Genomic DNA, 62,555 nt, shown 5'->3' on the forward strand with positions numbered 1-62,555 from the left:
CTTGGAGGTGATAAATGGAGACATTCAGCTGTTCGATATGTGTTTGATCCAGGAGGAGACTTCTAGCTAAAGCTTTTGCTTTCAACTCTCGTCCTTGGTTCGTGGTTCCCACCTTGAGGACAAGGTGGATTTTAACCGTGGGGGAGTTGATACGAGTACTTCTAATATTATTATTTTGTTTAGATATATTAATATTATTATTTTGTTTAGATATATTAGGTATTTGCATATCTTTTCATATATTTGTTTCTTGTTCATTAAGTTAGGGTAGTAGTTCTAGTATTATAAATAGGATAGATTGTTATCATTTTATTCATTCAATCAATATATGAAATTATCATTCTTTTGGCTCAATTGAGCAGCAACAAGAAACATCTCCTAAGGCTGCCGACGAGTAAATCTCGCGCTCAGGTGCCCCTTTTTGCCGTCCAAGTCACGACCCAACGTTGGGCGCTCGACAACGACGACATCTCGTTTCTTGATTTTGTGTGGAAATCGACGTTAAGGATTTAGGTCATTGTTTGAGGAGAATATTGATGACAATAATCTAGTTGAGGATGTTCCCAACAATGCTGCTAACAATGGGGGCGCTAATCTTGATGTTCCACATGGAAGAGATCGTCAAGACCGACAATACGCCGCTGCAAGTGCTTGTCGGGGCATATGATGGGAAGATTGGTGAAGAAGAGGAGCTTGGTGATTTCGAGGACTCCATATTAGAGACAGCAGCAAATAAGACCGGGGATCGTGTTGCTGTCAGTTCGGACATAGGATCTGTATCAAACGTTGCCATTAGATTGCCTAGTGAGAAACGAGTAAGGAAAAAGGAGGAAGAGGAATGTTAGACAAAGATGAGGGGGACGATTCTACTGACGAAGGGAAGAATGTCGTCGACTCATCCAATGTTGTTCGAGGGCCATCCAAAAATGATGTTTGGAATTCTTGGGGTGAAAATGAAGGTGCGATGTTGAGAAAACTTTCCAAAGATTCACTGGCTGTTGATGAAAGGAAATTTACATTTGATTCGGTGTTTGATGACAAGAGTGGTGATCTTCTTGATCCAACACAATGGGAGTTCGAGATAAAGGGTGGGGTACGAAATGGATCTGCATTGGCTCGAATACAGCGACCGTGCATATTTACATTTGATCCCGGAGGAGATAAATCGCCGAAGCTTCTGCTTTCAACTCTCCTTTTTGCTTCGTGGTTCCCACCTTGAGGACAAGGTGGATTTTAACCGTGGGGGAGTTGATACGAACCTCTATTATTATTATTTAGTTTAGATATTATAGGGATTTAGCATATCTTTTTCTATATCTTTGTTTTCTTGTTCATTAAGTCAGTAGCATTATAAATAGGATTGACTGTTATCTTTTTTATTCATTCAATCAATTAATGAAATATTTTCTCCCCCAAAGATAACGTGTGTTTATCAATCCTAACTTTGGATTCCCTCCGCCGATCCTAATTGGACGCCGGAGTATTCTATCAATCACCGAGTTATCTGCCCGACGGGAGCGACTCCCGCGCACAGAAACTCTGCAATCGTCCGCCGAGCCTGTTGGCCGCCGGAAATTTATCTCCACCGCCGAGCGAAACTCGCCGCCGGTGCTTGTTAAGGGAAACGCCTTAACAAAACACTTTTCATTAAGCCTTACTGAATTATCCGTAATAAAAATATTTTATCAATTTCAAGTAGCATTGCCATTGAATAAAGTGATATGAAAATATGAAGGATATATATGATATATCACACACCTAAAAATACAACACGTCGTAGTCAGCTATTATTAAGTCTTCTTCCAAAATTAAAAACTATTTTCCTTTGTGTACTTTCCACAACTACATTCGGAAAAACGAGGTTTTATTGAAATCAAATGTTTCTAAGTTCGTTTTTTTGGATCGCATCTTAAAAACGAACTAGTAATAAACTTTAAGTAATTGAATTTTCAAGTGTAAACTTCTATTGTTGGTTATTTTAGTGTAATTGGATTAACTTGATTGATCAATATTATCATAATGAGACATCATATAAGTTTGAAAGTGCAGAGTGCACGCATGTTTGAATTCATTATGAATTTATGATTAGACGGAGGTTCGGGGGCAGCGCCCCCGAGTTGCGGGGTCCAAGGGGCAGAGCCCCTAGCTGGGATCGAGCTGTGTAGAAAATTCATCCGGAAATATAATTTCTGATAGTCGGAGGACTGATTTGCAATTTTTGAAACTCCTGAATAACTGTTAAAATCAGTTAAGAAATGGAAGAGACGCAATGCTTCGTGAAGAGACGCGATGTTTCGTTTCAGGCCTCTTCTTATTGATCTTTTTCGGTTCAAAGTGTGATCGCAGAATCAACATACGAAACTTCTAAAACCTGAATTGTATCCGATCAAATATTGGTAGAACCACCAAATTGATTTGATCTGAAAGTGTTGTTCACGCTTTTCAGTATATCCAGTTGTTCATGTTTCAGTAAATATCCATAACATCTATTGTCATAAAAAACTCGGCACGAACGAATTTCATGTTATATTTTTATCTTGCTTATAGTAAATGATTGCCCAAAGACAATATGAGTATATTGGATGTTATATATCATCTTTAATGAAATAATATAGGGTAATTAAATTGCAAGAAATACTATGACGTTTGGTCAAATTTTGGTGGCGTCCTTCAATTTTAAAAATCAGACAGAAAAACTGAAGTTTGGACTTGTTCGCAATTATCGTATAATAAATTTTTTTGTGAAATTATATCCAATATAAAAGCCGAAAAATCATACGTGAGCGCCACAGCATGTGAGTTCAAGAATATCATCTATTCATAAGAAACGATGTCATTTGACAAAAAAAATATCAACAATGTATTACATGTATGCATCTGAATTTTTGGTAGTTGGATAACTATGAACAAAGCCAAATTTTATGGCTCTTCCTACAAATTTTTCAAGTTTCGGACAAATAAAAAATGGACTAAATTTCATGATTTTTCTGGTAATCACCCAATTATAAATGTTCGCTCGACATGTAACAATTCCATTGAATAAAGTGATATGAAAATGTGAAGGAGATTTATCACACATGATCCAAATATACAACACCTAGTCAACTATTAGACCATCCACAACGCGTCTCGCGACGGGCTCGCGTCTCGTCTCGGAGAGACGAGACCCCCGCGAGACGCATTGCAGCGGCCGTCTCGTCTCCAGCTCGCGACCGGCTCGTCGCGTAGCTCGTCTCGGAGAGACACGAGACGAGCTGTCTCGCCACGCGCCCGAGACACGTGGCACGTCCCCATGCGTGCGTGACGCCCACTCGCTGGCCCGCGAGTGGGCGTCGTCACTGATGACGCAATAATTCATTTTTTTTAAAAAAAAATCGATTTTTAATAAAAAAAAAAATTTTTTTTTTTCAAACGGTAATATTACCGTTAAATATTTATTTTCATTTTTTAAATTTTTAATTTTTTTACTCTATAAATAATTCTATTCCATACTGGGCGCTTGTGCTTGCTCAACTTCTGCAGAGGCGTCCGGGCAGCCTTCAGTGACGAATTTCTCCGGAGGCCAACCACGGAGGATTGTCAGTTCCTCCTCAACCTGCACGAACAAGTGCACGGATTCCCCGGGATGCTTGGCAGTGTCGATTGCATGCACTGGCAATGGAAGAATTGCCCGGTGGCTTGGAGGGGTTCCTACACGAGCGGCCACAAAGGCACCCACCCAACCGTAGTACTCGAGGCCGTTGCCGACTACCGACTTTGGATCTGGCACGCGTACTTCGGGGTCCCTGGCTCGAACAACGACGTAAACGTGCTCCAACAGTCCGACCTCTTTACCGAAGTTTTGGATGGTAAAGCGCCGGCCATCAACTTCGTCGCCAACAACCGACGGTATAAAATGGGGTACTATCTCGCCGACGGCATCTACCCGAAGTGGCCGACCTTCGTGAAGACGTGCGGCAGGCCAGCGAACCCAAAGCAGGCTCTTTTTGCGCAGAAGCAGGAGGCTGCGCGCAAGGATGTGGAGAGGGCGTTCGGGGTTCTCCAAGCGCGCTTCAACATCATCAAAGCCCCGGCTCGTTCGTGGTTCATGGAGAGCATGGTCGACATCATGTATACGTGCATAATCTTGCACAACATGATTGTCCGAGACGAAGGACCCGATGCCGGAAATTGGTTCGACCCCGAATCCCCCGGAAGCTCAACTGCAAGTAGTCCGCCGCGAAGTGGAGCGCATCCATCTATACAAGAACGGTTGGCTATTCGGGCAAGGACACGCGACTCTAGCGCCCACACCCAACTCCAAGAGGATCTAATTGAGCACATTTGGGAAAACTTTGGCGGAGAATATTAAATTATGTCATTTTTATTTTTTTAGAATTTTAATTATGTCTTCGCTTTTTTAATGTTAAGTTGTAATATTGTTTTAATTTTAATAAAGTGTGTTTGTTTAAATTGAATTGGGTTTTAAAAAAATTATAAATTAAATTGAATGAATAGTAATTAAGAGACGGTATAGAGACGGTTAAGAGACGGAGCGTTGCAGCCTCCGTCTCTTAGTTAAGAGATGGAGGAAAAAAGGACAGTGGGGCCCTCAAATAGTGCTCAAATAGTAGTTAAGAGACGGTTTAAGAGACGGTATAGAGACAGCGTTGTGGATGGCCTTAAGTCTTTTACAAATCGCACCCTCCCCCTTCCCAACCCCACCGGGCCCACCCTCACCCCATACCTCGTCCTCCCACTTGCCGAGTACACATTATAAATAGCCCACTTGCTCATCACATTAAAGGCACAAGACATGCATATGTACACATAGGTCTTTCTCCAAATTAATGTTCTTGTCCTAATTAACGGCGATGCTCAAATAGGTAGAATATCTTTATCCCTCATAAATTAAGACCAAACTATATACTATTTCCCACACATATACACAAAAATCCAACACAACTATGGTAGCAGCAACCAACGGAGGAACCGAGTTTGCCACCGGGGCCTTCGCGGCCCAAGTGATCACAGGGCGATGGTTCATGGTATTCGCCACCACCCTGATCATGTCCGCGGCTGGCGCCACCTACATGTTTGGTCTCTACTCCCCAGAGATCAAAACATCCCTGGGGTACGACCAGACAACCCTCAACCTCCTCTCCTTCTTCAAGGACCTCGGCTCCAATGTCGGGGTCCTAGCCGGGCTAATCAACGAGGTCACCCCGCCCTGGGTCGTCCTCTCGATCGGCTCCGTCCTCAACCTCTTCGGCTACGTCATGATCTGGCTGGCCGTCACCCGCCGCATCGCCCGCCCCCAGGTCTGGCACATGTGCCTCTACATCTGCATCGGCGCCAACTCGCAGTCGTTCGCCAACACTGGGGCCCTCGTCACCGCCGTCAAAAATTTTCCCGAATCCCGAGGCGCAGTCCTCGGGTTACTCAAGGGCTTTGTGGGGCTCAGCGGCGCAATCATCACCCAAATCTACAACGCCGTATACCACAACGACCCCCGCGCCCTCATCCTCCTCATCGGGTGGCTCCCGGCCGCCATCTCCTTCGTCTTCCTCCGCACCATCCGCATCATCAAGGTCGTCCGAATTCCCCACGAGCTCAAGGTCTTCTACCGATTCCTCTACGTCTCCCTCGGCCTCGCCGGATTCCTCATGCTCCTCATCATCCTCCAGAAGCAGCTCAACTTCACCCGCGCCGAATTCATCGCCGGCGCCGCCACCGTCGTCTGCCTAATCTTCCTCCCACTCGTCATAGTCTTCAAAGAAGAACTTTACCTCACCAACAAAAAAAACCAAGAATTATCCAATCTCCCTCCACAAATCCAAATCGTAGAGCAAAAACCGCCGCCGCCGCCACCGGCGGCCACGGCGGCGCCGCCTCCGGAAAATCAAAAAATTTCCTGCTGGAATCCGGAAAGCATGTTTCATCCACCGGCTCGCGGCGACGACTACACGATCCTCCAGGCGCTCTTCAGCCTGGACATGCTGATTCTGTTCTTCGCGACGATTTGTGGCGTTGGCGGAACCCTAACCGCCATAGACAACCTCGGCCAAATCGGAGCCTCTTTGGGCTATCCGAAGAAGAGTATTAGCACATTCGTGTCGCTGGTGAGCATATGGAATTATCTAGGAAGAGTCGTTGCCGGATTCGGGTCGGAGCATTTTCTGAAAAAGTACAAATTTCCGCGGCCCATGATGCTAACCCTAACCCTCGCGGTTTCGTGCATCGGCCATTTGTTGATCGCTTTCGACGTTCCGAACGGGCTCTACTTCGCGTCGGTGATAATCGGGTTCTGCTTCGGGGCGCAGTGGCCGCTGCTGTTCGCGATCATTTCCGAGCTATTCGGGTTGAAGTATTACTCGACGCTTTACAATTTCGGGTCGGTGGCGAGCCCGATCGGGTTGTACTTGCTGAACGTGAGGCTAACGGGGCACTTGTATGATAAGGAGGCGCTGAAGCAGCTTCGGGCTGCGGGGCGGGCTCGGGTTAAGGGGGAGGAGCTGGATTGTAACGGGGCGGTGTGTTTTAGGGTGGCGTTTTTGGTGATTGCGGCGGCGACGGCGTTCGGGGCGGCGGTGTCGCTGCTGCTGGTGGTGAGGACGAGGAAGTTTTATAGGAGTGATATTTATAAGAAGTTCAGGGATGAGGCGGAGGCGGCGGCGGCCGAGGAGGAGAGGGCGGTGGTTGCCTCCGCCGCCGCGAATGGGAACGGTAACGGTGCCCACGCTTCAAAGTAGTTGATGTGTTTATGTGTGTGGGGGCAAGAGTGAGAGATAGTTTGGTGTAATGATAGAAAAAGTATATAGAAATATAGGGTTGAGAAAAATTAATTCACCCGAAATGAAATTTGATTTCTGCATTTATATTTTCATAATAGCCATTTATATGATTATAGTACTTGGTAAAATTCTGATTAATCTCATAATCTTTAAAATCAGACTATTAAATCACAAAGGTCTAATTTTCTCAATTATCTCTTTCGTATACGAATTGATATTTTTTTGTAATATTAAAAATGACATTGGTTAAATAAAAAAAATAAAGGAAAATTAATGAAAAGAAGTTTATTTTATTAAAATATGTCTTTTTAAATATTATCAAAAAATGACATTTTTTGCATAAATGAGATAATTGATCAAATTTGAAACTTTATAATTTAATATTTTCATTTGAAAAATTATGACATTGACCAAAATTTAACTAAATTTCATGAATTATTCTTTAATTATTAGTGTTACATTTTCTTTTAAGGGTAAACATGATTTTCGTTTTACATAAAACAAATGTTTACATATATTTTCGGCGGTGAGTTGAGGACCCGCTTTGAAAGATGGGAATGAATGGATATTTTAAGTATATTCATTCACAACTTTGTTTGACCAGTGAAAACACTCTAGTCCACATTTTGGAAAATATACATCCAGACATGTCCACTTATTTATTCTCTCTCTTTCCAATATTAGACTCGGACGATTTTAATTCTGTTGATTAGGAATTGTAAATATGCTAATAATAAATCTAATTGATTTTATAGAATATTTTAGTATTATTATTTATATGTTAAAAATCACAGCTATAGGGAGTATATATTATAAGGAAAGGAGAAGAACTAATCATGTCGTTTCATTTAATATTGTATGCGTTTAGTAGCACAGCATGATTTGCTGTTTTAAGTGGAACAGCAGAGGATCTCCTCCAATAATATAGATCTCTAAAATGGAAGTCCAAAGGGAATCTAAAATAAATGTCGACCGACATTGAATCATCTTTATGTGAGACTTCTCCGGCGATAATTCAAAATATTATCCTTCACAATTTATTTTTATGGCTCCTCTATTCCATGTTTGGTACGAGTAACATATAAGTGTTAAATTTGATTCGAATTTTCATATCTTATTTCTTTAATTTCAAAATTATGATTGTCGGGTCAGTTCTTTTTCTTTAAACAAAAAGAATTTCATATAAATTTTGTAAAAGATTACTCCTAACTTAATACTACTATGTACGTATAATAATTGTTTTAAAAATCGATTTTTATATGAATTTTTTTTAGTATTTTTCACTACAATTCAGATTTAGTTATAAAAATGTGAGTTTTCAAAATTTTCTTATCGATTGATATATATTCTCGTAAAATTACTCAAAAAATCCGCTCCGCCCTAGTGTAGCATTTATGCACTAATATATAAACGTGATGGTTGGAGAGGCTTGCCCTTTAGGATACACTTTCAAATTTATTTTGAAACTGAAGAGCACTAATCAATGTGTGCTCTCTCATTTTGCATGCTAGCTTATGAGTATGTCAATGGCCAACCCTACTCGGTTACAGGCTAATCAGGTGCGGGTTAATCAAGCTGGAATTTTATCGGGTTAAGGAGTATGAAATGTGCAATGGAAGCAAAGGAAGTGACACCCAACCGTCGTAGCTGCAATGGTTGCAATCTTCTCTCTCAGATAGCACCATGACCTTGGTGGTGGGAGACTAACTTCACGAGCCAGTCGAATGCCAGAGTGATGCAGTATAAACTACAGCTGCAAAATCTCAAGAAGGGGTCAGTACTGTCTATGAGGGACTACTTGCACAAGATCAAATCATGTTGTGATTTGCTAGGCTTGGCTGGTTGGAGAAGGATCAGGTATTGCACATATTGGGAGGTCTTGGCTCCAAGTATTACCCGGTGATGGTCACCGTCACTTGTTGGATGTGAATGCACCATAAATTGGCTGTAATCTCAAAGCTGTCCAATACTATTTGATGAATCGGAAACCATAAGGCAAGAAAACCCTTTTTTAGTGGCAAGAGTTGTATTTGTATGTATGAAAATTAGATAATTGAAGAGGTTGAACCATGTCTACAACTCCTGAATTCAGAATATGTTTCTAGAAAGCTGATGATTCCAGTTGAGAGAGTTCATAATTCCAATTGGTTGTTTAATCTACGAATCTACACCTGACTATGAGTTGTTTCTCTTTAGTTTGGCTTTGCAACACATGAGCAAATATTCAACTATGGGAATACATGATCAGGTCATATGCAAACGTTCAATGAGCCGGGTAGATACCTCATGCCAGTTGAGGTAGCATTGAACTAAACCAAAAATGCACGAAAAAATAAGATAAATCAGCATCTGTAAATTTCACATGACCCCCCCCCCCCTACTGATACAAGGATAGATCGTCTTCAAGACACAGGAATAGAAGGTAAAAAAACTCAAACTAGCAACATTTTCAGACAATAATAGCAAAATTTCTATGGTTATATCTCGGAGCACACCCAAAATCTATTGTCGGACACAAATAAGATTACACAGATCATACCATCTATCATCTGGTTCTACTTGCTATGCAACTAAAGAAACACTCGACATTCAATGCAGGAACAGGTAGTAACTTGACTTGATTAAGTTCGGAGATTAAACCTTTTTGATGATTTGCACAACATCCTCATCTTCCAGTTCGTGCTCCTGTTTAGATAAAGTGGTCATATATGAATCATCCGGTAAAGTTATCAGCAAACTGTATTGATGAAGGAGAGTCGAACATTTCAAAGTTCATAGAACTTACCTTTCCCACCCTCTGGGGCTTGTGTTTCGCGCTTGAACCCCAAACCAAGGCACTGCATTTAGTAAACAAACTCAATGAGTATTTATTTATTTATAACATAATATCGGAAAAGTTCGAGAATGTTAACACTAGAAAATTCCATGAATGGGCAAAGACATGTTAACAATCGACATTGTTGCTGATGGACCCTCCCCCAACTCTAAATCACCGAGGTAGCTGAGAGTTGGAAACTTACTATTTATATTGCTTCAGCATGTCCTTGTGGATTCTAGTACAAAAGTCCTCAACTGTCCTTTTCTTTGATGACAATATTACAGGATCGTCATAATCAGGATTCATCCCCTTGGGCTTTGTGTATATGCGAGTTAAATTGAGATACTCCCATACTTTTTCTAAAAGGCCATCAAGGTTCCATTCCAAATGAGCACTGTAGCAATTCATTTCCACATCACATGAATAAAGGTCTGATAGTTAGCAGACTTGTCATAACGTGAAGATGATCTAGATCTACTTAAAAACATTCGGGACTTAAGCCCAAAAATCCTTCCATAACTGAATAAGTACAAGACTGACAAAGATTTGATGGGTAAGTACCTGATTGGGCAATAATGTGGAAGTTTGTCCAAAATCTCCAGCTCTTCAAGTGTAATCTGATCAATTTTGTTCACAACATAGATGCAAGGCATGTATACCCTACTTCCTTCAATGACATCTATGAGATCATCTGCTGTTGCATCATATCGGAGACTGATATCAGCATTGTGTATCCGATATTCTCCACAAATTGCCTTCACGGTGTCGAGGTCAAGGTTTGTGTTGGTAACTGTGGATGTAAGATTGATCCCACCTTTATCTTTCCTCCGGAAAGAGAGATTTGGTGGCTCCTTGTTTAATCTGTTAGCAGATAACAGGAAACAGAAGTGTGTAACTGTCAAGGGAGGGCGAAGAAGATAAAAGTATTGCACTCATTATAAATTTACTGTAACATTATTCTACATCCTGAACAAGATAGCATGTTATATGTCACACATGTCTTATGACTAGCACTCAATGAATAGCTTCATACAGTATGCTATGCTGTAGGTTATATAGTGGTAATAGACACCTCTGTGAAAAATGAAGTAGGTCAATACATGTTACCTTATGCCAAATCCCTCAAGCTCCTTCTCTATTAGGCGTTTATGAGTAATTGGTTTTATTGCATCCAAGACAATGAGGATGCAGTTACATGTCCGGGCGGTACTGATAACCTGATTTAAGCGACCAAGAGACCAGATTCGAACATTAATTAAAGAATAAGCATCAAGACCATGTACATGAATACACCATCTTAGACAGCAAAGCATTGTAGAAAAGAATCAAAGAGGAACATTTAACTGTCCAAGCACTATAGAAAATTGGAAGGAATAGGCTTTCCATGAAAAACATAATATCTGAATGGTCTACATACCTATTAGCATCAGGGAACACACAAATAATGAAACACTAAGAAATTGTGTTGTGTTAGTTTCTTGAGCTGTATTTACTTCAGATTCACATCATCACTCAGTGGCCTTCTTACTTCTCTAGCAGCATGAAGAATATCCCAGTGTATTAGGAGGAAAGTACAGTAATACAGCTTACATAGCTAACACAGGGTATTCTAAGTTAAACCGCAAAAGGAATAGGAGGGTGGAAGATAAGATGCATTTTTATCAGCATATCAGATGCCCAACTTCAAGGAATTGCATGAAACCACAAAGAGAGATACTAATAAACACCAAAAATATCAACTTCTCATAAGATGAGTTGAATATTACCTGCCTTCCTCTACCCTTTCCATCTTTGGCACCCTCAATAATACCAGGAAGATCTAGGAGCTGTCAGAGACATGAAAACAATAGGTTAGACTATTAGAAGATTCAAACTCAGATAGCTATTTTGAGACATTCAAAAGCAATTCTGCAGCAGCAAAAGCAGAGGTAATTAGAGCACAAAAGTTTCATCTTATTAACCTTGCTCATGAAATTTTGAGTTACATATATTTCTCATAACAATAAATAAATATAAAACTGGTTTACACATCAGATAACAGCACCGTGTTCGATCAACGTCAAAGATCATAATCAAAGGCAGAGGACAAGTGGATACTGCTATATTATTCTTTTTATATGACAACCGAACAAGATATTAACTTCCATAAGTTCAATTTAATTTGAACAACACACACACACACAACCAAAATTTGATCTTTAGAACCAGGCACCAGTTTGTTGCTAGATATAGCAGCTCAATGTTAAACAAGTTTTTTTCTATTCTAGAAGAGGAAGTAGTGTTTAATAACCAGGTAATTTTTCTTTACTAATAAATCATGTTACCGAATGCAAAAAAGATAATAGCAAATATGAGAACTTAATCCCAAGGGCAGGTGTCTCTGCTTACAAATATCCAGTTTGGTAGTTAAGTTCCTCTGCAAATTGTAGAATACTTACATTTGTGAACTACATGCAAAAAAAAAATTTACTATGGCATAATCCTCATGAGAGTAACAGCATGCTGAAAGGTCAAATAACGTTGTTATTCTATTTGTACAAAGAAAAATTCCATGTTTCTGAGTTTACAAGGTAACCAAAATACCTTAGTCACTGTCATCATAATACCTGAATTTTGGCTCCTCGGTATGTGATTACACCAGGAATGCAAGTTAAAGTAGTAAATTCATATGAAGCAACCTGCAAAATTCCAGTTAAAAAAATTGGTTAAGGAAACTCATAAGAGCTTTAGCAACCTCCATTTCCAGGTGTATTTCTATTGATTGGACAAATATACTGAGTATATTGTGTATGTACATCTTTATAGTAAGGATGATGTAATTCTAACTTTCAAGTAGTATATCCATAATGCCATTAGTCATGGTTCACTAGCTAATAGATCTACATCATCAACTAAAATACAACAAAACCATCATTAATTTAAAGATAGTGTTGATTTGAACCTCTGAAAAGGTGCCAGTTAACTTGTTCAAGAGTGTTGATTTCCCAACTGAAGGGAAGCCCACAAGACCAACTCTTGAATCACCACTTTTTGTAACATCAAAACCTTCTCCAGCGCCACCACCTCCCTTTGAGGTTGGTGTGAGAATTTCTCTTCGAAGCTTCGCTAGCTTTGCCTGAAAACAGACCAAACATTCACAGAACTCAATTGGCAAGTTCCTAACTAAACAGACACCAAAGTCTCAAATGCCAAGAGAAAGATAGAAAACAAACAAATATGATGGAGCTTACCTTCAACAGGCCAAGATGATGAGCAGTGGCTTTGTTCTTCTGAGTTCTTGCCATCTGCAACAGGTCATATAAAAACAATTAACACTCCTTAACCACTCAGTATTACTTGCGAACCAACACTAATAAAATATCATTCACTCAAAAAAATCAAACATTATTCACTCCAACTGCTACATGGGTTTGTGAGACTAATAATCACCCAGTCAGCTAAAAATATGAGTAAATGAGAAATCTTTTACATCAATTTTTCCGAACCATTCCCAAAATAATCCATTTTGCACTTGGAGTGCCAAATACTATACTGTTTTAACAATAAAAATAAAATTAATAACAAAACTCAAGACATCGAACATCTTAAAACAACCAATCAATCAAAATCGAGGCTGAACAAAAACAACAGCAGTTCTAAATAACTTCTAATGCACTGATTATTTTAATCACCTCATCTTCGATGTCCTTGATTTTCTGCATAACGGTCGCCATATTTGCTGAGAGCGATAACCTCCAAAAACGGCGGCGTTAATCGGGGAGTGAGAATGTGTGACGGGGCGATATGTTATTGAATTTCGCCGGAGCTCAAAGGGAGGGGAAGAAAAAACCTGAATTTCACTTCCAACCAAAGAGGCCCTAAAAATGAAGAGAACTCTAGAAATTGGAATGATGTGTAATGTATGGGCCGATGGGTTGAAAAAATATTGGGCTTCCCACACTAAGCCCAATTATTTTATTATTAGTTCATTTTTACTGTATTTAGTAAGTAACGAGAAATGTTATCCAACTACTGTTATGCATTACATTAATTTATGTTGTTCGAGAGGGATGGAAGGAGATGGAGTTTGACAAGGAGGCCCAAACGGTAGTTCTCGCGGTGACATGGGTACAGAAGGATGAATTCATTATTCATCTTTGGGGCAATGGTAGAAGATTGTCGTCAGCTTTTGAAAGAGGTACCTGGATCCTCTACGAGGTTTGTAAGTCGATCAGGGAATCAGGTTGCTCACACGCTTGCTCGGGCATCGGGTTCTATAGCTTATAGCAAGTATTGGTTGAATTGCATTCCAATTTTTATTGGCAATGTAGTCCTAACGAATTTGATTGAATAATATATTACATTTGAGGGTAAAAAAAATGTTGTTCGAGACTTGAGTAGTCTCATACTAAGAAATCAATTATTCAAATCATAATTCATATATTAGGACCAGATTAGCTAAATAGATTCTTTCAAAATTGAAAATATGAAGCTAACATTTTGGGGCTAAGTGCATCTCCAACAATACCCAAAATGCAATTTTGCAATGAAAAACACCTCTAATCATACCCCAAAACCCATCCCAAATGGTCCTTTTTTTGTGTTTTTAAACAATGCTACTTCAAAGATGGAGTAGCACTGTAGCAATCGCAAATTCACTTTTCCAATTTATGATATTTTCAATTTAATCATTTCTTGTTCGTCTATTTTCGAATAAAGCAAAGAGAGTTACCATATTTATGGAGAATTTAGCGGAACAGTGAAGGAAGAAATTTGCTGACGCATAGAAAGAAAAACGAAAAAAAGAGATGAAGAAGACGAAGTCTCACGTTGTTATAGGGTTTAATTTAGTACACCTATTTGTTATTTGTATCTGTAAATGGGCTTATAAATTTTTAATTATAGGTATACATAAATGAATTAATTAAAGATCTCCTTTAGGTTTTGGGCGATATAACTAATTAGTTAAAATTCATTTTATTATGTATATTTTATATAAATTATCAGCCTTAATTATTTTTTGTATAATTTGTAAAATTGTACTATATATAATATAATAATCCCTCCGTCTCATGCTACCTGCACATTTCATTTTCGGACTGTCCCGAACTATTTGCACTATTTCTATTTTAGATAAAAAAAATTTATGGTATTTAATTAAGATATTAGAATTAGTTCGTGTTTCCTTTATCAAGTGTTGCCTTATTGCACTTAAAATTTTAATTTAATTACACTAATTACTCATGTTCAAATTTATGCAGTCAAAGTGAAAAGTGCGAGTAGCATGGGACAGAGGAAGTATGTAATATACAAGTGAATAAATTAAATGTAAATGAAAAGAAACGTCGTCATTACCGTGGAATGAAGGGAGTATGAAATTTGGAGTATAAATTATTGATAAAGTGTCATGGGGTTAATGTGTAATTTAAATAAATATGTAGATAAAATTGAAAAAGTATAAAAAGTAAAAGTATATGTAATAATCTTTTGGGTTTGAGTTTGGTGTAAATGGTTGGAGTAAAATTATTGTTTGATGTGACATGTACTGAAAAATGGGTTTGAGTTTTGTGTAAATGGTCAGAGATGACAAAAAATATATACGCAAAGGAATTAGAGGATGGAGATTGGAATGTTAGGACATCACTATGGAATACAAAAAAAAATACTTATGAATTCTAACTTGATCCCAAGCAAATATGCGTTATAATAATATCTCAAGGATATCAATTTGTTCAGTCGTGATGAACTCAGAAAAATTGGCAAGCTGATGGGAAAATAATGCGTGGGTTGGGGGAATAGACTGTCTATGGTAGATTCTAAACTCTCATTCTTCATGATTGTCCACAAATACGTGATTAAACTAGTTTAGGATTATCGACAATAGAATCGAAAATAGGATTAAACACTTTGAAGAACCTCTTTCCAAGGCTTTTCTCGTTGTCCAACCAAAAGGATAAGCTTATTGTTGATATGGGAACATGGGAAGAAGGAAAATGGGAATGGCACTTGAAGTGGAGAAGAAAACTCTTTATCTGGGAAGATGAGCTCCTTCGGAACCTATACCTTGCCGTGAATAGAATCGAGCTGAGAGAAAACACGAGAGATGAGAGAGTGTGGTCGTTTCACAAACTCTTTTGTTTTCTCTATTTCTAACTTTGTCTTGCAGGTCGATCACAATTTGAATGATGTGGACCCTAGAACTTCTCTAGGATGCCTCGCGTGGAGAAATCTCGTGCCACCAAGAGTTCAACTGCATGTTTGGTTCGTATTGCAAGGAAAGCTCAACACCAAGGAGAGACTGTTCAGACGTGGTATAGTAGGAATTGAGGATGATCGATGCATCTTTGCAATGAGGAGCCGGAATCTTTGGAGCATATCATTTTCAGCTGCAGATTTTCAAGCCAATTGTGGTACTACTGTTGTGATAGATGGAACTGTTACGGACGTTCTCCGTAACGAGGCCGGATGGCTAACTTCTCGGAGAGATAAGGTGATCGAACCTTCGACGTGCTCGAAGGAAAGCTCACGAATTGCTGATTTTCGGACGTTCTCCGATGAACAACAATTTGGAAACGAAATATGATATTCTTGTTACTCAAGACAAATTTGTGAAAAATAATATATTCATTGAATGATTAGAATGATAACAAGCTCTCCTATTTATAATACTAGAATACTACTACTCTAACTTAATGAACAAGAAACAAATATCTAAACAAATATGTGAAAGATATGGTGAATAAGGGAAAACTAAATAATTAGAAGATCCTAAGAGATATGATAGATATGATCGTATCAACTCCCCCACGGTTGAAATCCACCTTGTCCTCAAGGTGGAAACCATAAAGCAACGACGAGAGTTGAAAGCAAACGCTTTGGCGAGGCGTCTCCTCCTGGATCAAACCCATATCGAACAGCTGAACGTCCCCCTTCTTCACCTTTGTCAAAAATCAACAAAGGAGACCCAATGTTGTCGGCAAAATTCCATGCCAAAACGAAAAGCTTGTCCGCGCTTCCAAGAATGCCCAAACATGACGTGTCATTGCGCGGAGGGATCAACCTCGCATCGGTGTCGAGCGATGTTGATCGAGGATTTAGACGTGTAGCATCCATAACATGCAAATCCCCATAGATAAAGGCAATCTCCTTCAAATGTATTGGAAAGGACGGTGCAACTTTATTTCCAACTAATGCACATAGATAAGCACCACCATTTTCACTAAAACAATTCTCAACATCGGGAGATGTCATTCGAGCAGCGTCGAGAGATGCGACGACCTTCTTCACTTCCTCCATGGAATCAACCTCCTCGTCGCCATCTAACAATGCTTCTTCCTCTCCACTGATATAGGGGCTGCACGGCGGAGAGATCATAGCTGGTGGAGGTAGTACATCTATCAATCCGCTCTCCTCTCCGCTGTCGTCGTCGGGGCTGCAAGACGGGACTGTTGGGGGCAGATTCGAAGATGGGACAGCAGCTACAGCGGGCACGGGCAGTGACGCTGCTGAACGGCAGTGGCTTGTCATGCTCAAGCAAGATGACGAGCGTTGTGGTGGTGGCGGCGGGACAACACTGACAGTTAGTTGTGAGTTTCTAGATGGGTCTCGGTGGACATCATCGTCCTCATCATATCCATCAGAGTCACAATCATAATCAGGGTAATATACAGATGCGCTCTCTTCATAATCCAGGTTACCTATCGGCACCCGAGCGCTCGGCAGGTCCCAACAGGGTGGGTGGCGAGAAGGTTGGTTATGCAGCTGTAGAAATTGATGAAGCGGGAACCCCCTGTACGTGGGTGGCGGTCCATAGTCGAAGGGTTGATAGTGTTCGGGCACTTGATAACGAGTTTGGTGGAGGTGGTACGACCGGCGTCTAGTCTGCTGATACGTAGGCGGCGGTGGGTACCTATCCGACTGGTGGTGTTGTGGCCGCCGGTACGTAGGCTGGGTGTAACGTCGATGCTGCTTGTCCCAATCAGCGCCGCCACGATCAGGAAGACCGTAAGGTGGTTCCGGATCAGGCCGTTGTGGAGGTCGAAGCTTCCCCAGTCGTCGGTTGTTCGCGTTCATACGCGACTCCAATTTGTCCACCCGTCGATCCATACTGTCGAGGCGTGCATTTAATTTATCAAACCCTAATGTGATTGGGTCGACCGAAGCCTTCCCCGATTGGTCGGGACGACGCGGCGGGCCTATATGCAGTGCCAGCGTCGCTTCCCTCGTCGGCCGTTCCGACGTAGATGGGCCATGGTATGTTGACGTCATGAGTACGGGATGAAAGCACCAGTTTTTACGGACGTTCTCCGTAACGAGGCCGGATGGCTAACTTCTCGGAGAGATAAGGTGATCGAACCTTCGACGTGCTCGAAGGAAAGCTCACGAATTGCTGATTTTCGGACGTTCTCCGATGAACAACAATTTGGAAACGAAATATGATATTCTTGTTACTCAAGACAAGTTTGTGGAAAATAATATATTCATTGAATGATTAGAATGATAACAAGCTCTCCTATTTATAATACTAGAATACTACTACTCTAACTTAATGAACAAGAAACAAATATCTAAACAAATATGTGAAAGATATGGTGAATAAGGGAAAACTAAATAATTAGAAGATCCTAAGAGATATGATAGATATGATCGTATCAGGAACATATCCACATGCCTACCTAAGGATCCGATGGCGTGTTTCCTCTCTTGGTTGGGCACTTATTTCCAAAAGGATGATAAAAAGACGTGGATCTCTATGTTTTATACCATATCTTGGTCGATCTGGAACTTACGGAATAAAATGATTTTCCAAAAGTTTGAGCCAGACTGGGAGGCCGAAAATAGAAGATCATTTTGGCAACTTACGTTATGGAAGATAAGTGGTTGTCCATACCTCCCTCACAACACAAATGTCGATCGATCAAGTGCAAAACTTCATGTTTTGGAGTGAAGATTGTTACAAGGTTTGTGTTGTTGCTCTTGCTGTTTCTTTGGCTCTTTGGGTGTCGTATGTTTAGCCTGTCTGTTGGTGTTTAACTGAGGTGTCGTTGTACTATTCTGTTTTTAGTTTTTGCGGGTTGGCATTGGGCCGCTTGTCTTGAACCTTTGCTCGCTGCTGGCCGGCTCGAGCTTTTTTAGATTTATCAAAAAAAAATTGACAATATCAGAATTACAAACAAAAAAATAAATGGGTCACAATAACTAGCTCAAGTTTGAGATATGTTAATCAATCAATAAAATGTGTGGAAAAAGTATGGATAAGGCCATTTTTCTTGGTATTACTACTATACAAACAAGCATGCCTTAGGTACAACAAACTACTAGTCAAGATAGTATGTACACTATTAGATTGAAGAAACATAATAGTAATAAAAGTGAAAATAAAAATTCATGTCATATAACAACGAATAATATGCATTTTTCTTAACTTCTATCAAGTTTATAAATCTTAATAGATTGATCCACCTAACTTAAATAAGGTTGCTTTTATTTTTTATTTAGCAAATTTTACACTGACATAGGTCGAGTATATGATGTCCACACTAGTTTCATTTTATTATGTGGTGACAACTCGCAATTTTTATCTCTGTGCGCAGTAGACAAATCGCCACTTCACGTGCAATGTTTACACTGAAAAATGAAAAATACGTGACAATAACTTACATGAATTTGTCAATTTTTAGGAAATCTAGTAAGACGATTTACTCTCTTTCTATTTTGATTTAGACTCATTCCACTAAGTTTTTGTAAATCATGTTTTTTCGTATATATTGTGTTATAGATATCTTATTATTGAATGATTGTAAATCATGTTTTTTCGAATATATTGTGTTATAGATATCTTATTATTGAATGATTTTAATATGCATGGAAATCACCCATTTTTCCTTCATATCTCTCTTACTTTAACTATTTTTTCTCTTCTCTTTTACATTACCTATTTTGTTACAGAATTATATACTTCCGTCCACGAAAAAATAGTCTCATTTTGTCATTTTGGGATGCTTACAAAAAAATAGTCTCATTTCTAAATATGAAAAGTTTCTATCTCACACTTTATCCACCTTTTCTCCTCTATTCCATTCTATATCCATTTTCCCCCTTATATCTCATCTTTACCAATTTTTCATTAAAACTAGTGCCGTTCGATTATTTTTGTGGACGGAGGGAGTACTACGTAAGTGCCGTTCGATTGTTATGACTCATTATCATAGGATTATCCTTTTAAAATTAAATTGCGAGATTGTTTGTTTTTAAAATGAAGTGCGCATCATCTTCTATAATAAATACTATGGTTCACTATCAAAATCTAATTATAGATGAAATACACATGGTTCATTATTTAAAATTAGTCATGAAATGGAAAAAGTATTACTAGTAAGTTTAATAAAGTTAAAAGTAGCACTCATAAAGTGTGAAGTACTATTGTAAAGTAGGAGTATAGGTTGAGAGTTATTGGGCCCAAATATTTTGAATCCCATCAACGGATCAGGCCCGACCCGAATCATTCGCCCCATAAAATTTGTTTAGAGCCTTTTCGTTTATCGCTCTCACACACTCAATTCTCTGTCTAGACACGCAGATGGTTTCAGCTAAAGGCAAGGAGAAGGCAACTGATTCCGACGGAAAGGGGAAGAGGAAGTGGACAGCCGACGATGACAAGACCGGGCGGAAACGGAAGTATCCCGGCGTGGCTCAGTACATCGATATCTCCGCCTACCGGGACGACAAAGGGGAAGATTCCAGCGAAGACTCCAGCGAAGCTTTCAGCGACGATTCCGGCTACGACAGTGGTAATTGATCCCTCGAAAATGAGATTAGATATGTATTTCTGTTTATTGATTGTCCCTTCAGTGCTGCATTTGCTTGTATTCGTCTGATTTTGTGCTATTTAGGAGAATCGACGGAAATGTGGGTTTCTTAGTGTGGCGTCCTTTTAGGGTTTTTGTGTTTCATTTTATGATTGGGCTGTGGAACGTGGGTGATGAAATTAAAGGTGATTTCTAGGTTTAATTTTGAATTTGAAATTGTTCAGATTTTTTACCTGAAGAGAAATGGATTTTTGGTTCTTTTGAGCTGAAATTGAATTTTAGCTGTGCTAATCTTTATGCATGTTAGTTTTGAATGACTTCTATTTCATTGTGAATGTGGTTCTACTGTATATTGATCAGTTTGAGATGTAGATGTGTATTTGCGACCTGATATTGTAGGTAGCACCAACTTGTATAGCTCTGTATGCGTACACATCCTTAAGGATGAATGCTTCTCTTTTCATTTAAATGTTTTTTTCTTAAATCACGAAACAGAAACATTTGAGGATGTATCTGGATCTAAGTTTAAAGTGAACAATGATCCCGGGAACGCATCTTACCATTCTGAAGTTAAAGAAGAAGTGATGAGCGAAGAAGAGTACGATCGGATGATGGAAGAGAGATACAAACCTGGAAGTAGTTTTGTTACTTATGCAGAAGATGGTTATGATAAGCAAAATACCGTTGAAAGCATTTATGTGCCATCTTCCAAGGATCCAACAATATGGAAAGTCAAATGCATGGTAGATGCTGTCATGTTTGCTGTTGCATTATACTATAATATTTACAAGCTTATTAGTGTTTGTGTCTTTTATATTTACTTTTTTTTGCTTCCTTTTCTGCCTAGGTTGGACGAGAGAGACACTCAGCAGTCTGTCTTATGGAAAAGTTTGCGGACATGACACAATTGCAAAATAAGCTGCAGATAGTATCTGCATGTGCACTCGATCATGTAAAGGGTTTTATTATTGTGGAAGCTGACAAGCAGCAAGATATATATGAGGTTTCTTCTTGCTCTTTTCTACAATTGTTTCCATCCTATTGGCTGGGTTGGCATGGGGAGATGTTTTTTTGTTTGCTTGCTTTCTATCTACATCAGTTCAGTGTAGCATTTGTCAGCCATGCATGCACTCTTAATGACTATTATGTCTTAATATGCACGGATTTACTTATATATCTGACACACTTCTTAAAACTACAGGCATGCAAAGGTCTTTCCACCATATATTTAAGTAAAGTCACAGCTGTTCCGATTAACGAAATCTCGCGGCTATTAACAGTTAGAAGCAAGTCTAGTGCAATAACAAAAGACATGTGGGCCCGTGTGAAGAGCGGGAGATACAAAGGTGATCTGGCAAAGGTATAATATTTCCCATATTGACTCTTTAAGCTTTCTTGGTTATTATCTAGTATCTATCTATTATATGTTTATATTGCTATCTTTTAAGTTTTAAGTTACGCTATTTTTTGCAATGTCACCCATCCCGCTTGTAGGTTGTTGCGGTGAATGATGAACGGAAGAAAGTCAGTGTGCAACTGATACCAAGGATAGATCTAAAAGCATTGGCTGAAAAATTTGTAAGTCTTTTTTTAAGCTAAATTTTATATGCACTGAGGTGTTACTCATCTCTCACATCTTGACACACATACAAACACACACACACACATATATACGTAGATGCTTATTTATATGTGTATACAGTATGCAGATATGTAATGCACCTAATATCTGAATTAGATTTCACTTTCCTCATTTCAGTTTCTTGTGTTCCCTTTGATTGTATTTTCCTTGTAATCTATGAAAAATTTACTTTTCTTTCTTTTGGTGTGGTTGTTTTCTAAATGATAGTTAAGGCAATTCTCCTTCCTTTTTGGTGCAATTTTCCCATTCCTTGTTTCAGTATGTCATACAGTATTTGTGGAAGAACTACGCACTTGAGTAGTTGAGCTGTGTGTTATCGACAGTGAGTATTTTCTCATGTGTTTAATATGTTCCGTAGGGTGGAGGAATTCCTTCTAAAAGAACAGCCGTCCCTGCACAGAGGCTGATTACCCCTAGCGAGCTTGAGTAGGTTACTGAGTACCAATTCTTTATATATTAAGTATCTTCAATCTTTCTCCTGGTTTCTTAGACTTGTTTTTTATCGTATCCTCCAGGGAGTTCCGTCCTCTTATTAATATTCGGCGAGACCGCGATGCTAACATGACGTTTGAAATTCTTGATGGGATGATGCTGAAGGATGGCTATCTGTACAAAAAGATAGCAATGGACTCATTGAGTTTTTGGGGTATAGTGCCAACTGAAGATGAGCTCTTGAAGTTTGAGCCAGCAAAGAAGGATGAATCTACTGACGTACAGTGGCTTACCCAACTTTTTGGTGAGAAGAAAAAGAAGGAAGTCAAGCGTATTAAGCCTGACAAAGGGAAAGGGGGTGGAAAAGCAGAGGGATCCTCTAGTGCCAATGCCGAAAATGATTTTGAATTGCACGACCTTGTATTTTTTGGGTACATCTCTGACTACTATCATGCAATGTGATGGATTTAACTGGTGCCTCCTTTGACATGCTTTGCACTCAATTGTTTTGGCAGTCGGAAGGATTTTGGTGTTGTAATTGAAACACAGAAAGATGATACTGTCAAGGTTTTCGCTCTGCATAATTCTTAACCTTTTGTCTATCAAGTCTCTTGTCTTTGTCTTCTGTATCTGTGCTTTCAGCCTCTTCTGCACCTTCTTATTGCCCACCTTTACGTTTCAGGTTATAAAAGAAGGTTCAGAAGGACCACTAGTTGTCAATGTTAAACAAAGTGAGCTGAAAATTGCATCATTTGACAGAAAATTATTCAGCGTGTTGGATCAGCACTCAAATACTTTAACAGTCAATGATGAAGTTCGTGTTTTGGATGGTCCATTGAAGGTTTAGCAGTATTTACTAACTAGATATTTTGAAGTGCTATTTTGTTGGTATTTTATGAGGTAGTGTAAACGTTTACTTGTTACATAATGAATTGCAGGGTAGAGAAGGCATTATTAAAAAAATCTATAAAGGGGTACTGTTTTTGTATGATGAGAGTGAACAGGAGAATAATGGCTACATATGCATCAAAGCACAAGTATGCGAGAAAGTCAATCTTTCTGGTGATGACCCAAATGAAAAGGTTTGTATGCATAAAGTGCTGAAGCATGATCTCAATGCTTTACCTTCAACACTTATACTAGCCTTTTGGTTACAGGAAGGTGAGCCAGAACCTTCAGGTTTTGCAGATTTGATGTCTTCCCCAAAATCTCCACTGTCTCCTGATAAATCTTTGCAAGAGAAGGATAACAAAAGCAACTGTATGTTGAAAACTTATCTCTGTACTTTACTCAGCATGCATTATAATTTTAAGTTTTTATGCTGTCGGTCCAACCGGTGCTCACACTGTTATCAATGCAGTTGCACGTGATGATAATGGGATGTTCTCTGTTGGCCAGTCATTACGAATCCGTGTAGGCCCTTTAAAGGGTTATATTTGTCGAGTGTTGGCTGTTCGTCGGTCTGATGTCACAGTGAAATTGGATTCTAAGCATAAAATTATTACTGGTATGATGCTAAAACTTGGATTATCTTATTAATGTATGTAACACTGATCCTCAATCTAATAGTGTCTTCTATCTCAGTGAAAATCGAGCATTTGTCTGAAGTTCGCGAAAGGAATCCTGCCATTGCAAAGGGGTACTGTAGATTCCTTTTAACTTTAAAGATTTCTTTTGTTTCTCTATGCGATTATTGTATTTGGCGTGTATTGAACTACCCTAATTTGGTGCGTTGCTTCTGAACAGAGAGGATTCTGGGTCTGTAAAACCATTTGATTTTCTTGGTGGACAGGACGGTTCAAGAGGTAAGTTTCTTTTGTTGCAGTACGACTTGCACATAGTCTATTGTCTGCTTTCTTATAACATTTTCCTTTCGTACCTTTGTCACATCTGTGGCATAAATACCTATATGTTCTAAAGACTGGATGGACGCGGCCCCATTGTCAACAGAGGACAATAAATGGAATGCAGGCGGATCTATGGAAAGGTTAAGAGCCAACTTATACCTATCCTTAATTCCTTTTCTATATCCTAACTTATACCTATCCTTAGTTCCTTGGTGGTTATTTTTCCTAGCATTAAGCTAATAACAATGGCATTTCCTAGCAGGTCTTCGTGGTGTTCTGTTCCTTCCTCTGATGCCTCTGTGAGTTGGAGTATTTCATCTTTATTTTTAAAACAAAGTGCGATTAATTTTTGCTATCGAATAATTATATTGCTCTAAATTTTACAGATGCCCAAGGAATCTGGTTCTAGTGATCCTGCAGATGATCCTAAGAAAGGTATCTGTAATGTTATACCATAGCCAACTTCTGTTTTTGGAACTTGGTCACAGATTCTGAAATGCTAACTTAAACTCTTAGGAAGAGGCCTGCATATCTTCAATGGAACTTAAGATATTCAATTTTTTAGGCATGAGAAATCCGTATAAGTGAGTTAGATGACAAAAAAAAACCATGTTAGATATGGAATTTATTCCTGCTCAAATACTTTATCTACCATACCAATGGAAAGCAAATGAAATAATAAAGTAAATGGAATTTATTCATGCTTCTGGATATTGAGAAAAGATTCATTACAAATCTGGCCTAGATGTTGGCTAGGTCTGCTGGTTCACTAATTCATTCACAATTAGCATTTTTGTGGTAACATTCTTGAGTTAGCCTTTTAAAGTTTTCTTTCTGTCAGGAGTCTGGTTCTAGCTGAAGGTTGCCTCCTTCACTTTATGTCATAATTTAATGGAATGTGCATAATAGGAGAATGTGATTGCTTGAAATTAATGCTCTTAATTCATGTTCTTTTGTGTTCAATCTGTTGCAGAAGAATCTTCTTGGCAATTAAAAGAGACTCCAAACCAGAGTTCTTCATGGGGTGCAGCTGCAACCAACACTGGCACAGGCTGGGGCAAAGCTGTTGAGCCTCAATTAGTCAGTTCTGGTGAAGCATTAAAAGATGATTCTTGGGGCAAAGCTGATGAAAAGTGGAACAGCGGAGGTGATGCTTCTGCTAGTAAAGCGATCTGGGGTCAGACTGCTGTTTCCTCTGGGAAACAGATCGGTGGAGATCTTGATCAACCAGAAACAAGTGCATGGGGTAGTGCAGGCGGTACATCTCATGTTGATGCAGTTGGTTGGGCAGTGCCAGCTGCTGATAAGCAAGAAAGTCAGAGTAAAGGCTGGGCTACTGGAAAGGGGGGTGATGATGTTACTGACAACTGCCAGAATGACAGTTGGAATAAACCAAGTTCTATTTCTGCTGATGGTGGAACTTCTTGGCCGAAGCAGGACAATAAGTCGTCATGGGGAAAATCTGAGGGCACACCATCTTGGAGCAAGCAAGATGGTGGATCCTCATGGGGCAAGAAAGAGGATGCATGCCAAGAAATGAGCTGGGGAAGTCCAAAGACATTTGATTCAGGTCGTGGTTCTGGGGGAAGGAGTGGCCGAGGAGGTGGTCGAGGAGGAAGGGAAAATTATGGGCGGGGAAGATCTTTTGGTCAGGATCAGTCAAGTAGCTGGAGTAAAGAAGGTCAATTTGGGGGGTCAAAGGATGTTGGGAAAAGTACAAGTTGGAGCAGCAACCCAGCAGGTGGTTGGGGAAATTCTGTGCCTGATGAGGGCAGTAAGGGTAATGATGGATGGGGTAAACCAAATGAGTCTGGGAAAGGTGAAGGATCAGCATGGAATCAAGGATCTAATGCGAATAAGGATGTTAGTGGGCAGGGGTGGGGTAGCACAAATGCTGAAGGGGATAATAAGTCCAGTGGTTGGAATGTTTCAAAAGATTCCAAAAGTGGTGGTTCATCTAGTTGGGGTGCATCATCCAATACAACCGAACAAATTGGTGCAGCTGGTAGTGGTGACGGTAGTTGGGACAAATTACAGAAGCCAAATGAAAATAACAATTCTTCCTGGAATGCTGCAGGCACTTCCTTGGATGGGAAACCAAATGAAAATAACTGGGGAAGTCAGAAAGCTTCTGAGGAAAATAGTGGTTGGAATCAGAGTTCTGCAGGCAATGGAAACGATGGGTCAAGTGGATCATGGAATGTTGCAAAGAATAATGAGAGTTCATCTGGTGGATGGAAGAATAATGAGAGTTCATCTGGTGGATGGAAGAAAAATGACAGCTCATCTGGTGGATGGAAGAAAAATGACAGCTCATCTAGTGGATGGGGTCAAAGCAACTGGTCAAATAAAAACGGTACATCTGATTCTGGTGGGAATCAGGATGGTACTTGGAGTAGCAAAGGCAATTGGAACTCAGGGGGTGGCTTTAATGACCGTAACAATCAAGATGAGGGTGGAAGAGGTGGAGGTTGGAGAGGTCGGGGTGGGAGAGGCGACCGTGGTGGTTTCCGAGGGAGAGGTGGATCAGACAGTGGTGACTTTGGAGGTAGAGGTGGCCGAGGCAGGTATGGAGGTGGAGGATCTGATAGGGGAGGATATGGTGGTAGAGGTGGGTCTGACAGAGAGGGGTTCCGGGGAAGGGGTGGCTTTAGGGGCAGAGGAAGAGGTGACTGGAATAACAGAGAAGATAATTCAAATCAGGACAGATCCTCTAGCTGGGGTAGGGGTTCAAACAATGGTGGTGAGGGGTGGAAGAGCTCTGGAAATGCTAGCAGTTGGAAGCAGGGAGACGGTGGGGGTTCAGACAATGGCAGTGAGGGGTGGAAGAGCACTGGAAATGCTAGCAGTTGGAAGCAGGGAGATGGTGGGGGTTCAAACAGTGGTGGAAATAGTTGGGGTTCGAGCTGGAACCAACCAAAAGATAATGCTCAAACTGGGGGGTGGGGCAAGACTAATGATTCTAGCAAGGATGCTGTGCAAAGTGGTGTTGGAGGTAGTGGCTGGGAATCAGTTGGTGCTCCAGCTAAGGAAGTATCATCCGGCTGGGGTACACCACCTGCTAAGAAGGAGACAAGCGGCTGGAAGACTGATGGAACTCCAACTGCAGCTGATACGAAGGAGAAAGCAGCAGGAAGCTCCTGGGGAGCTCCCCCAGTAAATAGTAATTCTTCAGGAGGCTGGAGCAAACCAGAAACTACTGATGGAGTGCAAACTGGTGCATCTTCTAAAAGTGAAGGACCATCTGATTCGTGGAGTAAACCTGCAACGGGTGTCTGGGGGGGAGCTCCCTCCACAAACACTAATTCTACTAAGGACGTCGAACCATCTGATCCATGGGGTAAAGCTGCAACCAGCACCTGGGGTAGTGGAAGCAGAAGTGGAAGTGGCAAAGGTGGCTGGTGAGAGTATCGAGGTAATCTCAAAACCTTAACGCGACTCAAATAAGATCATAGTATGTGCTTTTCTGCATATCTTAGCATTTGATTATGCTCTCTTGAGTACTTTTCCGATTATAAAAAACTTGGTATCTTTCTATGAGTGGCCAGATAGATTCTTTCTATGGAATTATATAACTGACAAATTACATTTCTATTTTGGTACAGGTATTAGATGACTGGAAAGAACTGGAATGTCACACCTCTATTTTAACCATGCTATTTTATGTCATGGAACTATGACCAGTTAAGTAAATTTAAGACTTATCAAATTTGGACATGGCTTAGTGTTGTCATGACTAAGTGATTAACCGCGCAAACACTTTTGGTGATTAAAGAATATATGCGCTTGTATGTATTTATGCTTAATTCTGAATTAAGTTCTGATCTTTTGTTGGTTCATGTATGGTATGCCTCTTCTCTCTCCAAAGAATATTGCCATTAGAGTATACTTTCTTTATATAACATAGATTATTGTTATTGATTATTTGGGCATAAAACATAGGATTTCTCATCTTTTTTGCGTAGAAATATACTGTCGAAATCTGAAAATAGAGAAAACAAAAAAGGCAAAGGGAAATAAATGCAAAAAAGGAGCGGCTGTTATATACCGATGTGATGCACCAATGTGAAAATTACGATTTTGTCCATGGGCTGCGCTGCGCATTCGCAGAAGATCAAATTTAATGGAAACCATAAATAAATAATTGAATAATTAAGATAAAGAAAAACAAAAAGAAGCCCTAAATTTCCTCGTCGGCGGTGGCTTGATTCAAATCGTATCCTTTTCTTCATCTACATCCAACCGATTTCTTCTCAATTTCTACTCCCCACCTCCAGATTTCTGCTGCTTTTGAGAGTAGAATTACTTCGTTTTGCTCTCGAACTCATCGATTCAGTTACGCGACACTGCTTTGCTAAGTTCGACGGAGCTGATCGGGTACTGGCTTTGTTCGCGGATTTGTAATTTTCGAATTTCTCAAGTATATATCTGGATAGTATTCTGTTTCTATTGAATTTTTTGCTTGCGATTTTGCACGAGCACGGAGAGAGTAGGAGCGAGCATATTTTTCTACTTGATTTATACGGCAGAAGCGTTTCTATGCTGTTACTAACTGTTAGTTTAAGTAATTGATCGGTTTGAGATTGCGGTCCCGGAGTTTTACCACCAACTGCTTTCATTGCTTTGCTAATGGAAGTTACTGGAAGAGCAAGTAAAATGTGAAGTTGAGTATAGGTGGGAGAATGGAGTAGTGCTGCTTTAGTGCTTTAGACAGTTTCTGTTTCTTGTTTCGGTTGAGGATCACAATGTTGAATAAGATAATGAAAAGGGGGCAGAGGAGGTCCTTGAAATCTGAAGCGATTGAGGCCCCCATACCTCCGTCGTCTGCTTCTAGTGTGACGGTCAATCATGCATCTCGACTGGCCTCTGCGACACCTCAGCCTGTGAGCCTTGCCAACATTCCGCTGAATCCTGGCACTGTAGAGGTTTTGCCAACGTTGCGGGACGTTCCAATGTCTGACCGGCATAATCTGTTTATCCGGAAACTTCAAATATGTTGCTTCATGTTTGATTTCACTGATCCGACGAAGTCTGTGCGGGAGAAGGAGATCAAGAGGCAAAATCTGGCGGAACTCGTTGACTTGATGCAGTCCGGATCGTGTAAGATGAATGAGGTGATGCAGGAGGAACTGATCAAGATGATATCTGTGAATATTTTCCGGTGCTTGCCACCGGCTGCACATGAGAATATTGGCTCAGAGGGTGGAGATCCCGAGGAAGATGAGATGTTCATGGACCCTTCATGGCCTCACTTGCAACTTGTGTATGATTTGCTTTTAAAGTATGTGGTGTCATCAGAAACAGACACGAAGATTGCGAAGAAGTATCTTGATCACTCATTCGTACTGAAATTGCTTGATTTGTTTGATTCTGAAGACATGAGGGAACGAGAGTATTTGAAGACAATTCTTCACCGCATATATGGGAAATTTATGGTCCATAGACCCTTTATACGGAATGCGATAAACAACATTTTTTATCGGTTCATATTTGAGACCGAGAGGTACAATGGGATTGGTGAGCTTTTGGAGATTCTCGGAAGTATAATTAATGGGTTTGCACTGCCAATGAAAGAAGAGCACAAGCTGTTCCTTGTAAGGGCACTTGTTCCATTGCACAAGCCTAAATGTATTTCTTCATACCATCAGCAATTGTGCTATTGTATAACACAGTTTGTCGAGAAGGATTACCGGTTGGCTGATACTGTCATTAGAGGGGTGCTGAAGTATTGGCCTGTCACAAACTGTGGCAAGGAGGTTCTCTTCCTTGGGGAACTAGAAGAGATTTTGGAAGTGACTCAGTCTGCAGAGTTCCAGCGCTGCATGGTACCGCTGTTTAGACAAATTGGACGAAGCCTCACTAGCTCACATTTCCAGGTCTGAAGTTTTTCATGGATCCTTCCTGGCTTTTTCCTAGTTACTTTACATATCTACTTAGAAAAAGGTTCTTGCAATTAGTTCTCTTTGATATATATATTGTGTTGCTACTGAAGTTAGTAATATGGATAAATTTTAGTGTTTAAGAAGTGATGTGGGTGGATGTAATCTCATGGAACATGCTGGCTGATTAATATGATTATGACAAGAAATTCAAAACTGAATGAGATAAGTGAGTTATCATGATACTCGTAATGGAGTTGTTTGCTCTTCCTTTGGATTGAAGTGGACATTTATAAAATCTAATTGAATTTGTGTGCTGCTTATAATTCTGGAGTTTCAGCTTATGTTTGAGGTTATGGACATATAGTCCCAATCTGTGAAAGTAAAAAGAATTAGCCAGTACCCCCCTTCTACTTTTGCTGGTTAGAATTTTATTGCGCTCTAATAGGAATTTCTTGTTGAGGTATATATGGTCTATGAAGAAGAGAGTATGATTGAGTGGGGGGAAGGTAAATTTAGAATTTCTGGATAGTTCTAAAATAATGTGAGGAGTTGAATATATATCAAAGCTCTCCCTCCCCTAGTAGCTCTACAAGTGCATACAGATACTATTCTATAAGCTGCATAATGCTTTCTGGCTGGGTGCCAGATATGAATGATATAACAATGTTGAGGGTCAGATTGCTTGCTTTAATCATTGCTTTTCATTAAAAGCTGAGATATCATTCTCTGAAAATAGCTTTTATTTAATTCTCTTACACTTATACATTCATAAGCATGTGTTTTGGCCATCTACTTCCTTAATGACATCTTCCCTTTGAGGATGCTTCTTTTCATGAGACGTTATAAGCATTATCAATAACTGATACAGCCCTGAATCTTGTTGAATTGTTTGCTTCTCTGTACGGTTGGCATGACTCTGAACATCGGTACTAACTGGCATGATTTTCCATTTGATAGGTAGCTGAACGGGCTCTTTTCTGGTGGAACAATGAGCACATAGTCAGTCTGATTGCAGAAAATCGGCACATTGTTTTACCAATCATATTCGATGCTCTAGAAAAGAACATACGAGGCCACTGGAACCAGGCAATCGTTGGCTTGAGCTCCAATGTCAGGAGAATGTTCCTAGAGATGGATCCCGAGCTATTTGAAGAATGCCAGAGGCAGCATGACGATAAGCAAGCAAGAGCTGGAGAAGTTAAAGAGCATCGCGAGTTAACTTGGAAGAAACTGGAAGAGGTTGCTTCTCAAGTTACCGGTGAAGAAAACATGGTCGTCATTTAGTGATTTTTTTGTTGGATTCAAAATCATACAGCTGCGGATTTTTAAACATCTCCCCAGTCAGATGGCGAAGCTCTATCAACCCGACATTCTATCACTTCTCAAAGAGTAGGAGCAACTTATAGAAAACAAATCGATTGGAAGGAAAACGGCCGGGAAAAATGGAGGTAAGTATGCTCCTTGCTTCATACAAAATGCCGTCATCTTGTGCTTGTTTGTGATTTGCAACATTTCATTTTATTTCCCACCAAATGATGATCAATTTTTTGTAATCTATAATTATTTTGTGTTTTTTTGTATTTTGTACAAGAATAGACAGAAATCAAGCTATGGGGCTTTTGATCAAAGATTGTTTTACTGCTTTGAGAATTGCCTCTCTTTGTTTTTTTGAAGCGTGATTGGTGACGTTATTTTATATGGAAAAGTATTTGTTAACTTTGTCTTAATTCCTAACATTCATTTTATGCAAAATCTAATGGGTTTACTTAGTTTTCATCACTGTAAGTAAAAATCAGTTATGGATATTTCCTCAGCTATGGGCCTATGGCGTGGTTAGTTTACTCATAATAATTCGTGTAACTCTAGATTTGTTTTTTTACTACATCCTTAAAATAATGTGTAATAGTCTATCCGGTTTAAATATGTGCAATTCCCAAGTGATTGCTCAAAAACAAATTCCGCACTACAATTTTTGAGTTATCATGCAAATACAAACTGGTATCCCGAACATCTTGTCAAATAATCTGCAACCGAATTAGTTTCAAGATGTAAGTGTACCGCAAACCAATTTCTATCACACATACTCCAAATATTTTGAATAAGGTTTGAAGCAACTTCCATCTTCCCAATTGAGTTGAGATAAAAACCACGGCTTGATTATCACTTTTGACTTCAGTACTTCGTATATAGTTATCACAAATAATTATATGAGCCATAAATCAGCCACAATAACCAAACCATGACCCTGGAGTATCCTTTAAATCAGCATCATTTCTAATAACTATATTTTGATTTAGTGAGTTATGGATATGCATGAAAAGCTATTCAATTTCAGTAATAATAGTGTAATTGCACATGTATGCTATGTTGCATGGCTCCATGCCACATGATTTTTTTAGTCATGTGCAGTTTGACTAACTAATTAACCACAGATTCATGTGGAGAAGGAGATCGTAGTAATTGATGAAAAACTGTTTTTTTTTTGTTTTTTTAAAAAAATATCATTTAGTATCTAACTAGATAAAAAAGATTCAATGACAATATGTTAAAGATAACAATTACCCCAAAAGAAGGACAGTGTTACTGTTAGGTTTATTGCACTCGCTGTTGTCCAATGGAATCATATCATTTATCTACTACTATTTGGAAGAACATAAAAACATAATTATTCATGTAATATGGGCCCCTCATCATGGTATCGTCTCAGTACAATAGTACCCATTTTCGTTTGCAAATGTTTACTTTAACGAATTCTTCTTAAATGGAGTAATGTTTTTTTTTCCATTCCAACTGTTAGGGTAGATGATCCCTTATTTGGGCGACATAAAATTTTATTTTATATGTTAAGTAGAGAGAATAAAGTAAAATAGATGGAATAAAATAGAGATAAAAGTGTTTTCAATTTTAGTAATATGTCATCTTGATTAGGACAAATCAAAAAATAAAATAAGTCATATTCAGTGGGACGAAAGAACTATGATTCTTTTACTCTAAAATTATTGTTTAAAGTCGATTACCATTTATAGAGTAAAACATAATGCGATTGCCCTTTTGTCATTTTAATCTCTAAAAAGTACGCACTTTTTCTTTTAAAAATTCATATGTTAAAATTGTGGGTACTTTCCAAAGAACGAGTCTCTAATTTTCTAAGCAAGAAAATGAGTTTTTAATTCATCACAAGACCAAAATAACACTACAACTTAGACAATTTAAGAAATCAAGTACTCCTAATATAAACTTCACAATCATCCAAGTGGCTCATCTCCAATTATATGAGAGACCCATCTTCAAATATGTCCATTTATAATTACACTTTTCAATTCTTTGCCATTAGAGCTCGAGACATTATTCCATACATGTCGGACTATTATTCGGTGAATTAAATAAGTGATTACTCAAGTTCCAACTACTTGCCTCATTTGTCAACTTTTCACAACTCGTTTGGATTGAGGAATCAAGGGGTCCCCCACAAAAAATTGATTTCCTTTTTCTTGCACCTCAAATATTAAAATGAATGAGGTTTAATCATACCAAACCATTAACAATGGAGGAGGAAATATATAATATTAAAATAATTAGGGAAGATAAAAACAAAATGGTGGGCGGCGATGACCCTCTTACGGCGGCGCTGCCCGCAAATATCATCCCAAAATAGTCACCTCCACCACCGCTGGACCCTCCGCCGCCGCTCCCGCCGCCTGTCACGGTGGTGGATCCGCCACCATATGAGCTGACGCTATTGTCCCTGCATTATAATTCAATCATGTCTTGTCACTTATTTATCTTACTATTGCACAAATTTTATTTAGAAATAGTACTATACATAAACTCAAGATTAATTATGACTAAAATAATATGATTAAATTAAAAAGGGTCATTAGATATTGTAGGTACAACCCAGAAAAGCACACTCTGCAAAAAGTCTACATGACAACAATGTACCAGTCGATAAAGCACTGTCACTAGGCTGGCTGCCAAGTGGGCCCAAAAAGAGACTGGGCCCACATCTATGGGCTGGATTGCATGAGGATGAGAATTTCATAGGAGTATATTTTTTAATTTAAATACTCCTGGGGTAACAATATTTACCTACTTGGGTAAAAAAAAAACAATATTTACCTACTTATTCAAACTTCTTCATAATTTTACGTGATTATAGTTAAGTTGACAACGAAGCTCTATATTGATAAAACAATGTATAAAGTAGAACTATTAACAACATTAATTAATAGTATGTGGATTAATTTATAAGTTCACATAGATTGGAGTACTATTGCTAAAAATGTTTCCTAATTAGTAAACATTTTTAAACCAACAAACATAAAGAAATGTGACCAATGACATCCAACTTATTATCTCCAACACCACATGATGTGAAAAGAGGAACACACTCTTTACTAGTGAAAGGCTGTAAATATATGAGCATTACATAAAAGTTGAAGTTATACTACAAACAAAGGCATATCACATTGCCAATTTAGATATATGGAGTATTGTTTTATTTTGTGTTTTTATAGTATTAGTGCTAGATGCATGTTGTGACACTTTTGTGAAACATGAGGTTCACTAACAAAGTGAAATATGAAATGAAACACCATTTTACATCCAATCCACATTGACAATGATGTAAAAGACATGTGAGAATGCAGAGATTCATAGAAGAAAGATTCATGTATGTGTGTACCTTGTGCCACCAAGAACACCGGCATTCATGGTTAGTTGTTCGATTTGGCTAGCCGATTTAGGGTTGAAACTCGAGGCCTTGGCATACTGCATCGTAGCCCCTTCACCGGATGACACAAAGAATGCACCGTTCACCATCAAGTCCCCATCCGTCCTCCAATTCCAGTCTGCCCACCCCCCCTCACTCGTATCCTCATGTCTTGTCACCTAACAGACACAAAATGTTGTTAGTATGCATATGTTCAAATTTGCATCACAAGTAGGAAATATGTGTTTTTGGCTATGAGAAATGCACACAACAAATTCAACGAATATTGTAAGCAGCGTTGTACCTCTTTCGCACTTGGATCAGCTGGTGCAGTGAAGCGGTTATCTTCACTATTCACAGTCGGGCTAGCACTCCCTCCAATCGCGTACATTTTCCACTGAAAATAGTCGTTGTTCACCACATGGACGTAGCCCCTTCTTATTCTTGGCATCCTCTGCACAAGTCCCGGTCCGAACCTGTTCAAGGCTATTGTGACCTACATTGCATCCCAAACACAACAAACAAACCTCAGCCATCAGTTTCAAATCAAGAATTCAAAATGGGACAGATCAAAACTGTCGCCTTTTCCACAAGAACCAACCTGCATTCCCGAGTCGGGCAAGTACTTGTCATCATGCCCGAGCAGCATAACCTCATTATGATCAGAGAAATAGTTATTCGACACCGTAATAGCTGTAGATCCCATGATGATATCCACCAATCCATCGGTGCATTGTGACAGCGTGCAATGATCAATCCATATGTTCCTCGAACCAAAGATGGATATGCCATCACCATCCGACTTCCCCCTGTGGCCAACATGCGTGGGGCTCGACCTAATATCAGTGTTCCCAGACGGTTTACAGTTGTAAATGTGCACATTGTGGATGATGACATTGCTCACATACTGCAACGTGATGCATCCGTTCCCCGTGATCTGCACATTGGCACCACGCCCATCTATGGACTTGTAGTTGTTGACAATCAGCTCGTGCTTGAGCTTGATGACCATGTTATACTTGAAGGTGATCCAGAGGGGCTCGTCTTGGATGACAGCATAGCGAAGGGTGCCAGGGGTCGGACTGACTGTGTCGTGATCAGAGGAGTCCGTCACCTCATAGAAACGGCCCCCTTTGCCCCCCATCGCACCCTGGCCGAAGCCAATAGCGCAGTCAGCCAGGCGCTGCCGGTTGTTTCCCCAATTGGAGTCACATCGCCAGCAGTCGTCTATGGGGTTCCCGGTCAGGCATTGTGACTGTGCCTTACTACTCAAGGGGGTTTCAAGAATCTGACGGCGTCTGGATATGGATTCATTCACACTCCTGTGATCAAATTCAGCACAATGTGAGACTAAAACCCATGCTTATTAATCTCTTTAGGTAACATATAAGCTTCAACAACAAACAGGCTAAAATGTAGCATTAAATTGAGAAAAAGTGATGCTCAAGTAGCTAACATGTAATCAATAATACCATTCAATTGCCAGAAGCAGAAAACATCAAATCTAGGCAAGAAACATCACAGTAAATAAAAGGGAAAACAGGGGAAATCTACCAGAAAAAAAAAATTCGGGTGAATCATAGATCTTGAAACGATGAAAAAGAATTAGAATCAAGATAATGCCTCTCAGAATCAATAAATCCACAAGCAAGGCAGAAATAAAAACCTAATCCCAGATGCAGAAATTTAGGTCTAATGATACCAACTACATCAACCCAAATGCTATACAAAGCCCAGATTAAAAAAATCCAATCTTTTCAATTTAAACAGATATAATGTCAAAAATAATTTAATGGGCATGATTTCCAACAGATCTTCCAAGAAATACATCAAAGAAATGTCTGTAAAGTTCACATATCCAAGTGTGTGTTTACCTTCTGACTTGTAGAGCTACAAAACCAGGGTTGGGGTGCTGATGAGAGAGGGTGAGATTGAAGGAAGTGACAGCTTCAACATAGGAAGAGCAAATGAGACATTGCAGCAGCAGCAGCAGCAAGGGAATGTAGGTGCGAGGAAGCAGCATCTTTGGGATTGGAAGAAGCAGAAGCTAATTACTTAAGAATAAGTGATTTTTCTGCTGTGTTTTGTCTGTAAACAATGAAGAGGTGTGTGTTTGCGTCTAGAGATGAATGAAGCATAAAATAATTGTGTCTAATTAAAGGGGAAAAACAGAAATGGTGATTGAAGCAGAGCTCTTGGACATGGGCTGGAGAGGGTTAGAAAGAGAGAGAGAGAGAGAGGGAATCTCTCTCAATACCTTCTCAACACAGATACAATTTACAATTAATTGATTCTATATAAATATAGGGAGTAAAAAATAATTTCATTTGTATGGATTTACAGCTTTGTCAGTGTGAGTGACTGCAGCTGGTTTCTCCAATGAAAATAGACGTTTCTCAACATATAGATAAAATAAATGAAAAATTGAACCATTTTCAGTTTCTATCTTTTCAATGCTTTAAATAATGTTTCTCTCATCGCATGAAGTAAAGTTTTTGGAATTTAGTAGTGAACATTAAACAAGATTCTTTTGCAGATATAATTTCTTTATATCTCAAGTTTGACCTATGTATTGAAATAATTAATTGAACCTCATCATTATTCTTTTATTGGTAAAGATAGTTGTTTTCCAACGGTGAAAACAAACCGAGGATAACATGACATTGAGATTAAACAAGGAATTCAAGAAAGAGTATAAAAATCTTTATGTAAATGGAGTAGTTTTTTAACCTCACCTTTTGTAGTGAAAATGACTTGAGAGAGGATGAGGAAATCAAGAAGACTTTTACCTTTTAGGACCACTAATTACAATGAGGATTTATTAATTTCTTGATAAGACAGTGATGGTTTATTTCACTAACTAGTGTTGGAAAACATTTTATACATCACCTTTTGAGAATTCATTGTACATTTAATTGTTCACACAAAACACTTACAAACATTATTGTAGGAGTAGATTTATTGTGAAAAGTTCATAAATGAGCTTGATTTTCTTCATCTTTAATACTATTTGATCCAACCAAAAACTGATTCATATTAATGTTAGTATGACTCTTCTTATTTCGTGGTCCAATCTATATTGAAAATTAAATTTATATACTATAGTAAGTAATATTTAGTTACAACTTACAAACTTCTCAAATTTTGTTATACTATAGCTTATGCATATCCCTGTTTGCCAGAAAAGATAGGTCGGGTTGGGTTAGGATAATACGCCAAACTCAATTTTTTTAAATTTAATTAACTATTTTGAAGTTTAAGATCCTTATTAACTCAAGTTAAGTCAATCGGCTTATTAATTGGGCCCAAATCTTTTTAAGGATTGGTGCATTCTTTAGTGGGCCTGCAATTATTAACTTTGAAGCCCATTATGGAGGCTCGGCATTTGCCTCGGAGTTTACTTCTGGTATTTTCCCTCGCAAAACGAAGGTTGTATTGTATACATACATACATACATACATACAGTATAAATATAGAAATAGAAAGTTCAAACAAACATTTCTCGCAGAGAGAGAGGTGCTGTTTGATCAGTGATGCCGAAGCCGGAAGGTTTTCACATTCTGGATGCGCAGAATGCTGCAATAACCAAAGGTAATTATTGAAATCAACATTACTTTTTCGGTTTTGTAGCTGTGTTTTTTCTTACTATGAGCAAATACAAGGATTTCTAGGGTTTAATGCAGAATTCTGCTCATGAAGAATTGTTGAATAATGCCGATAACCTTAGTTGGATCTCAAATTGTACGAAACCAACAATTTCTTTTGTGTGTAGTGATTAATTGGATTAGGCAATCATACCTTGTTAATTTTCACATAGTCGCAAAATCAAAATCTGTTTGGCTTGTAGAATCGCAGTCTGCTTTACTAATTTTTTTTCATTTCACTTGTGAATTGTGATAATATTTGCTGTTTTGTGTGTAAAAGGTGAAATCATGTTTTCGAGGTAGATTGTTTTTTGAGTTGATTGCTAATTCATTGCGATGATCAAACATGTTTCCAGATAAAGCGAAGGACACTCAAAATGTGGGTAGGAGGAAGCTTGCAGATATCAGTAACCAGCCACAAAATCAAAGGCTGTTGGTTCAAGAGAAATCTCAATCTACAGAGACGAATATTAAAGAGTACATTCACAAGCTACAGAAGGTAACACTGTTTGCAAGTCGGTTCGGTTATATCATGATTGCTTTTCATCGCTCGTTCTTGTCTTATTCTAGACTTGTCTTGGTTGTTTTAGGATAATATGGCTTTGGTGAAGATGATAGCACAGAGGAAGTATCCTTTATGGATTCAATTCATATACTCATTGTTTCAGATGAATTAGCTTTTGATTAGGTTCCTTTAGTTGTTTCCTTGACATTACTGTGATAGCGAAATCATTGAACAGAATGGAGTCGAGTCTGACAGATTGAGAGTAAATCTGCTCAAAATGCAGGAGCAGAATCAACATCTGGCAACTTACAATGCTCAAATACTTGTGGTGCTTTTATGAAATCTATATATGCAACTCTTTGATTTCTCTGAAGTTCTTCTGTTGCATATTGTTGATATTTGTTTCTAAACTGGATTTCAGGAAATAAATTCAGGTAAAGATCGGGTATGTCGTCCATGGAAACTTACCTGATGTGTGTTTACATTTAGTTCGCTTGGTTGGTGCAACATATTTTATCCTGAAGCTCACATTCTGCGCGTTCCTTTTATTTCAGTTGAAAATGTTACAGCATGTGCTTGGGTGCAAAGCTGGTCTTCTCAAAGTTGATCTTGAGGTCTGTAAGTTATCGATCAGCCTGATTATAGCAAATCATCTCATTATCTTATTATATTGTGTAATGACCATTTTTACATAGGGAAGGGAAACACCACCACCAATGGGAGATGCTGTTGTAGATGTTGAGGTATAGGTTGCACTTTAAATAAGTCTTTATGAATATTCCATTAAAGTTTTGACCCTCAACACGGCTTGCTGTAATCTTCGATATGTGAAGGGTATCAAAATGGAGTCCTCAAGAGGAGATACAGATGATCAGAAGCCTCATGAAACCCAAGTGAAGTTACCACAAAATGGTGAAAAAATTGTTCCTGAAATGCCTGGTTAAATTCCAATGACAATCTCTCTGAAATGTTTCTCGTTGGTTCGTGATAGGTGAATGCTTCTCTGGACCAGTTAAGTATCACAAGCCAGAAAATAAGAGGTTCTACTTCTACAGTGCCTCTGTAAAACTAGAAACACACAGTGGCACAATAAACTTCCCTTTTCTTCCTTTTTTTCAAATTGTGGTAACCTCATTCTTTCAATTACTCCTTCGAGTATTGCAACCACAGGAGAATTCGGCGAAGGCAATCTGCTAGATTCAATGCTGCTGAAGTAGAAAATGGTGAGGATTTCATAGAAACAAAGGAGGCTAGAGTTTCTGTATCTCAAATGCCCGAGGATTCTGTCAGAGAACAGAGATCAACATCTGAGACTGCATTAGTGGAAAACGAAAGCAGCAAAGACGGGCCAGGCCCTAGATTGCAGCCTCAGCAGCTTCTCTCGAGGCCATCACGGGCTGCAAAGGAGAAGGTTCAGTCATACAAGGAGGTATCATTATGCGTCAAACTGCGCAGGCCCGAGTGAAATAGAGCAACATTACACATTGATACTTACCTTCAAACTTATGATATATAGCAGGTTGATATTCCCTAAACCAAAGTGTGCATTCCATCTTCTTGTGTATATAGCAAGTTCACTACTTACACAATGATTCACTACTCTGTATAATGTGAACATATAGCCTAAGTCTTTCACCTGTGATATTTGAGGAAAAAATTCATGTTCATCTTCTCTTGATATATATCATGATGATTTGTTGGTTTTGTGGATCTTACACCTAATAAAATGAATTAGTCACATCTAAAAGTCGAAAGTGCCAAAATGTTGGGGCATATTTGCTTTAATTTGCAATTTTGTGGCCCAATTCTATCCCTTGGTCTGGGCTTTCTTGACCCATTTGATAAATTGTTTTTTGTCCCTTTAAATAAAGGATATAGCAAAAATAGTCCTAGAAATTTCTCAAACTTTCTCATAATTTCAATATCTTATGTTGGGGATATGAAATATAGGGCTTTTCGAGGAAAGTGCTACAATTCCGTTGAGTTTTCATTTCTGAAATCATTATAAAAAAACTATTACGATTATATAAGTAAATCTTAAAGATTCCTAACAAAGATCTCGTGTAAGATTTTGAGATGAAATGCTAATGAAAACGGCGTTGGATCACTAGACTATGTTGGGAAACCCCATAATATTTCAAGTTAAACCGGTGGGAAAATGATAGTAGAATTATGAGAAGAGGAATTCAAATTGCACACTACTTTAAAAAGATCTTAGGACTAATTTCTCCTAATTATAGATGGATGCAACAACTAGTGATATTTTTATTTTTGCAACAACTAGTCAACTAGTGATATTGAGACTAACAATAATATTTTTTACCCTATATTTTATAGGTCCATTATAGAATCATAGATACTACAATGTCCGTATATGACATAATTCATTTCAATGTAACTACTACCTTAATTGGGATGCTCCTCATAATTAACATTTTAAATAAACCATGTGATATCAAGTAATTTTCAAGAAGATTCTACTACAAAAACGCGTTTATACCATTCATTTTCTTCGAAAGCGACTACTTTTACAATTATACTATATAGTATATCTCTTCAAATGGTGAGAGTATTTTATATTTGGCACATGACTTTAAGAAACTAAACCCTTCATAAAAATAAAATAAAATAAAAATAATCAAGACATAGCATACACCAACTGTAATTAGCCATTTTCAAATGTCGGCAAAGAAGGTGACAAAAAACCTTCACATTCGAATCTTGATCCATCAATTCTTCAAATCTAAACAGCTCTTAACGTGTTGATGCACGAACAAGGCTGAGAGAGAGAAATGGAGATATGACGTTATTTGTTCACAGGAAATCCAACCTCTCTGTCATCGACTAAATGCATATTTCATTTTCAAGAATTGTATCCATCAACTTTTAATATACTCCACAATACTAAAATATACTCCCTCCGTCGCGAACTACTCGCACATTTCCTTTTCGGCACGGAGATTAAGGAATGAGTGTATAGCAAAGTCAACAATTGCGGCTGTAGGTGATAATTTTTTACTAAAAATAGAAAGAGTGCAAATAACTTGGGACGCCCAGAAAGGAAATAAGTGCAAGTAGTCCGGGACGGAGGGAGTACTAAAAAAGATACTACTACATCTGCTGGGATTTTACTAATTTCATCAATACTTATTTTATTTTGCTCTAAATTCATTTACGTGATACTATATAGTATTATCTTGTGTGTTGCTTCGAAATCCATTATTTTATTAGTATACGTAAATTAAATATTAATATCTTTATCTATGGAGTACTATATACTTACTTATATGGTAGTAGTATATTTTTGTTATAGTAGAAAAGTAAAACTTTGAGCATGAAAAAGGCGAACAAGAATCCATAAGCTTAGAGCCACACAACAAAAAAAACAATAAAACAAAGTTTGATACTCATTTCATATAGAATATATAGACTAATAAGGATTAAGCAATTAACCTTCAACATAGCCCGTCTAGCTCAGTTGGTAGAGCGCAAGGCTCTTAACCTTGTGGTCGTGGGTTCGAGCCCCACGGTGGGCGTTTAGTACATATTTTTTGGGTGTGACTTGTGAGTTTGGCCTAGTTGTTGAGTGGTCATGTGTTCGAGCCCTACAGTGGGCGTCTATTAGTACATTATTTTTGTGTGAGTTGGCTTAATGGTAGAATGTTAATGCACGAGTTTAAAGTTGTGTCTAATATACATTTTTTTGGTTGTGAGTTTGGCCTAGTGGTTGTGGGTTCGAGCCCTATAGTGGACGTCTGTTAATACATTTTTTATGTGTGAGTTAGTCTAATGATAGAGTGTTAATGCTGAGTGACGAGTAAGAGTGTGTACTTCTTGATAGTCAAGAAGGATTTTAATAGTGGTAAAAAATAGTTATACTTATGTATATTACACGTGTCCCATTCCATAGTCTTTCAAGTTAATTTACACAAATAGAGTCCGTTACACGCTAATTAATCACTCTGTGGCAAATTATAGTATAGTATATAATTTAATTGCAATAAAACATAAATGAATTTGTATTATGATGTTTCTCACTTACCTTAAAAGAATGGACTTGCATGCTACATCAAATGATATGGAGAAATGAATGGAGAAAACTATTTGTGACGAGGTAAAAAACTTAATCATAAGCCGATAGTGGGATTCTTTTTTTTCCCTTTCTCTTAGTCCCATATATGTCTTTTATCTTAAGTAACATTAATGAGAATTAAGAAAAAGAAAAAGAAAAAGATAGTTGCCAAAAAAGTTGCATTTGCACAATCATTATGTCAAACGCGTTTTCATTACATCAAGCATGATTGAAATATAATCACACAAAGTGCTTGAAATCAAATACAAAATCTTTACATTATCCTTTGTCTTGTCCTGTTGCAAAATATCATATTTGCTTTTGACATGACATTTTACATTGTTTCAATTATGTAAGTATCAACTCCCAATTCTTGATTTTTTATGTTGTGCTTTATTTAGTGTAATATAATTAATTAAGAGCATCGATAAGTTGTGAATTGTGTGTGTTGTTAAAATGAAATATAGTCTGACTAAAAAGAAATAAAATAAAAACGTTACACTCGTACGAATCGAGAATTGAATACCGCATTTTAATTAAGAAGAAGAATTGTGAAAACCATATTTCTAGTCAAATAGGAAGTAACGATATTTTAATTACTTTTGGCATCTAGACTATTATCTACCTAGAAAAATGTCAAAGTTGCATAAATTAAATATATGACCTTTTCTCCATGGTTATGTTTATGTATTTGAGTACGTATATTTGATGCCGCTAAAAAGTATAGTATTTGTAAATATTTTTTAAATTATATACGTATGTCACACTAAAAGTAGAGTACTACACTATGTTTATTGGATGCTTGATTATTTCAAAATGTGGCGCGCGCGCGCTCATATTATTTTATTCAAATAATTCATGGGAAATTAACATGTCATTCTCGTAAATATGTTTTTTAGATAATGACATTTTTGAAAATATATTTAGTAAGACATTCAATGGTCAATGCAAAGATTTTCCCAAAGTAAGTATTACTCCATCCATCCCACAAAAATATGCACTCTTTCCTTTTTGATACGTCCCGCAAGAATATGGATTTTCTAATTTTGTAGAAGCTTTTCTCTCTAATGAGGAGAGACTTATTCTTCACTAATAATTCTTTAATTACTTTTTCTTTCTACATCTCTCTTACTTTATCAATTTTACATTAAAACTCGTGCTAACCCCAAAATGCATATTTTTTGAGGACGGAGAAGTATCATAGAAAACTAAGTACATTTTTTATGAGGACATTGCATTTGTCGTATAGTCTTAGTATTCGCAGTAAAATTAACTAATTGCACCGGAAAGAAACAAATTTGCCCTTCATGAAATTGGAACTTGAGATCAAAAAAATAAAAATAATGCTAGAGTATGATTAAGGATTATTAATGATTATTCATTCTTATAAATATTGTGAGATCGAAGGACTGAAATGATTATTCATTCTCATACTATATGTTGTATTTATGCAGATTCCCATATATTATAATCAACAATATAATATACTCTAGTTTTTACTATAACTCGTAGTACTTATATATCTAAACCACTTTATTAACTAATATCATTGATGGGTCTCAATCTTAATTACGTTTACAATTTGTTAGCCGCAAACTTGTATGATCATGACAAATTAAATTATGCAGACGAAAAGTTATGAATAAGAATTTTTGCTTTTTCCCTAAGTCAATTCGGTACTCATTTCTTTCCCGCCCCCATTTACATTGTGTAATAAATATAGATGTTGGTAAAACATGTATCATATTACTAATTTTGTTCCCTTTCATTAATCTAGATAATGGAAAAATAAAGCATTTAAATGCATATTAAGGACTTCCAAATCATTACTTGCTTTTTTCTCCATAAGTTGAAGTCTTTAACCACTAACTAAAAACCCAACAATCATAGTATTTAAGAAAATATGTTCCAATTGAGTGATACAATTCGTGGTTCAGCATGAGAGGAATAATTTGTTTTTGTTTGATTAATGTGGGAAACTTGGCTTTGAATAATTATATCATTCTTAATTCTTGATTTATATGTTTATTTAGGGCATCCGCAATGGGCGGACGATGGCACGCCCGATGGCGCGCATCGTCCGCGCCATCCATCGTCCGCACCCATTGCGGGTGCGCGCCATAGGGCGCGGACGATAGTCGCGCCCTATACTTCGGTCGCGGAGGATAGCGCGGACGATGGCCATCGTCCGCGCCATCGTCCGCCCCATTGCGGCTGTCGCGGACGATGGCCGCGGACGATGGCCATCGTCCGCCCCATTGTGGAGGTCGCGGACGATCAACCGCGGACGATGGCACGCGGTTTCGTTTTTTTATAAATACCGTTCATTTGTACATTTCATTTCACTCGATTTCATTTTCGAAACTTACAATTACATAATTACTACGAAATGGATTCAAGCCCCAATAGTCCTACGTTTAGCGCAGGGGCGCATTGGCCGGGTACAGAACCCGGCGATTATCGTTCGTTCGACACCAACGCCTATTACGATCCGGATTTCAGTACGGAATCGTATGGGTTGTCTGACATGGAGCCGTCTCCGCACCGCCCAACCGGCAGCGGCCGATCCCGACCCCGCCGCGACCGCTTCCGCCCCAGCCAAAAAGAAGCGGAACCGGCAGCGGGCGTAGAAGTTTCCGCCTCCCGGTGATTGCGATGAGTACGCCCCCGGCCGTACGAACTACAACGACGACGAAACTCTCACCTTGGCCCGGTGTTGGGTAGATATATCGGAAGATCAGATATTCGCGAACAACCAGCGACAGATCGCGTACTGGGAACGCATCGCGGACCTCTACAATTCGGTGAAGCCGCCGACCGCGTACAAGCGCAAGCGTGAGCAACTCCGCAAGCACTGGGATCAAGTCAAGAAGCAAGTGAACTTGTACGCGGCGGAGTTCGAGAAGTTCACGCGGTCACAGGGGAGCGACGTGCGCGCTAAAGCGCTATTGTCGTACCGGTCGATGTACGGCGACTTCAAGCACGAGGCCATCTGGGCGCTCTTGAGGGACAAGCAGAAGTTTCAAGGTGGAATTCTGCACATTGGTGCGCCGAAGAGGACGAAGACCACTGAAGCTGGTGATTACACGAGCAGCGACAGCGGCAACCACCCGGTTGACCTCAACCGGACGTACGTGGATGAAAGGAGTTCCGGCACACCGGTGTCCTTCCGGCGTCCTCCCGGCGTCAAGGCTTCGAAGGCCAAGGGGAAGGCGACCGCGACCTCATCGTCGACCTCTGCAACCCAAGCTCCGGTCCCGGTAGAGCTCCCGACCCAGACGGCCACCGCGTTTGAGTCGTTAGCAACAGAGTCGATGGCAAGGACGATGTTGCAGACGCACAGAGCCCTCAAGAAGTGTACCGACCCCGACGAAGCCGAATATCTCCGGGCGTTACTCGATGAGCTGCGTCGGAAGTTGGGAATTGGTCCGACTTTGTTTTTTTTTATTAGTTCAATGATGTAACTTTTTTTATTAAAACTTCGCCGTTTGTTATTTAGACCGTTTTTTATTTACTCGTTACTTGTTATTTGAAAACAGTTAAATTAATTAAACAAAACAATAAAATAATGATGTGGCACGCCATAGGGCGCACCTTAGGGCGCCCCACTGCAGGTGGGGAGGTAGGAGGATAAAACTGCTGACGTAGCGCTCCTTAGGGCGCCCCATTGCTAATGCTCTTAGTTGTAATTGATAAGTATTGTGTTACATTATCCATATTGTCGTGCCTCTCCACTATGTGATGATTTTATTTTAGTCTTAGCCTCTTAGGTTTAATGAAAACATCTTGACTTAAGTAAAAAAAATTGAAAAAAATTGATGCATAAAGGAGTCGGCTCAAGCCATCTTGGCGAGCAAGAAGTCCAAAATATATCATTCCCTTTGGAATATTCATGCATGCCTCCTTTTTCATCTGTAGGGTTGCACATATTCAAATATAAACATTATCCAAAATCTTTTTGAGTGACATACTTTAGATTTGCACAATATATGTATTATATTATATATTTTTATGCCACCGAAAATGGCAAATAATTAATTAAATAACAATTGGGCTCTTGGGCAACGTTACGGACAACACCATACATGATTATAATAAATACTCCATCCATCTTATTATAAGTGGAGCATTTCTAATTCGGCATGAAATTCTATTTAGTTATTTTGTGAGTAAAGTGGAGAGAATAAAGTAAGAAAAAGAAAAAGTAGAGAGAGTGATATTTCTATATTTAGAAATGTGTCATTTAGAGTGAGACATTCCAAAAAGGAAAATGTGTCACTTAAAGTGGGACGAAGGGAGTATTTATTTTATGATACTATTATAAATTGCAAAATTCAGTAGGGTTTGTTCTATCAAACAAGAAATAACTATGAATATCTTAATACATATAAATCAAATATGAAAATGAAATTGATATACTACTAATTGAGTAAAAGATATCTATAAAATCTAGTAATCTACCGTACATTATCCCATACAAAATACAAACAAGCCCTATATGTATTGATAAAAGAAGCGACAAAAAAGCATGAGGTACTCAAATTTATTATTGTGGATTTTAAATTGCATACAATCAATTTATACAGTTTGTGTGTGTATTGATTTCTCTTGGGTTGCTTATTGTTGAGTTTGTTTTGTACATTTTCATAATGATACAATAATATCTATATTTATTGAACCTATATTTAATAGGCTTTTAGCATTGGTTTACTTTTAATTATCTACTTCAATCCCCAACTTTAAGCCAACATGTTTTATACTCTATTGTTTTAGTAAAATACCTTCACACATGTACATGTGATTAAAGATGTCAACTGGACTAGCTTATCTAGTTTCGGGTCAATCAGATATGAGCTAATCAAGTTCGAAGTTTTATTAGGTTAGAAATTTACAATCTCAATCCTCAATGTTTGGATTTCATGGCCTAATTAGAGGTTAACAAGATTAAGTGTTTTATATTTATAATATACAAACATTTACATATCAATTTATGATACTTGACAACAAATTGGTTTCGGCATTAGTTATTGTTAAGCATTATGCATTATCCGAAATGACACCAAGCATCAAGTTGAAGCACATGCAAGACAAAATCTTAAAACATACTACTATTTCTATACTAGAAACTATTTCTATTTTAGTTCGCCATTTAAAATTTTCTATCTTAGAATTTATTTTTTCTATAATTTTTCTTACTTTACCAAAAGTTTTTTTAAAAGACGAATATAATATTTTAGTATTAGGATATATTGCAGAAAAAACACCAACTTAATTTGATTTAATGCAAGACGCAATCTATATAACATTTTAATAATCATTTAAAATATTATAAATAGATTATAAATTAAAATAAATTAAAATATTATAAAATAAATTAAAATAAATGGATAGAAATGATGATATTGTGCATGGACCCACTAGCCAACGCGTGGTGGAGCAGTTTCCCTTGATACATTGTTTTGGAATTGGTCAGAAATCCAAAATCTTTTTCCTTTGTTGTGCAAAAGGTTTCCATAAGGACCCTACCAATAACCTCCCTTATTTTTAAAATCAAAATTTTAATTCAGTTTTTAAATAAAAAGATTTTATATGAATAAAGTATTTTGGATTTTTCTTCAACACAAATTATTCTTGAAAATGACTTTGTAGCTTCCATCCATGACAAATAACTAGGGAATAATATAAACAAGCTCAAATACAGAGCATTAACTCATTTTCTAAGTTTTCAATATTTTCATAATTAATATGAACTGGAATAATCTCTAACAAACGGTGCTAATTAAGTCACAATCCCTACTTGAAATCTTAATTCTTGAAGTAGCTTTTAATTAATTTAATTCCTCACTTTTCTTGCCTTTTTTTTGTGTATCCTATGATAGTCAAAAAAAGGAGGAAAAACCTGAGCATATACTCTTACAGGAAAAAGAAGTAAAAATCAGATGTTTGTAATCATTACATGCATGTTTAATGATCTCTTTTTTCAGCTTTAATCCTTCATTTTATTGGAATTCAGTTATCTTTGTTTTTGAAGAATTCAATTTTAAGGGTGTGAACTTAGGAAGAAATGTGGTCTTTTGTTGAAAATAAAAAATCGCAAATCAAGATATATAAGTGAAATTCAACAATTTTTGTACCTTTTTTAGATAGATTTCATACCTCTTATTTTCTTAAAAATAAAAAGAATTGGACATTTTCGTTTTATAAGGCGTGATAACAGCAGCAAAATCTAATTCTGCATATGCTTTATGTTACATAAATCTTTATGAGGGTAATATTAATGGATTTAAATACCAGATAAATTAAGATGTGCTTCATCGTTAGGATTTGGTATAGATCACGTCAATGAAAGTCTACAATATGGTAAAGTCATTTTGTTGGCATTTACTAGCTTTGCTCGTGCTCTTTAGTTTACATTTTTTTTACAAAATAATAAGGAATAAGAAAAATTGAAAAAGAGAGAAAATATTTCTCATACCAATAAATCGTGATAATAATATCATGAATCATTGAATTAGATTGAAAGTTGGAAAAAGGTTGCGTGGAAAATTTTGCATCCCACTCGTAATAAATTATCTATCTTATATTAATAGACCATGTAAAAATAGTGAAGAAATCAGCATTCGAATTTCACCATCATCTATCAAAATAGAATACATCCTAAATTTTTAAAAACCAAATTTGGTATTTACACTATTTTTAATTATTCTTTATTAATATGATTTTTCTTTGAAATTTATTTTTGTCCAAATTGAAGCTACCGTGTTAAATTGCCAATGTGACAAATTTGATCAATCAGTAAAATTACATCTTTTTTAATAGTAGAAGGTAATTTGTATATGTAAATGCACAAACTTTGGACATTTTATAATTTATTTTGAATCTAGATACATGAGCTTTTGATTTTTCTATTTTTTATTCGAAATTATTTTTTTCCATATATAGAGAAATATTATAACTTGTGCTTATTAATTTGGTGTGATGGTGCTTGAACTCCATCGAAATATCATTGGAATTTGAGCTACTCCGAATGTATAAATACGTCTGATTTATATAATTTGAACGTTGGAATTAATCTTCTGTAAAATCATTCAATGTATCTCAAATAAAACCTTTATTTATTACCCAAACTTTGGATGTGACGTAATATGTAATGAAGCATCGCTCTTGTTAGAAATGTCTCTCAAACATTGATACGATCATATCTATCATATCTCTTAGGATCTTCTAATTATTTAGTTTTCCCTTATTCACCATATCTTTCCCATATTTGTTTAGATATTTGTTTCTTGTTCATTAAGTCAGTAGCATTATAAATAGGATAGACTGTTATCTTTTTTAAGCATTCAATGAATATATTATTTTCCACACTTGTCTTGAGAAACAAGAATATTATCTTTCGTTTCCCAATTGTTGTTCGTCGGAGAACGTCCGAAAATCAGCAATTCGTGGTCTATCTTTCGAGAACGTCGAAGGTTCGATCACCTTATCTCTCCGAGAAGTTAGCCATCCGGCCTCGTTACGGAGGACGTCCGTAACAACTGGTGCTTTCATTATCGTTCCATATTTGCTGCCCAACGGAAAACGTCCGTGGAACAGCAATTCGTGGTCTATCTTTCGAGAACGTCGAAGGTTCGATCACCTTATCTCTCCGAGAAGTTAGCCATCCGGCCTCGTTACGGAGGACGTCCGTAACAACTGGTGCTTTCATTGAGAGCTCATCCCCCGTCTTAGTTCATCCATATTCCCAAAAAAAAAAAAAAAAAAGTCACGGGACCTGCCCCGATCACCTCCCACTACCGAGCTTCACCGCCGCCGTTCAACGTCATCATGTCACGCAACTACACCGGATTGGGGCGTTATGAACACCTATTCGATCAATTGGATGCCGCTATCACCAGGTTGGAAACACGTTGTGACAAAATCGAACGGCGTAGGACAAACTTGCTTGCGTCTAAAGCAACGTATGCACATCAGGCGTCCTACGATTTTCGCAGAGAGATTCGCACTCGTCCGCGGCCGGAGCCACCTCCACAGCCGGCTCAAGACCTGCCGTACTATTCGCTGCCTCCCTGGGACCCTCCGCGCCATCGGCAACAGTTCGGCCGGGCCGCATATGAGCTGCTACCTGCTCGCCGGATGTCGCACCACCCTGGTCGCCGAAACCCAATGAGATTTTCCCCCTATGAACAGCCGGATCCCTACCGACGACAGCACAACACATGTGCGTCCATTCAGCCTACCTGTCGGGAGACACAGGGACAACACACTCTCCGTGGGTACTCGGAATATGAACAGCCCCTACCTAATTGCTGGGATCCGCCGAGAAGGTGGCAGCCGCAGCGGGAATCAACCACACCCTACGGGGCACCGACTTACGGTCAGCCCACCTGTTGGGACCCGCCGAAACAGCAGGAATACTCGTCACATGAACCACCAACACATGTGGATCCCCTTGACCGTGGGTTTGTAAACTTCCGACCTTTGCCACAGCCACCACTGCCGCATCGCTTGCGGAGTGAGGTAGATGATGGCAGATGTTATGGAGAGGTCGTTACTCACACGCATTCGCCAACACTAGACGGCGACGAGAGGCTTTGTGATTCAAAGGACTCCATATTAGATGCAGAGCCTTGTGATTTAGAGGACTCCATATTAGAGGAGGAGCATTGTGATTCAGAGAACTCCATATTAGAGACGGTAGCAAGGAAACTCATGGATCGTTGCTTGCCTAGTGAGAATCGGGGATCTAGGGAAGGTAGAGATGGCAGACTCGACGACCAACAAGTTTCATCTTTTGCGGAAATCTACCCACCGCGCAGCCCCGATATGAGTAAAGAGAAGGATGAAGAGGCATTGTTAGACGATGTAGAGGAGGACGATTCCACTGATGAAGTTAAGAAGGTCGTCGCATCTCTCGATGCTGCGCGAATGACATCTCACGATGTTGTTGAGAATTGTTTTAGTGAAAATGGTGGTGCTTATCTGTGTGCATTAGTTGGAAATAAAGTTGCACCGTCCTGTCCAATACATTTGAAAGAGATTGCCTTTATCTATGGGGATTTGCATGTTAGGGATGCTACACGTCTGAATCCTCGATCAACATCGCTCGACACCGATGCGAGGTTGATCCCTCCGCGCAATGACACGTCATGTTTGAGCATTCTTGGAAGCGTTGACAAGCTTTTTGTTTTGGCATGGAATTTTTCTAGCCACATTGGGTCTCCGTTGTTGATTTTTGATGGAGGTGATAAAGGGAGATATTCAGTTGCTCGATATGTGTTTGATCCAGGAGGAGACGCCTCGTAAAAGCTTTTGCTTTCAGCTCTCGTCAATGGTTCATGGTTCCCACCTTGAGGACAAGGTGGATTTTAACCGTGGGGGAGTTGATACGATCATATCTATCATATCTCTTAGGATCTTCTAATTATTTAGTTTTCCCTTATTCACCATATCTTTCCCATATTTGTTTAGATATTTGTTTCTTGTTCATTAAGTCAGTAGCATTATAAATAGGATAGACTGTTATCTTTTTTAAGCATTCAATGAATATATTATTTTCCACACTTGTCTTGAGAAACAAGAATATTATCTTTCGTTTCCCAATTGTTGTTCGTCGGAGAACGTCCGAAAATCAGCAATTCGTGGTCTATCTTTCGAGAACGTCGAAGGTTCGATCACCTTATCTCTCCGAGAAGTTAGCCATCCGGCCTCGTTACGGAGGACGTCCGTAACAAACATATAATTCCAAAGTCGCTAGAGTTATGCTTTCAATATATGTCAAAAATCTACTCCAGAATATCTATATGTGATTTGTGGGATATCATATCTTTTCGAAAATCTATTCCAGAATACAAAAATATAATGGCTAGACGACAAACTATTGTAAATAGCATATTCGACAGGTTCTGTCAAAATTCTAGAGTTTTTAATCTCAAATAAAAATATTTTTTTACTAATTCAATTCATTTGACTCTAGACTCAACTGGCAAATCGCAATCTAATGTGCCTCAAAATCAAACTTTACAAGTTCATTACAACTAAAAAATAGCGAGACTACTGGTAATAGTACTATTAGTTTAATTTACATGTCCTTGTCACAAATTTGCATTTTATTTATTTTTTGTTACCCACCGCAAATATAGAGTCCCTTCGAATTACAATAATTCTAAACATAAGAGTATTAATGGATCCTCTAATATTTAATTTTATTATAATCAATATTAATTTTTGTTTCAGCAGCCGGTACTTCAAAATTTGATTAATGCGTAATAATGAAAAAGACAGAATCCCACACGAGTAGAACTCAATACTGAAGGGGGAAGTTGAGAATCTATAAGGGATAATATGGGAAACAGTTGGCAGTTAAATTAACTATTTTTGGAATTTTCAGTAGAAACGCAAAGAAAAATAGAAGAAGATACTATGGAGTGATCAATGTGTCGTGGCTTCGATGGTGCCTTCTCTCGACTCCGAGTTCGGGTCATAGTTCCCAGTCGCATCTTTAGTTTGCTAGATTGTATCCGAGATTAAATTTATAGTGTGTTTGGTTCATGAGATTCATCCTCACAACTCAATCCTAGATTGTATCTTGGTATTATTTTCTTTTGGAAACCGAACACCACCCCTATGTATTAATTAATTACTGTCGAATTAAGGTTCATTCTTACTCTACTCCTACACACAACGAGTGGGCAAAAAAGGGGATCAGTGCGTGGAGAGCAGCCCACACCACTTCTCTTCACCATGCATTGTCCTCTGTTTCTCTCACTCTGCAACCTAGCTAGCTGCAGTCGCGCTCCGGTGTTGCAGATGCCCTAAGTGCACACCACAAATATGTGGTCTTCTCCTAAAAATCTTTAACATGAAATTACTTTTTAACTTTTACATTTCTAGCTGTGGGCCATGTAAGTATATAACATTTCCTATTTTCCTAATCTCATTACATTTAATATACCCTCCTTTGTTTTTACATACTATTTATGCAAATAATGCAAATCCAAAAGAACCAATAGGAGATTCGAGAGAAAAAGGAAATTCACTAGAATCATAAAGAAGGGGACATAAACCCCCAACCTTAATCACTGGATTCACACTCCATCCCCTGCCCCATTTCAGATTCTCCTTTATATTTCTTTACTACCTAAATATATGTCTTTTATTTCTTCATATGACATCATTTTCTTTTAACCTTTCAAAACAACACACTTCCTAAAAATAAGTTTCATTTATGATTAGAACAATTAATTGATGGCATAAGGGTTATTGTATTGTGTTTCATTCAATCAATACACATGGAGATTTGAATTGGACTAATTAAAGATAACAAAACACTAGCTATGAATATATGTTAAAATAGAAATGAAATATAAATTCAAGGGACGTGGTCGAGTGGCATAAGACTCGTCCATCCTTAACCAAATAATTAAGGGATCGATCTTTGCATTTGGATATTGAACAACCTTAAATATTTGGATCAATTGTCACATCCTTAAAAGTGCCTACAAATCAACACAGAGAATAGTTTGAACAACCTTAAATCATTGGGCTAATTGTCTCAGTATTCGAGGAGCCTACAAGTCAGCACGAGGAACAATCATTGGGTCCATTAATGAATACTCTTAGTCTAATCTCTACAAATAATAGAAATGAATATTTATTTTAGAAGAGGAAATAATATTTCACAGTAAAAGGTCCTCGTGTACTAAGAATCTACTAGTATAAAGTTAACCACTATATGCACCTGACTTTTTATGCTTTTGGCCTTTTATGCTTCTCTCCAACCATATGTCCCATGACCACACAAAACACAAAGTAGCAAAAGATATATGTATTCATTAAAAAATTGAAATTAAAAAAAAGAAGAAGCAACTACTATAAGAAAGTGGAAAACAACCTCATTAACATTTCCCTTTGTGGTACTCTTTTCTTTTTCCTCCAAGCAACAAACCTAACCAAAATGGAAGAACAATGCAGTCCTCTTACATGGGCTTACTACTTTGAAGAAGAGGTACTAGGTTATTTCCTTTAATCCCAATTCAAGTATCTCTGATCTCTTTCTCTTTTGTTGAACTTTCGCCCATCTTTGATTTTGAGTTTGAGCAATTTGAACTCTTAAGATAACTCAAAGATACGTTACTTAAAATGTGTGTTATTTTATATTGTTATCTATCAAATGCCCTAAAAGTAACTAATTTCGTTTGTGATATATATAGGGAGTGGCGGATTTAAAGCAATCCCTCTTCTACTCAACGCTAGAGGTGGAGGCGGCGGTGGTGGCGGCGGCACACGAGGAGATTTCGAGGAAAGACGAGGAGATTGTCCAACTCAAAGAGCTACTAGCCAATATCATGCAAGAGAGGGACGAATTTGTGACGAAATACCAGCGACTTTCGCTGGAAATGTCGTCGCAGTTGCAACCAATCTCAAGCGGCACCACTAGCAACGACGACGAAACCAACACCAATAATTCCCAATCCCTCTCCTACTCCGACAGCCCGCCGCCGGCCGACGCCGGCGACAGACTTCCGGTGAGCAAGCCGTTGCCGGAAAACGGCAAGTTCCTGCAGGCCGTCATGGAAGCCGGCCCGCTCCTCCAGACGCTCCTCCTCGCCGGCCCGCTCCCCCAGTGGCAGCACCCGCCGCCGCAGCTCAGCTCCGGCGACATTCCGCCGGTGACGGTGTCCTCGCCGCGGACGAAAATGCTCATCAGCCCAACCGCCGGTAACAAGAGGAGTATGTTAAACACTGCGGATTTCTCTCCCACTTCTAAATACCAACGAATTTGCTCACCACTTAACATTATTAGTAATTAAAATTAATTAATTAACCACACCAATTTCTCATTAGAGTTGTGTTAATTAATTAGGAGTCGAAGAGTCTCCATTTTTAATTATGGGATTTTCGAAATTGATCGCCGTCGTCGTCGCCGCTGTCGGATGTGATGTGTCGATGGATCGAGATAGCTAAGAATTGATGTTTGTACATTTTTAATTAATGGTTTGTATAATTGTGTTAGGTTCTTGAACTAATTGTAGAGGGAGAGAGGTTTTGATTTGGGATGAGTTCATTTTAATTTTTATTTTAATTTTCTACTATAGTTAGTTAGTTAGTAGTCTAATTTGGCCCCATGATATGGATTATGAAAATGGGATGCTGCAAAATTCTCTGTTGGTGGAGAATATTGTGAGGATTTAGGGAATTATATATAGATCAGTGTATCTTTTCTAGATTATGATGTTGTAGCAGTCATCATATGGAAGATGACTTTGATTTCGTCTAATTAATTAAAGTTGTTGCTTTATAGTTTCCTCTTACTTTATTGTGTGAGCGCACATTTTGTATTTTCCTTTTTTTAATTTTCCTCGTATACACAGGAAAATATGACCAGGACCATAAAATTTAATAGTTATAAGAAAATTAAAACCTAAATTAGTTATTAATGTTAATCCTTACTTTAAAATGTATTTAGAGTAGGTCTGACAATATTTGACACGACATGAATACATACGAAATTAATAGATTAGTGTCGAGGCTTATCGTGTTTATATCTTATCGAGTCTGAATTTTAGAGTAGATTTCCTTATATATGTATATTTGTTTATATGTGACCATAGGAAGCAATCAAAGATACCAACCAACTAATCTTACTTTTCAAGAATTGGTACCTACCATGCATGGCCTGTGTCTGCCATATAAATAACATCTCATTAGACACTTTTTTCTTTATCATGCAAATCAGCAAATATATTACATATCTCTGCAAGCAATAAAGTCAATTCAGGGGATCACAATCATATATTTTTCTTTTTTTCTTTACTTTCCTTTTTATTTTAAATAATTAATTAGAAAATAAAAAAATATAAGTTGGTATCGAACTGCAGTGAGATATTTAATGTCTTTTCGAAGCATTATAGCAAAGGATGAATATAGGTCCCCCTTTTTTTTATAAAATGTAATTTAATTAATTGGACGGTTAAAGATGGGAGGCAATTTCAGTCTATTTTACAACTTTATAGAATCATTCGATCAAAATTTTGGAGGCTGACAATTAACGGCATACGTCTCTTTCATCTAATTAATGATATTAGATGGATTTGCACTCGATTGAAAGGCTACATTCAATTATTTTAGGGTTACAACTTACATATATAGTATAAAAAGTTATGCTTGGTTGTTAATTAAAGCAAAACTAATAGTTAAACCGTCAATTACTATTTCCACAAATCTAAAATTGGAATCTGACCAACATAACCAATATGTTGGCTTCCGTTCAGCCCACGAGAGAAAGTTATGGTTCTAAAACCTCAATCGTTGTCCGATCGAGGATGATAGCATAGACGGTTAATGACAACTAGTGTGGGATTTATAAACCAGATGAACTCTATTTCCTAACAAACTAGTCTTTTAGATTATCATGTTTAATTTGTAATATTAATACCGTCTTTAACAAGCCCAACAACTTGGAGTCGTGGCCTATGAAGTGGTAGCCTGATGAAGGAATCAGGCGTGACTAACGGGGATGTTTGGGAGCAGATTCGGAATTGTGGCTAACATGTGCTGGCCTGACGAAGAACCAACCACGACCAATGTGGTCATGACCAACCACACAGAGGTGCAGTCTGAGAACCAGCCGTGACTAACGATGACGTACGTTGGCTCTGAATGAAGGTCGATTGTCCCATATATATAGTTTAAAATTGCAATTCGTATATTTGTGGTGTTTCTTTGCTTTTGGGAGCTTTGATTTTTTTTCAAGCTTTTGTACTCTTTTGCTCACCATTTTTCAATGGTTTAATAAACCTTTATATATATATATATATATATAAATAAAAAAGTTCTCTCTCCTAACGTACCGGTCTTTTAGATTGAATTATGATATTTAATTTGTATTACTAATTAGTAAATGACATATACATATATTTATTATTTTTTTAATAAAAAAAAGCTCAAACCATTCAAAAATGTGTTTTTTGTTTATTATCACCAATATACCGTCACTTACCCACCCAATTTAATTCCATAATACTATATATTTTATGCATGACGTAGATATATCTCTAATATATTTATGGGAAGCATATTATGGATATATCTCTAATCATGAAATAAATGGAACTACAACAGATGAATTTTATAGGATCGACATAAATTTGTGCATTTGTTTCTCTATCTGTCGAGTATTTGTTTTCATCACTAAACATTAATTGCTTCGGCGTTTATATCCAAACAATAGATATCATTAAATTATCTCTTAAATGTTGCTTGTGATAGTAGTTCACTTGCTGCCAAAATAATATGCTCAGACATAAGCAATATCAAACCATCATAATTACCAGAATATGATGCTATTATGAGTTTATCTATCACCAATTATTCAATTAATATTTCTATTCTTCAATTATGTCGTTTTTAATCATTGCAACGTCTTTCGCTGTATCGATAATAATTATAGTGAATCTATCTACAACTTTTTCATTTTCTTTCCCTTCCCTCATGATATTTCATTTCTTCTTGTTTTTTATTTTAATTTATTTAATTTTGGAGATGAATATGATACAGCCATTATCCTAAAAGCTCTTAAATGATGAGAATATGAATTACTACTAGAACAATATCGGGTAATTAAAGTATCCAATTCATTCCTTACCCAAGAACAATAAGATTAAAAATATACAATTACTATTGAATAAATTTTACACAACAAAATGTACTGAATGATGATTAGTACATCTACTAGAGAAAATTGCAAAACATGGTGATACATATATAGTTACACTCGAAACTAGCAAATTGATTCACATGCTCCTTCCGTTCCATATTAATTAAGTCATTTTTCTATTTTGAAAAGTTTCAAGATAATTGAGTCATTTTTATTTTTGGTAAAAAAATAACTATCTCTCTTACTTTATTCACCATCTACTTAACACACTATTCTTAATCTCTATACTACAAAGAAGTGTCTCTATTAACAAGGAACAGATGGACTAGAACTTATAACAAGCATAATAATTGGGGTTTTTATTTGTCTTATTTTTTGCTAATTTTACTAATATAAATCCTATTAATAAGAATAATATATAAGGTTAATTTGAAAGGCTGAAGCCCAACATATATGGGCCTGATCCGATTAAAACCAAGTGTGTGGCTCAACAAATCTGGGCCTGGTCTGATTGAAAGTAACTACAGCCAATCAGCCGTTATAAAGATATAAGTACTTTTATAAAATTCATGTATTTATGTGAATATAATTACTGTAAAAAAAGAATTATTAAGCAGTAAAACTATTTAACGAAAATTATTTAATCAAAATTTCAACTATTTCTTTAAAAAAAAGTAGACAATAGAAAAATGCAATCATGAAAAATGTACTCCCTCCATTCTGTGTTAATAGAGTCATTTTATAATTTTGGAAAGTTTCATATTAATTGAGTCATTTCTATTTTTGGTAAAAAGTAATCATCCATCTTACTTTATTCTCTTTTCATCTCTCTTACTTTATTCTCTCTTCATTTAACACACTATTTTAAAACTTCATGTCGAAACAAGGAATGGAAGGAGTATCAAAGAACCCAAAATGGGCATCAAAATAAAATTTTAATGCAAATTATATACATAAAATTTCAAATACTGAAAAATACAAAAAAGATAACAAAAAAATTCAATTACTATAAATGCGTAAATATAATTATCACAAAAGATAAAAATAATTTCGAATATGAATATTTTAGAAAAATTTCAATTATTTAAAAATGAAAAGGGTCGTTAATGCATTGTCGTGACGTGACCTAATCCTTACTTTCAAAATGGGCCTGGATCGATCATGTGAATTTGAAAGGGATTGGCTTCCAAGATTCATATTTGGGCCATAGTTTTATTTAATGGTTATTTGATGCTCGTGGATCTTGCATTCATTAAAATACCCCAAATTTCTCTCAATTATTTTAATCAGTTTAACTAATATAGAGACCCTTCAAGCCTCAAGGAGTAAACAATCACGCACAACTAAAATAAATAAATTATAATGTATTTTTGTAAAATAATTACTAATTAAATATTACATTTTATTGTCGATAACAGCAATTTTCATAGACTGATGGAGCGATAACTAATTCTTAAATTGAAGTGCTAGAAAAATAAAGATAATAAAGATAATAAAGATAATAAATCACAATTACAATATATTTAAGTCCAATCACCATACTTTTTATAAGATGCAGGTTTATCCTTAACACCTGAGATATATCAACTCAGAATTTAACCGTTATAAAGCATGCTATAGTAGTAGCTTTAAGGTTGTGGGAAGAAATTAGGAAAAGATTTAGGATGGTAATTGTGTAATCTTTCATGTTAATTGGAGTCATGTATTGTATATTTATTTTGATATAAGATTAGAGCTCATGCATGATTACATTTTATAGTGATGGGAGAAAGACTAGATTTGTAATTCGGTTGATGAAATTAATTAAATCTTAACTATCATAAATGAAGATTGGATAAAGGTAAATCTATGAACATAGGAAATGGAAAATTATATATATGGCAAGCTACTATTTAACAGATACAACAATCTACCGTAATTAAATGATGCAACCCATTATTCACCAGGGGAATTAAGTGATTAGATATTATAATCTTATTGAAGAATTTTTTTATTAAAAAATATTGATAACATCGTCAACTAAAAAGTCGTAAAATCATAAAGAAATCGTAAACTAGATTCTGAGGTCAAAATATCACGTTATATAATAATTAGTGTTTTTATTTTTTATTTTTATCTAGAGCGGATTTTTAAGAATATGTATATTCTTAAGTGATCTATGTGTTTTATAAGGATTAAACATAATAAAAGTTAAGGATTGTAATAAAAAAATTAAAATTATTTTGGAGGCTGACAATTAACGACATGCGTCTCTTTCAATTTAACTAATCATATTACTATATTAGCTGGATTTGCACTCGATTAAAAGGCTACATTCTGTTATTTTAGTTTTAGGATTACATATAGCAAAAATTATGCTTGATTGCTAATTAAAGCACATTTAATCACTTTGTAATTAACCGTCTAACACTAATTTTTTACGCTTCTTCAACAAATAGGGATAAAAAAATCAATAGGACTATTTTATTAGGGCCGAGAGTGAGATTAATAATTTTGGTGACTATAATATATGCTGCTCATGTTTAGAGATTAGACAAATAAAAATTTCAAAAATGAATTTGAAAGTGGGATAGACCAACATGATTGCTAGTAGAGAGAATCTAGACACCACACAACCTTAGAAATTTAGAATCTCAAAATAAGTTATAGTATTTAAATATCATATAAAAGAGTAAGTGGATTAAAATTTCGTTGATGATTGATTAAATCATGAGAGCTACTAATCATTAATCATATAACTCATATACAGAAGATAAATAAAAATTATACTCCTATAGACTTTTCTATATTTTGGGCAATCATATATACCTAGGGATGTCAACAGTTCCAAGCAAAAGATCGGTGGAGTTGTGATTCAAAATACTACTACTACAAAAAAGAAGCTAAAGCTATTGATATTTTTCAATGCTATTAGATTATACTACGTTTCAAAAAGTGTCTTTATTGTTGGTGTCGCAACTAAGTTAGAGAAACATCCAAAAAAGCAAAAAAATAAGATAATTTGTACTCGACTTAGGAACACTTTCTTTTGCGTCATAAATTGTGATTATTTTTAAAAAATTCAGATGCTAATAATTACGTCTCAATTTTTGTGTCCTTAAAATATAAATTTTATTTGTAGTGTACTGATACAAATAGATTTGGTACCATCATATTTAGTGTAAGCAGTGATTTAAAAATGATCAGGATCGGCCATTTCAATTGATTCAATCAAGAATCGGTGCTTCGTCTGATCCAAAACTGGTGGTTAATCGGCAATTATGATTTCAAATTTGTAAAAAGGGTGATAGATACATACTTTTTGTTTAACATCACCAATATGCTTCGTCTCCAATTTTTGTATGCATCATAGCGTTATTAATCCAAATCGATGAAATAAATGGAACTACAGTAGATTAATTTTATAGGATCTGACATAAATTTGTGCATTTGTTTTCCGTCACTAAATTTGTTAATTGTATACTCGGTAGGAGTATTTGTTTTTTATATGATGGGAGAAAGACTGGAAAAATTCTTTTTTTTGGTAATGCATGTAATACGATCATATCTCTTATGATCTTCCAATTATTTAGTTTTCCTTTATTCACCATATCTTTCCCATATTTGTTTAGATATTTGTTTCTTGTTCATTAAGTTAGGGTACTAGTATTCTAGTATTATAAATATGAGAGATTATATTATTGTAATCAATCAATGAATGAAATATTTTCTCCAAACGAATGAATGAAATATTTTCTCTAAATCTAGCTTGAGCAACAAGCGTAATTTTAGTTAGTTCTCTCTT

The 62,555-nt window shown here is 37.4% G+C and overlaps 7 protein-coding genes and 1 non-coding gene across 9 annotated transcripts; 6 read left to right on the plus strand and 2 right to left on the minus strand.

The window, feature by feature from the left end:
• Positions 1 to 4,778: 4,778 nt before the first annotated feature.
• On the plus strand, positions 4,779 to 6,865 carry LOC121779946. Its single transcript, XM_042177430.1, has one exon. The coding sequence runs from the start codon at positions 4,947 to 4,949 to the stop codon at positions 6,729 to 6,731; it is 1,785 nt and encodes a 594-aa protein (XP_042033364.1). The 5' UTR covers positions 4,779 to 4,946; the 3' UTR covers positions 6,732 to 6,865.
• A 2,324-nt stretch (positions 6,866 to 9,189) lies between these two features.
• LOC121779985 (developmentally-regulated G-protein 3) lies at positions 9,190 to 13,432 on the minus strand. The gene is made up of 10 exons (XM_042177488.1): positions 13,263 to 13,432; positions 12,822 to 12,875; positions 12,533 to 12,706; positions 12,198 to 12,269; positions 11,358 to 11,417; positions 10,699 to 10,808; positions 10,153 to 10,452; positions 9,794 to 9,985; positions 9,559 to 9,610; positions 9,190 to 9,458 (listed from the first exon to the last, which is right to left on the minus strand). Exons 1-10 carry the CDS (start codon positions 13,302 to 13,304, stop codon positions 9,408 to 9,410), a joined length of 1,107 nt encoding a protein of 368 aa, XP_042033422.1. The 5' UTR covers positions 13,305 to 13,432; the 3' UTR covers positions 9,190 to 9,407.
• A 6,686-nt stretch (positions 13,433 to 20,118) lies between these two features.
• Positions 20,119 to 28,138, plus strand: LOC121779639 (protein RNA-directed DNA methylation 3-like). The gene is made up of 19 exons (XM_042176996.1): positions 20,119 to 20,360; positions 20,874 to 21,121; positions 21,226 to 21,381; positions 21,580 to 21,738; positions 21,873 to 21,956; positions 22,379 to 22,446; positions 22,536 to 22,883; positions 22,968 to 23,019; positions 23,135 to 23,293; positions 23,391 to 23,534; positions 23,610 to 23,712; positions 23,813 to 23,959; positions 24,037 to 24,091; positions 24,199 to 24,257; positions 24,373 to 24,439; positions 24,562 to 24,598; positions 24,686 to 24,734; positions 25,273 to 27,714; positions 27,905 to 28,138. Exons 1-18 carry the CDS (start codon positions 20,150 to 20,152, stop codon positions 27,702 to 27,704), a joined length of 4,578 nt encoding a protein of 1,525 aa, XP_042032930.1. The 5' UTR covers positions 20,119 to 20,149; the 3' UTR covers positions 27,705 to 27,714; positions 27,905 to 28,138.
• A 120-nt stretch (positions 28,139 to 28,258) lies between these two features.
• LOC121779641 (serine/threonine protein phosphatase 2A 57 kDa regulatory subunit B' beta isoform-like) lies at positions 28,259 to 31,897 on the plus strand. The gene is made up of 2 exons (XM_042176999.1): positions 28,259 to 30,175; positions 31,139 to 31,897. Exons 1-2 carry the CDS (start codon positions 29,045 to 29,047, stop codon positions 31,463 to 31,465), a joined length of 1,458 nt encoding a protein of 485 aa, XP_042032933.1. The 5' UTR covers positions 28,259 to 29,044; the 3' UTR covers positions 31,466 to 31,897.
• Positions 31,898 to 33,627: 1,730 nt separating this feature from the next.
• Positions 33,628 to 37,250, minus strand: LOC121779640 (probable pectate lyase 13). Of its 2 annotated transcripts, XM_042176998.1 has the most exons (6): positions 36,767 to 37,250; positions 35,494 to 36,214; positions 35,197 to 35,388; positions 34,866 to 35,071; positions 33,904 to 33,926; positions 33,628 to 33,846 (listed from the first exon to the last, which is right to left on the minus strand). In XM_042176998.1, the coding sequence occupies exons 1-6, from the start codon at positions 36,913 to 36,915 to the stop codon at positions 33,707 to 33,709; spliced, it is 1,431 nt and encodes a 476-aa protein (XP_042032932.1). In that variant the 5' UTR covers positions 36,916 to 37,250; the 3' UTR covers positions 33,628 to 33,706. The 2 variants fall into 2 exon arrangements, with proteins under 2 accessions (XP_042032932.1, XP_042032931.1); XM_042176997.1 differs by having other exon boundaries at positions 33,628 to 33,926; positions 36,767 to 37,247.
• A 1,115-nt stretch (positions 37,251 to 38,365) lies between these two features.
• On the plus strand, positions 38,366 to 40,708 carry LOC121778515 (shugoshin-1-like). Its single transcript, XM_042175882.1, has 10 exons — positions 38,366 to 38,483; positions 38,893 to 39,035; positions 39,127 to 39,164; positions 39,261 to 39,369; positions 39,463 to 39,486; positions 39,596 to 39,655; positions 39,737 to 39,784; positions 39,875 to 39,953; positions 40,033 to 40,081; positions 40,212 to 40,708. The coding sequence occupies exons 1-10, from the start codon at positions 38,426 to 38,428 to the stop codon at positions 40,504 to 40,506; spliced, it is 903 nt and encodes a 300-aa protein (XP_042031816.1). The 5' UTR covers positions 38,366 to 38,425; the 3' UTR covers positions 40,507 to 40,708.
• A 1,796-nt stretch (positions 40,709 to 42,504) lies between these two features.
• On the plus strand, positions 42,505 to 42,577 carry TRNAK-CUU. The gene has a single exon. It is a non-coding gene; the product is annotated as a tRNA-Lys (tRNA).
• A 12,423-nt stretch (positions 42,578 to 55,000) lies between these two features.
• On the plus strand, positions 55,001 to 56,426 carry LOC121778502. Its single transcript, XM_042175865.1, has 2 exons — positions 55,001 to 55,120; positions 55,326 to 56,426. Exons 1-2 carry the CDS (start codon positions 55,070 to 55,072, stop codon positions 55,923 to 55,925), a joined length of 651 nt encoding a protein of 216 aa, XP_042031799.1. The 5' UTR covers positions 55,001 to 55,069; the 3' UTR covers positions 55,926 to 56,426.
• The last annotated feature ends 6,129 nt before the right edge of the window (positions 56,427 to 62,555 follow it).

The sequence above is a fragment of the Salvia splendens genome, chromosome 19 (assembly GCF_004379255.2).
Source record: "Salvia splendens isolate huo1 chromosome 19, SspV2, whole genome shotgun sequence".
Lineage (NCBI taxonomy): Eukaryota > Viridiplantae > Streptophyta > Magnoliopsida > Lamiales > Lamiaceae > Salvia > Salvia splendens.

Bases quoted from the DNA above. Each gene is read 5' to 3' on its own strand.
- LOC121779946 (XM_042177430.1), top strand. From the start codon at position 4,947: ATGGTAGCAGCAACCAACGGAGGAACCGAGTTTGCCACCGGGGCCTTC.
- LOC121779985 (XM_042177488.1), bottom strand. From the start codon at position 13,304: ATGGCGACCGTTATGCAGAAAATCAAGGACATCGAAGATGAG. The intron at 9,611-9,793 runs GTAAGTTTCCAA...TACTAAATGCAG, and splicing joins ATGCTGAAGCAATATAAATA to TGCCTTGGTTTGGGGTTCAA. The intron at 9,459-9,558 runs GTAAGTTCTATG...TTATCTAAACAG, and splicing joins AGCCCCAGAGGGTGGGAAAG to GAGCACGAACTGGAAGATGA.
- LOC121779639 (XM_042176996.1), top strand. From the start codon at position 20,150: ATGGTTTCAGCTAAAGGCAAGGAGAAGGCAACTGATTCCGACGGAAAG. The intron at 23,960-24,036 runs GTATGATGCTAA...CTTCTATCTCAG, and splicing joins TAAGCATAAAATTATTACTG to TGAAAATCGAGCATTTGTCT. The intron at 24,440-24,561 runs GTTAAGAGCCAA...ATTTCCTAGCAG, and splicing joins GCAGGCGGATCTATGGAAAG to GTCTTCGTGGTGTTCTGTTC.
- LOC121779641 (XM_042176999.1), top strand. From the start codon at position 29,045: ATGTTGAATAAGATAATGAAAAGGGGGCAGAGGAGGTCCTTGAAATCT. The intron at 30,176-31,138 runs GTCTGAAGTTTT...TCCATTTGATAG, and splicing joins TCACTAGCTCACATTTCCAG to GTAGCTGAACGGGCTCTTTT.
- LOC121779640 (XM_042176997.1), bottom strand. From the start codon at position 36,915: ATGCTGCTTCCTCGCACCTACATTCCCTTGCTGCTGCTGCTGCTGCAA. The intron at 36,215-36,766 runs GTAAACACACAC...ATTTGATCACAG, and splicing joins GTAGCTCTACAAGTCAGAAG to GAGTGTGAATGAATCCATAT. The intron at 35,389-35,493 runs GTTGGTTCTTGT...GATGCAATGTAG, and splicing joins TGCCCGACTCGGGAATGCAG to GTCACAATAGCCTTGAACAG.
- LOC121778515 (XM_042175882.1), top strand. From the start codon at position 38,426: ATGCCGAAGCCGGAAGGTTTTCACATTCTGGATGCGCAGAATGCTGCA. The intron at 39,165-39,260 runs GTATCCTTTATG...TTACTGTGATAG, and splicing joins AAGATGATAGCACAGAGGAA to CGAAATCATTGAACAGAATG. The intron at 40,082-40,211 runs GTTCTACTTCTA...TTGCAACCACAG, and splicing joins CACAAGCCAGAAAATAAGAG to GAGAATTCGGCGAAGGCAAT.
- LOC121778502 (XM_042175865.1), top strand. From the start codon at position 55,070: ATGGAAGAACAATGCAGTCCTCTTACATGGGCTTACTACTTTGAAGAA. The intron at 55,121-55,325 runs GTACTAGGTTAT...TGATATATATAG, and splicing joins CTTACTACTTTGAAGAAGAG to GGAGTGGCGGATTTAAAGCA.